General features: G+C 37.6%; 8 protein-coding genes across 13 annotated transcripts; 2 read left to right on the top strand and 6 right to left on the bottom strand.

Moving 5' to 3' along the window:
• Window positions 1–4,112: 4,112 nt before the first annotated feature.
• Window positions 4,113–6,422, bottom strand: LOC117633546 (ORC ubiquitin ligase 1-like). Its single transcript, XM_034367187.1, has one exon. It carries the CDS (start codon window positions 5,747–5,749, stop codon window positions 4,493–4,495), a length of 1,257 nt encoding a protein of 418 aa, XP_034223078.1. The 5' UTR covers window positions 5,750–6,422; the 3' UTR covers window positions 4,113–4,492.
• Window positions 6,423–12,511: 6,089 nt separating this feature from the next.
• Window positions 12,512–14,375, bottom strand: LOC117633545 (peroxidase A2-like). The gene is made up of 4 exons (XM_034367186.1): window positions 14,148–14,375; window positions 13,856–14,050; window positions 13,274–13,439; window positions 12,512–13,175 (listed from the first exon to the last, which is right to left on the bottom strand). The coding sequence occupies exons 1-4, from the start codon at window positions 14,367–14,369 to the stop codon at window positions 12,757–12,759; spliced, it is 1,002 nt and encodes a 333-aa protein (XP_034223077.1). The 5' UTR covers window positions 14,370–14,375; the 3' UTR covers window positions 12,512–12,756.
• Window positions 14,376–20,718: 6,343 nt separating this feature from the next.
• Window positions 20,719–23,360, top strand: LOC117633544. Its single transcript, XM_034367185.1, has 4 exons — window positions 20,719–21,355; window positions 21,598–21,671; window positions 22,215–22,285; window positions 22,393–23,360. Exons 1-4 carry the CDS (start codon window positions 21,023–21,025, stop codon window positions 23,139–23,141), a joined length of 1,227 nt encoding a protein of 408 aa, XP_034223076.1. The 5' UTR covers window positions 20,719–21,022; the 3' UTR covers window positions 23,142–23,360.
• A 10,307-nt stretch (window positions 23,361–33,667) lies between these two features.
• On the bottom strand, window positions 33,668–35,609 carry LOC117633542. Its single transcript, XM_034367183.1, has 2 exons — window positions 34,269–35,609; window positions 33,668–33,775 (listed from the first exon to the last, which is right to left on the bottom strand). Exons 1-2 carry the CDS (start codon window positions 35,529–35,531, stop codon window positions 33,692–33,694), a joined length of 1,347 nt encoding a protein of 448 aa, XP_034223074.1. The 5' UTR covers window positions 35,532–35,609; the 3' UTR covers window positions 33,668–33,691.
• Window positions 35,610–36,998: 1,389 nt separating this feature from the next.
• LOC117635351 lies at window positions 36,999–37,829 on the top strand. The gene has a single exon (XM_034369681.1). It carries the CDS (start codon window positions 36,999–37,001, stop codon window positions 37,827–37,829), a length of 831 nt encoding a protein of 276 aa, XP_034225572.1.
• Window positions 37,830–42,708: 4,879 nt separating this feature from the next.
• LOC117635350 (probable disease resistance protein At5g45440) lies at window positions 42,709–43,947 on the bottom strand. The gene has a single exon (XM_034369680.1). The coding sequence runs from the start codon at window positions 43,945–43,947 to the stop codon at window positions 42,709–42,711; it is 1,239 nt and encodes a 412-aa protein (XP_034225571.1).
• Window positions 43,948–49,741: 5,794 nt separating this feature from the next.
• On the bottom strand, window positions 49,742–53,467 carry LOC117634970 (disease resistance RPP13-like protein 4). 2 transcript variants are annotated; one of them, XM_034369271.1, is made up of 2 exons: window positions 52,851–53,467; window positions 49,742–52,185 (listed from the first exon to the last, which is right to left on the bottom strand). In XM_034369271.1, exon 2 carries the CDS (start codon window positions 52,182–52,184, stop codon window positions 50,040–50,042), a length of 2,145 nt encoding a protein of 714 aa, XP_034225162.1. In that variant the 5' UTR covers window position 52,185; window positions 52,851–53,467; the 3' UTR covers window positions 49,742–50,039. The 2 variants fall into 2 exon arrangements, with proteins under 2 accessions (XP_034225162.1, XP_034225163.1); XM_034369272.1 differs by lacking the exon at window positions 52,851–53,467 and adding an exon at window positions 52,735–52,818.
• Window positions 53,468–53,605: 138 nt separating this feature from the next.
• LOC117634780 (probable disease resistance protein At5g45490) lies at window positions 53,606–55,801 on the bottom strand. 5 transcript variants are annotated; one of them, XM_034368998.1, is made up of 3 exons: window positions 55,450–55,591; window positions 55,221–55,371; window positions 53,606–55,155 (listed from the first exon to the last, which is right to left on the bottom strand). In XM_034368998.1, exons 2-3 carry the CDS (start codon window positions 55,252–55,254, stop codon window positions 54,131–54,133), a joined length of 1,059 nt encoding a protein of 352 aa, XP_034224889.1. In that variant the 5' UTR covers window positions 55,255–55,371; window positions 55,450–55,591; the 3' UTR covers window positions 53,606–54,130. The 5 variants fall into 5 exon arrangements, with proteins under 5 accessions (XP_034224889.1, XP_034224890.1, XP_034224888.1 ...); XM_034368999.1 differs by having other exon boundaries at window positions 53,607–55,099; XM_034368996.1 differs by adding an exon at window positions 55,781–55,801 and having other exon boundaries at window positions 53,650–55,371; window positions 55,450–55,579.
• Window positions 55,802–56,712: the final 911 nt, after the last annotated feature.

Here is a 56,712-nt window from a genome sequence, read left to right as displayed (position 1 = left end):
TAAAATTGGGTGATGTTAAATTGGTCATTTATAAAGAGAATTCTCAATCCCACTTAAATAAGGAATTGTGCAAGCCTATTAAAACCCAATTAAATAAAGAGAACTCCCAATCCTATTTAAATAAGGAATTATGAAGGCACTATTAGAAGTCCACAAAATGGCAGCAGGTTTCCTTTTGTTTTCTTTGTTTGTTTGTTTGTTTGTTTTTTTTTTTTAAATAATAAAGCCTGGTCCAAAACGACGTTGTTTTGGCCAGGATTTAAAAAAAGAAAAAGAAAAGGCAGCGTGTGTTTTAAAAGCCTAGTCCAAAACTGCGTTGTTTTGGACACGATATTTTTTAAAAAAATAAAAAAGAAGGAAGCGTGCTATGCGCATCGCAGCACATCGCGTAGAAACACAAAGTTCTCTTAGGCATTTCACTGAACACCTACACTGCAACCTCAAGGCTGAGCAAATGTGCAATATGCAACACCTCTTATGGATTTTCTGGTAGGGTGAGGTGCAGCTACACCTCCTTGCACTTTAATAGGTCGGCCAATGCCCTCACCCACAACCCCCTCATTATAGCATTTCTGATGACATGTTTACTAACTTGAAATTAGATCACCATTCATGAGAGCTACTTTTTATTTATTTATTTTTATTTTTATACAAACTATATTGGAGGAGGGGAAGATTCAAATATATGACTCGGGTGTATAGGTAAATGCTTTTAACCACTTGAGTTACAAATTCTTTGCTTCATGAGAGCTAGGGACGGACCTATGCTATGTACAACCTGGGCTATAGCCCAGGTTAGGTTTTTTCTTTTCTTATAGTTAGTGTTAATGTTTAAGCATATATGATGAAAAGTTGTTGGCATTGCTAGGGTAAAATAGGCCTTTTAAACAAATAAAATAAAATGATATGTTCTCAAATTAAATTTAAATATCTCTATGATTAATTCCATAAGCCTCCCTCAAGAGTTTAGTCAAGCCTAAAATTTAACAGTCTAGTAAGGTAAATCTAGCCTACCCCATTTTGAAATGCTGGGTCCATCCCTGATGAGAGCTACTTTAAAAACAAAGGAATGATTGGTAGCTATAATTAAAAATCAATTCATAAGTAAGAGGAGCTCATGTAAGTTGTGAGCAAGTCCTAAATGTGAATTCATGTGAGTCTCACAATGAAGTTCACATGCATCTACAGTTAAGAATTGATCACGATGCCCAGGTTTTACTTACCTTATCAAAATGCAATCCTTGACATTATATTATTCTACTTAAAGGTTATGATGCAAACAAATTAAAATTTCTAAGGGCTTTGGTTTAGGTTTCTCTAATTGTAGGTCCGTTAGTTTATCGCATTTACCATATTTTGACTCCTAACACGTGTTGTATTTCCATACTTGCCCTTTAGTTTCTAGTTTTCTTTATACTTCCATTTGGGCTCCTTAGTTCTATTAACTTTCGATTTTAGGTGAACTAACTTTCAAATTTGAAGCTCCTTTTTGTCTAAACTTGTGAGTAACAATGGTAATACGGAACTTGGGATTGTAGATCGCGAATATTTATTTTTTGTGGTGTTGAGAGTTATTTTAGAGTGAGATCTATGGTAAGTTTTCTTCCAAATTAATGATGTTTGCTTCCAATTAAGTGAGATTCCAAGTTATGTTCGATGAGGTTTGTTTTGAGTTTGAGTTGTATTTATGATATGTGGGAATATGGATGTATTTATGGTATGTTTACTTATTTTGAATGAGGGAAAATCATGAATCGAGAAAGTAAGGAATTGGGGAGAAAATGCACGAGTATGAGATCAACTACGAACTTATGATCAATCTAATTCTTGGTTTGTCAAGTATTAGATTACAAACTTTTATGTAGAACCCATATAATTTTTTATTCATTTTTTGTTAATAAACACACTTGAATTTCGAGAATTAGAATAAGGATTGGAGAATTTGATTTCAGTAGTCGATGATATTTAACATACAAGTTCTAGCGCAATTGGAACAGTCTTTGACTTGTGTCGTTTTTTGTCAATTTTAGGAAGCTGTTTTTTTTGGGTGATGATGGTGATTTGGGATGATGTGTGAAAGTTTTATATATTTCTTTTTGGGTGAAATTAGAATATAGGATTTTTTAAATAAAATTTTTGGTTGATTTTATAATTGTTATGAGATATTTTGTTTTGTTTTTGGGCATGGGCTTTTGGACTCGCTTTCGGTTTGGATTTGTGCTTCTTTGGGTCTGGGTCTGGGCTTGTTTGTTCCAAAGGCATGTCTTGTAATTTTGGGGTGTGTTTATTTAGCGTCGGGAGGGTATCCTCTCTCCAAGTCCAAGGACAGCATGTATGAGATTTTTCTGATGAAGTCTGTCAATATTCCAAACAGTAAGTCGAGACCCTAGAGAAGATCAATTAATCAGAATGACAATGATAAAGTATTTACAGGCCATGTTACTTTAAATTAAAAAAAAAACAATGTGGATGGAGATAAGTGCAGAAACTAGGATCATAATGAAACTTGCACATAGTTTTGGCACTCAGTTCTTACTAATTCAGGGTTATCTTGGACACAGATTCTCAAGACATTGACAATGTGCTTTGCATCCATTCAAAATTGGCTCATCTGGTGTCTCAACTTTTGGTGGAAGACACCCTGGTTTATAATGAACCCCTTCAGCTCTGACAGCAATGAAAATGGTAAGAAAAACCTTTACCCCACAATTTACTAATGATTTACTGCTTTACCGTACAATACACCTGCATACATTGCTCCGCAAAAAAACCACTTGAATGTAAATTCAAGTGGTTTGGCGGGTGCAGTTAAAAGTAAAATTCACTTGAATGTTGATTTATGATACAAAAAGTATGCAGAGTTGATCCTCTCTCCCATTCTTTCCTCTGCTTTTACAAACTATAGCCCTCATTAAAAGATGATAGGGATGATTATTTTGAAAGAGAATTAGATGGCACAAATTGTCTTGCCTTTCACCATCTTCGAGCAAAAGCCTCAAGAACAAGGTAACTCTCCATTTTCATGTGAACCCTTTACTGATGATAAGATTGTTTTTAAAATCAGTTTTTGGGTTCCAAAGAAAGATCCTTTCTCTTTGTGTCCTTCCATCAACAGGGTGATCACCGAAGAATGGAAAGTTTTTTTTTTTTTTTCCTTCTGGACTCTTTTGCTCAGACTGGAATCACATGAAAATTATGTTTCGAGGAATAATGATCATGCCATCATATCATATCATCGTCTACTGAGAATTTGAAGGGCTAGAATTTCAGAAATAGGAGAGGGAAAAAAGTTGTTAAACAAGGAATGTGAAGATCCAAATCCAAAATGCTTAGAAACAATCGTCTATCAACGTTGGGAACCTCAAAGATATGGGAGAAAATTAAATTTAGGAAGGAGAACAGATAAAACTAGAATTAAAATGTAGATTGTTTGTAGGGTTTAGTTTACAAATAAATTCTACTAATCCAGTTCACTCTAAGGATTCAGATCCTTTCTACTTTGTGCAATGAAACGGTTCGGACGATAGATTTATATCTTTGTCCATTCATGTCACGGTTTGTTGGTGATGGTTGCAACATGAAAACAAGAGCAAAAAACCATAGAATATGACATTCCTATATTTCAACATATAAAAAAAAGACATGACTATTTTATGCTTGAATTCAATACCGCCGGTCATAGATTTCCCATGATTTTACCAGTGGTTTCCTGAATTATCAGAGCTGGCGATGCTCACAGAGAAACCAGGATCAATCACATAACTGACAGAATCAAACAAGATACCGAGAATGGAATGAGAACACCGGGTACAGACGCAAATACATTAGAATTTTTTTTTTTTGAATAGAAAAAAAATTGAGTTAATGACTTCAGGTCATTTCAATGTTGAGGGATTTGTTCGACAAGTTTATGCATATTCAACATATTAAAAGCTTAACCAGTTCTTCAAGTTACACACGATCATAGGTACAAAAGTTATGTACCATCTTATGAGCAACTACAGAACAAGTTTTCCACCACTGAATCAACTTGATGGGCATATAGCAAGCAAGGAGGTTTTATATGATGCCTTGATATCCAATAGAACAAAAGGATTAACAGAAAAAAAAGATTTTAAATATTCTAGAGAATTACAGCAAATGAACGCTGGCATAAGAAGTTCATGAGTTTATTTACAGTGAGAACTATGAAACCAGTCTACTAGTAGTACAACTCTGATTTGCCATGCAAATTGGAAGCCTAAGATCCTTTATAGGTTAAGGGAGGATCATTATATTGAAAATTAAAACCAAATAATTCATGCAGATAGATAAGGAAGTTCCATAATCACCTCATCAAAATGAAACGACAAAGGTTGTGGCAAAAGGTGAATACTTCCTAGAGAGTAAACTGGGAAGAAGTAATACAAAGGCACTTAGGAGGGGAAGGGGTAATAAAATAAAAGTCAAAGAGCACATATAAGATACTGTTGGTGAAGTGAAGAAGATGCTTTCAGTTCAATCTTCTCCTTCGGGGGGCACGAGAATCTCCACTGTCCATGTCTGAAACCCTTGACGCATCATTTCTTCTTCTCGAAGATGAAGTTGAGAGGGAAACCATGGAATCAATTTCCACAGCTGTGTCCAGTTGACTCTCTGAATTTATAACAGCTGCAATACTTGAGAAAGAATCTCTATCATCAACTGGTGCAGGCTGCTGCTGCTGCTGCTCTTGATTTCTACCTGTCGATGTTGGATGGCTGCGGAAATATGCCTCAACTAACCTTTCAGCAGAACTCAATGCAGACGAGAAAGAAGAAAATGCTGCTCTATGAGATTGTGATCTTCGAAGTTGCAATAACTGAAGCCGGCGGTTTTCTCCTGTTTCAAGGCCAGTCATGCTGCCTTGTGTTAAATCCACAACATCATCTGCAAGTGCCACTGGATTTTGTTCTCTGCGCAGTCCTCGAGATGTCAGAATCCTATTTAACAAAGTACTAGTTCTTTCTGCTGTTTCCCGGGCATTCTCAGGCTCCAGTGGCTGAACAATATCCCGAGTCAAATCAAATCTATTTCCTAGACGGCGAATCATCTCCTCAACTGGAAAATTAAGTGCACTCCTCTGAATGGTTTGTCTCAGACTTTCAACCCGCCGCGCTTGAGGCCTAAGAGGGATCTTTGAGTCGTCATCTGGCTCACGCATAGTGTTCCCATGACCATAAATTGGGGTCACATTCTTGATAGTTACCTCTCCCTTACAAACTGGACACTCCTTTGCATCTGAATGCACATGTAACCATCGGTAAAGGCATGGCCAACAAAACAAATGACCACAACAAGTTACAACAGGGTCCCTAGCCAAGTCCAAACAAATATTACAATCGAAAAAACTCCCATCATTGCCGCTACCCTTTTCAACATCATCCTTATTGTCTGAAGTCTCATTTTCTGAAACCCCATTGTTATTTTCACACATTTTGGGCACGTCGCTTGTTCTTTCTTCTGCGGTAACACTACCCTCACCTGCTTGTAATGTACTTGAATTACCAGAGTTGACCATCAATTGATTCAACTCCATGGAAATGTTTTGCCCTTCAGGGTGCGCCCATCTCCAATGTCGGGCCCTAATACCCACAGGTTCCGCAATTCTGTGGATAGGTGCTTCAATCCAAGCATCCAAATTTACAGGCTCATTCGACGCGGATGCTGGCTCGGGACCAGGACCCAGATTCAGGTCAAGGTTCATTGCGTCAGATGTCTCCTCGCCCATCACAAATTGACCCAAGACGCTTATTACTTTATCACAAATCTAACAAACCCAGATAAAAAACCCTAGCTTCATCACAAAATTGAAGAAACCCACATCACAGAACCATAAAAAATACCAAAATTGAACAACAAATCCTCATTTGGTGCAAAGTCCAAAACCCCAAATCAAAAACCCTATTCTTGATTACAAATATGAACGAACTCCCATAAAAAACCCATAAACAGCCACAAAATTGAAGAAACCAATATGGGAAAAAAAACCCTAATTGGAGTAAACCCAAATCGGAAACTTCATCCAAAACACAGAAATCAGCAAGTCAAAGCTGAGTTTAGGTCATCAAGATGGTGACTTGGAGGCAATGGTTCCATGATATCAGTTTCTAGATTGTAATTAGGGTTTCAGAAGCCGATAAATGGAAAAAGAAAAACGAAAATTGAACACCTGGGTCGTGATGAAACGCCGTTGATGGTCAGTTAAAGCTGAAGCAGGAGTGAGCTGAGTCTGGCCCGAGTCGACTCGCCATGGATAACCCTCTCTTCTCTGATTAGCGATCTAGTCCACCCAAGAGGAAGAGGGAGAATGGGTAGAGATAGATTGATGAGTGTGTGCAATGAATTTAGGACAGGGTAGGAGAGAGAGAAAGACAGAGAGATGATCCTTTGCGTTGGCGTTTAGGAGGTAAGGCCTTGTTTGGAGGATGATGATTGTGATCAACGGCAGTGATGAAGTCTGTGGACCAGCTTTTACCACACATCTAGTGGCTCAGAGTGAGTTTTCACCAGGCAGGTGGTTTCTTGTTTGCAGAACTGGAAAGTGACGTGTAATTGAACTTTCAACTGGCTTTGGAACATCTTAGATACATGGGATCATGTCTCATCACCTCATGCCATGTAAACTAGTTTTTGGGTCCTACGGATATGAGTGTGGGATGACTGAGAGTGGGACGACTGAGATTTTAAGCTCTTGGGTCATGTTGGATGATGGAAGTGGGACATATATTCTTATGGAAGTTCATTGTGTGGTTGTAATATGTAATTTTGGAATGGAGGGTATTAGAATGGACTTACCTAAACTAAAGTTGGGACATACTTTGTTTCCATTTCTACAAGCTGAATTAAAAAATGCGATATTCACCACAATAGTGGCGGAACTATAAATTTTTCTTAATGGAAGTTGATCGAGATGAAAATGCTTTTATATGATAATAAAATATACTTTCATCCATGAAAGACAACATTGTACATAGCCGCCTTATATGTATAATAGCATCAATACAACTAACTATATCCACTTTTATGTATTCAATCGAATTGTTCAAACGACATCATTTAGTTAGTGTTGTTGGCGTGAGCCATAATTCAGGGATCCCGTGATCCCTAATTTCTTGGTGTAATTCACGTTACCTAATTAGACTCATTACCTAGTTAGGATTCCTTGTAGGGAAAGTCAACTTGTACTTGTATATATATCCTCATCTTGGAGAAATATAATATTCTGTCCTTAGTTTGAGTTAGTATCAGAGCCGGTTAACCCCGGTCTCACAAACAAAAAATACAAACCTTATTCATCGGCATCCTCTAGCGCTAAATAGAAAAAAGAAAAAAAAAGAAAAAAAAAGACCTAGCTACCGTAAAACAGCGGCTAAGCCCTTGTCATCACAAACCTAGTGCGGCAAAAGACTCCTACAACACCAACCCATCCAAACTTGTTCTCTCTCCTCCATGGCTTTCGAAGATACCCCAGACAACTCCACCATAGTAGCAAAATCCAGTGCTTCAGAAACCTGCAAAAATCTTGACATTGCACAACCAATTGTTACACTTCGCAATGATACTTCCGCTTCCCCATTCACCATACTGTTGAATGGAAAGAACTATAACACTTTGTTGAAGATGATGTTGCTTCATGTGTTAGGACATGGAAAAATAGTTATTTGACAAGGAAGGTGGCTCAAGTGGAGGCCGACTTTGATTCGTGATGTATTGAGGAAGTCATTGTTAAAGGATGGTTGATAAAAATCATGGAACCTGATTTCGTAGAATTGTTCTTAGATCTACCAACATTTAAAGATGTTTGGGAGAGTACAACCTAGATTTATTATCACACGTCTGATGAGTAGCAGATTTTATGAATTACGGTGTAAAGCAACCCGTATTATTCAAAGAGGTCGTGATATTGCATCATACTTTGCTAAGCTCAAGAGTGTTTGGTTGGAACTAGACCGTCGTCATCCAATCAACATGAAGTGCCCCGATGATGTGAAGATTCGACAGGTTGAGATACAGAAAGACCGTATTTATGATTTTCTTGCAGGTTTAGATGATGAGTTTGATAAAATTAGAGGATATTGATGAGGTTGAGTCTATTGCCAAAATTAGAGGAGTCGTTTGCTTTTGTTCTTAAAAAGGCCCAACGCCGGGAGATGATGCTCAAGAAGGATGGAAAGACTGAATCCTCTGCTCTCATGGTTTCGAAAGCCCCTATTGCTAGCTTTTCTTTTCCCCGTCCAACCCCTGAGGAAAAAGAAAACATGCATTGCACTTACTGTAATGGGAACCGTCATACAAAGGCCACGTGTTTCATAAGAATGGGTTTTCGGAGTGGTTCCTTGAACGCCAAAAGCAATGAAAGGCAGCTCATGTGAAGGAAAAAAAAATGGCGGGAGCGATGTAGCTGTTGTCGCTGCAACTGGCCAGTCTTCCGTTTGCCCGGTCTCTAGTGCTACCTCGGGTGTCTCACCCTCGCCCACGACAGCTCCTTTAGTTGATGATTCTCTTACTGTTCTCTCTTAGTTATCCATTTAGTTGACTGCGAACGTAACTAGGGAAAAACTTTGGTGCTTTTCGACTAATGAGATACATGTTGGATTATCTATTCAGGTGCTTCTGATTATATGACCTATGATAAATCCTTTTTTAATTCTATGACTGCTCCTACCAAAACAAGTGTGGTTATTGCCAACGGCGAATCTAACTCAGTTACTGGGGCTGGTTCCATCACACTTACTCCTGCCCTCTCTTTTATAAAACTTTGTTTGTTCCTACTTTGTCCCATTATTTATTATATGTTGGGAAAGTTACCGGACAGTTAGATTGCTGCGTGCTCATGTTCTTATCTTTTTGTTTGCTTTAGGATGTTCAGACCAGGGAGATCATTGGGCATGGTACTAAGAGAGGAGGGGCTTTACTATGTGAATAACATTGCATCGGATTGTGTTTATCAGGTTCGGGCGTTGTCAGTGAGAAGCAGATTTTCTTATGGCTTCCGTGGTTGGGTCATGTTTCCTTTGGTTATTTGCAGTCTTTGACTCCATCTCTATTTAGTGGAGTAAAAATTTCTGATTTTCAGTGTGAGACTTGTATTCTTGCAAAAAGTCACCGAACTTTTTATCCACCTAGTTTGAATAAAAGCATATCTCCTTTTGATTTAATCCATTCAGATGTTTGGGATCTATCTCCGATTACTACTGTCTTTGGTGTTCGATGGATTATGATCTTCATTGATGATTGTACTCGGTTAACTTGGCTTTATGTTATGAAACATAAAAGTGAAGTTGGTTCTTTATTCAATATTTTTTACGAGATGATTCAAACATAATATTCTTGTTCGATTAAAGTGGTTCGTTTAGATAATGGAGCGGAATTTGTTAACCACACGCTCGCAGACTTTTTCAATGAAAAATGTATTCTCCATGAAACTACGTGTCTGCAGACCCCATAACAGAATGGTGTGGCTGAATGCAAAAATCGCCATATTCTTGAGACTGCCCGAGTTCTCCTTATTGTGGGGCGTGTTCCCCAAACCATTTGGACCATAGCTATTCAGTATGCTATCTACCTTCTTAATCGTCAGCCTTTTCATGTTTTCTTTTTTAAAACACCACTTCAGACATTGGCTGCTCATGTTCCTATTTGTTCTCATCTTAATCTCACTCCGCGCCTTTTTGGTCGTGTGGCGTATGTCCATCTCAATAAATCTCACCAAACCAAGTTGGATCCGTGTGCCTTCCGCTCTGTCTTTGTGGGTTTTGCACCTCAACAAAAAAGTTATCGGTATTACCATCCCTTTAATCCCAGCTTTTATGTTACTATGGATGTTACGTTTATGGAGAACAATGTGTTTTTTCTGTCAGACATGCCCAATCATGTCCTTCAGGGGGTGAATCCAGTAAAAGAAGCACATAATTGGTTTGAGATAGAAATACGATGGAAAGAAGCACAAAATAGTGCATTGGAATTCAAGCCGCTCAGCTTAGCCGAGTTGAGCCAAGTGGCTGTTGGAAGCAGGCTACCGATTGGTCGAGCCGAGCCGAATAGTCTAGTTGAACTGGACATCAGCAATCCCGAATTGGAAAGCAGCGACCCTCTCTCTTGTCCATACCTGTTCATGCTCTACTAAACTTCCTTCCTTCAGATCCTAGTACTTCTAAAAATATTTTTGAAATTGTGAAAAAATTATCCGCACTAGCAAACAGGGGAATACCACAAGACAGATTCTCACCAGAAGGCAAGGTGAAATTTGTCATTGATGGTTATGTCTCCACACACATATTGTCTCCTCAAGCTAAAGCATTTGTCAGTCAGATGGAAGGAATTAAAATTTCTAATAGATTGGAAGAAGCTTTGCAAGACCCAAAATGGGTGGAAGCTATGAATGTGGATATGGAGGCCTTACAGAAGAATGGAACATGAGAGGTAGTTCCGCAAATTGAAGGAAAGAAACCTGTTGGATCGATGGGTGTACGCAGTTAAGCGCAAAGTTGATGACACAATAAACAAATATAAAGCAAGACTTGTGGCCAAATGGTATACGCAGACGTATGAAGTTGATTATCAGGATACGTTTGCACCGGTGGCAAACATGAATACGATGTGAGTTATTGTCCTTAACAGCTAATTTAGATTGGCCTCTCAAGCAATTCAATGTGAAGAATGCCTTTCTGCATGGAGAGTTAGAAGAAGAAGTGTACATGGACATACCACATGGTTATGGGTTGTCTTATAACAATGGGAAGTTGTGTAGGTTTCGAAAGCCCCTTTATGGATTGAAGTAGTCTCCGCGAGCATGGTTTAGGTGATTCACTGAAACAATGGAGAAGTATGGATATCATCAAGGTAACTTGGATCATATCCTATTTATCAAACGTAAGAATGGTAAGATTACTTTGCTGATAATTTATGTCGATGATATGGTAGTTATTGGTCATGGTGTTGTTGAAATGGGTAAATTACAAAAGTACTTAGCATCAAAGTTTGAGATGAAGGAAGGGGCTTTGAAGTATTTTCTGGGAATCGAAGTTCTACATTAGGTTACCTCACTTTCATTAGGGGTAATTTGGTTACATGGTGAAGTAAGAAGCAGAATGTAGTGGCTTGATCTTGAGCCGAGGCAGAATACAGGGGCATATCATATGAAGTTTGTGAGCTTATTTGGCTAAGGATACTCCTGTCCGAAATTGATTTTTCACCAAAGAAAGTCATGGAACTTTATTGTGACAACCAAGCTGTGAGAGAGATAGCAAATAATCCAGTTCAACATGATAGAACTAAGCATGTTGAAGTGGATATGCATTACATCAAGGAGAAGTTGGTGGATAAGCTAATCGATATACCATTTGAAGAGTCAGAAGAACAGCTGTCAGATATCTTAACGCATGCAGTATCTGCAAAGGTTTTTCATGACTCACTTGACAAATTAGACATAGAAGATATCTATTCTCCAACTTGAGGGGGACTGTTGGCATGAGGGATCCTGTGATCCGTGATTTCCTGGTGTAATTCACGTTACCTAATTAGAATCATTACCTAGTTAGGGTTCCTTATAATTAGCTAATTACTTTTCTTTGTAGGAAAAGTCAACTTGTACTTGTATATATATATCCTCATTTTGGAGAAATATAATATGGGTTATTTGTTTTATTAGTCTCTGAACTTAGACCTGATTTTTATTTGAGTCCCTCAATTTAATCATTCCCGTGGTCTTTTAACTTTAGTTTCGTTAGGACAAATGGTCATTCCGTCAATTTTGTTAACTTTTTTTCTGTTAAATGCAGGGATAAAATGGTATTTTTGTATTATTTTTAATTTTTAATTTCTGAATATTCCTTTCACCCAAAAAATAAAATTTAAAATTTAAAACTAAAAATTTAAAAATCTTATTCATATCCTGAGTCAAACTAAAAATTAAAAATTAGTTCTTATTCCTAAAAACTTGAATTTTTTTTTCTTTTTAATTAATTTTAAATTAAAAAAATTAAAAAAATAATTTTAGCCCTGCATTTAATAGAAAAGTTAATAAAATTGACGACAAGACCATTTGTCCTAACAAAACTAAAGTTGAAGGACCACAGGAACAATTTTGAAAATTGAGGGACTCAAATGCAAATCGAGTCTAAATTCAGGGACTAATAAAATGAATAACCCAATATAATATCAATCACAATTATTCAATCATGTTTTTAGTTTGAATACTGTCATATTAAAATAAACAAATAAATACATCGAAGACCTACTATAACTAGGGGTGAAAACTTGTAATTTGATGTATTATCTCACACATTGTTTTATGGTTTGAGTTTTCCATTACTTAATTCGAATTCATATTTAACACGATCCACTTAGACAAAATAAATATGTTGAGTTAGTATTAAAAACGAATAACTAGATTAATTTTGATCAACCAAGCTTGAGACTTCTTCTAATATAAAGAAGAGTTTATTTTTATTTCAAAAGTTTAATAAAGTCATCCTGATTGAAACCATCGTCAACATAATATGTTAAATATATAACACAAATGAGAAATGTATACATTTTCCTGCATCCCTCCTTCACTTCTTTGATGTCTAGTCTCTGTCACCCTCTGTCCTCTCTCTTTAACTAAAAACCAAAAGCAAAAAAAGCGAATATTACCAAATAAACTAAAGATCTTTCTAGTTGTTGACATAAAAAACGTTGATCAAAGATGACTGAAGTATTGGACCCAGCTGTGTTCCACTCATGTTCATCACTTTAACCTCCATTGACCTTCTTACAATCCAACCTAATCTCCCCATTACTTCCCAACAATGGACTAATATTTCCCATGTTGATCATTGACTGAGCAAAGCTCTGAAAGAAGGCACTCTGGTTGCTGCTAAAGCTATTAACAATAGAAACTGTTGCAGCCCCGGTCGTCGAAAACAACTCCTGATCTGATTGCAGAAGACCTTGATTGTTCTGCAAGTTGCTGAAGTAGTTATTGTCAAAGGTATCCGGAGTTGTGGGGTCTAAGTTGGCCAAAGCTGTTCCACTCCCATTCTGTGGACATGTTTGCTGGAGAGTGGTCAAGTAGGAAGAGTTCAAAGTTGGGTCAGGATTGCCAGTGCCATTGAAATTGTACAATCGGTTGCTAAATCTTTGACATTGAGCTCGCCCAAATGTATGTGCACCTGCAACATTGGATAATAACATGATTGATTTATAAAAGGGTTGAATTAAAATATAAATTAGAATATAAAATAATAATATAATTAAGCTGCATAGTTACCAGATAATGCAACAAGATCGTTGGTGTTTAGGCCAAGAGCAGAAAACTTGGAGGTAATGTTGGCTAAGCCTTCAAAAGGAGAGGGAATAGAGGTGTTGGCTCCAGCTTGGTTTGCAGTTAGACTGTCTCTTCTCCCCAGTAATACATTCCATGAAATACCTCCTGACTGCCAATTTAGGTCAATTAAAGTCTATGCCATGAGCCCTTTATAAGATTCCACTATATATCAAATCCGAGCCTTTTTGGATTGGCTCGAAGGGCTTTGGTTGTGAAATCAAAGCCCATTTGGTTTAGCCCAAAGGGCTTCAGTTTGGACTTCATTCTTTGATTTCGTAATCGAAACTCTTTCTAGTTAACTGGAAGGACTTAGATTTCACAGCCAAAACCCTTTCAATCTATATTGAAGCGGTTTTAATTCGATTTCCTTGATTTCAAAATCGAAACACCCTTTGAGTCAACTGAATGAGCTTCGATTTCACCGGGAATTCAAAAATTTGAAATATTTGTGGACATATGCTTAAGAGTTATACACAAACACATGATTGGTAACTAAAAATTGGATACCATGCCTTGTTGACTCACCAAAGAAACAGAAGCTTCAGCAGCAAGGGCCAGAATGTCAGCACAAGATACTACAGCAGGGCAAGAATTTTCCACAGCAGTCTTGATGTTGTCAACAACATCAAAGCCTCGAGTGGAGTTGGTGTTTGGGGCTGCATCTTTCTCACTCAGCTGTATGCTCCCACCCTTGTCTAGCAAGATTGAAGCATCACATCCCTGAAATACCACTGAAAACTTGAGTTCTAGCTACATCAAAAAACTGATAATAATTAAGACAAGTGTGAGAAAAAAAAATCAAGCTAATTGTTTTTACATTGACAAAGCAATCGTGGAAATGAAGACGAATAAGGCTAGCTCCAATCCTGGAATCAGATTGCAAAGCTTGTTGAACCACACTGCGGACAATAGTGGTTACATTTGGGCATGTGGAAGAGTAAAATGTAGTGTTCAATTGAGCATTGGATACATATAGCATTAAGAGTACAAATGTGGTTGCCAATGGCAAGGAATAAGTTGTTGAAGAAGAAGAAGACATTGATTTGTATGCTAATCAGTGAAATGAGTTGTAATTAGTTAGGGGCTAATCATGGAACCAATTTATAGAAGCATGTCACATCTCATTCAGCTTTAATAATAGACATAAAAGTCAAAAGGTGGGTGATTATTATGAGGCTCAACGTAGCAAGTAAGAAAAGCTAATTTAACATTATAAGATTCTTGCAATATTTTTTTTTTTTGTAGGAGTTAGGCTGTACGAAGTTTCCAAAATAAAAAACTATACTATTGCGTTGACACGTTATTTCCGTTTGCTATATATACGTTAAAGGGTTATAGAATCATACACTAGTAGCCTAGTATGTATGTTAATAAAAGAGTGGTGAGTTTATGCCATATATGTTCTCCTAAGCTTGGGATTCTTTTGTGTTTCTATTGTTCCGATATCATAGAAGTATTGTTAAAGCGTCAAATCACTTCTAATATAACTAAAACTTACAACCGTTGATAGCGTTGTTAGTTACAATTTTTCTCGTCCATGTGAATGACTAAAGACTGTTGATTAATGTATTTCCGCACCGTAAAACTCATAAAATTGAGAATCGAGAATTTGTATGAGCGAATGTTCTGGCATTTTCCTATCTACTAGTACTGATTACAATTGACTTGTATGCCGACACTTTGATTTGAAGCCTACAGAATTTTATGCATAGTTTGTGAAACATATTTGATGCGATTTTTGAGAAAGAAAGCTAAACTAATAAAAGACCTTCTCCCTTAGTGTACTGTCAATTGATGTATATGTTTGCCAACTGAGGGTGGAGCCACTTCACTGCCGAATGACCCAAGTAATTCTGCGCAATTTGGGGAAGGTCTGTCTGGTGAGTTAATTCTTACCAAATTCCCCAGAATTTTGATACTTTTACTTTTGCACCCAAAGTAATAAATAATCTCAGAATTTGTTTCTGTGAGAAGCGACGCAGGCTAGAGCATTGCCACCATTTTTCTTGTTTTAAAACAAGCAGCAAGAAAGAGGGAAAATAAATTTGATGGGTTTGAATGATTCTTCAGTTTAACCAAGCCCTACTGGTTTCTTTTGGCAGTATATATATACACGTGGGTTGGTGAGAGTTGTTGGCATTTTACAACCAATAATATATTCGATGAGATTACTTCATCATATAATTTCCCAATCAAAGGATTTTAGTGTATATATATATATATATATATTTGCATGTCAATGTCTACAAAAGAACTTTGAATTTCATGAAATTTCTTCGGAACACAGCTTCAAATTTGAATTTGGTTAACACAAAATTTAACCAAAACAAGTAATATAGTCAATAAATTTGAATTGATTGCTGGTCTGCCTCTGGCGCATTAGTAGACTTACACCGACATTCCATGACAAAGATGTACAAATGAACTGTGCGCATTTGATAAAGTTTCCACCCTATTATTAATTCATGTTCATCTTTTATCTTTCCTCATCTACAATATGCTTTGGTCCTGGCCACAGCTTTCCGATGATTGTGATAAACGGGAAAAATAACAGGTGCTGTTATATTTGTTTACAACAAAGAATTTATAGTTTACGTAGTTGAGAAGAGTTAGACTTCGTTGGCCGCATATGATTACATTACACGGAAAAAATATGATATTAGCACAACAAAAATGACCTTATGGCATTATGCGTCGTAAGTTGTCTAGTCATTTGCCAAGTCCAGCCAAAAATGATTGTTTATAAATTTAACCAATTATTAGCTGAATGGGCTGGACATTGTGTTGGTGCAACCTTGAATCTAACATGGACACCGTTTGGGTATGTATGTCTCTTGGCTTGGTGTTCAAGAATTAAACAGGGGATTTTGAAAGAAGGCGCCGCACCCGGATAAACCACGAAGACATGAAAAGTTTGACAGAACCACAAAAGCTTGGTGTTCAAGAATTAAACAGGGGATTTTGAAGGAAGGCGCCGCACCCGGATAATCGCAGTTGCTGTTATGCCTAAAGTGAAAAAAAGAGAGGCTTATTTGGTATATCTCTCTCACAGATAAATTAATAAAACGTATGCATTGTTTTTTAGAAAGTTTCGGATTGTATTAATAAATCAACAAATATTTATTAGTCATAAATAGCCAATAGAAGCTAATTACAAAGAATCATTACAATTACGAAAAAATCTAATATTAAGACAATCTGGTACGCCTAATAGCGGCTTTGGGGTGTGCAAGGTGAGCCCTTGCACAGGGTTCTGATTTTTTCTTTTCTTGTTTCACCATATATATTATCTTATTATTATGTGCCATATATTTGTTCTAACTTAATATATGATATATCCACCTCCAAAAAGAAATTACGTCCAACGGCTATAGGTTTATTTTATTTTACTTGGTTAACCATGAGTTTTTGATTTTATGTTCCTTGTTGAATTATTTGTTGAGTTTTTCTATTTAAACCTCACACTTTTCTTTGTTCACCCCAATACTTAAATCATTAAGCTCTTAAGTTTTATTATTGTGTAAAAAGACAAAAAAGGTCATTCAACTTAATACTTAACCCTAGTACATTTATATACACAGCCACCACCTCTTGATATTAAGTTTTAGAAAAACACAAACTTCTCTACACCTTATTGCCAGATTACTCTTCACTTTTAACCTAAGAAACCTACTACACTCTCATTTTCTCTTCACAAACCCCAAATACAGTATGCAAATAGTGGCTTGTGGGTCGTCAATTGAGGTATGTAATGTGAGATTATTTATTGGTTTGGGACTCCTCCCAAAATTAGTGAGGATGCTATGATCAAAGGCTTGTTGTAATTTTTTGTTTGTTATCAATACATCGTTTATCTTATAAATAAAAAAAAACTGAAGAACATTGCATACACATCATTGACTAATATTATATTGCTTGATCATAAGTAATGTGATGTTGAGGTGAATATAGAGTGGTGAGGGGCAAGATAACGGGCTGTGAGGTTGATGATTTATTATTATTATTTTTTATGATGGGTGTATTTAGGGGTAATTTGGGAAGATAGAGGGGGGTTTTAGTAGAAATTGTGAAAATTTGAATTAGAAGTTGGGGTGAACTTAGAATATGGGGTGGACAAAGAGAAGTGCGGGATTTAAATAAAAAAAACTCTTATTTGTTTGATAATCTTGTATCTATATATATAAAGCAAAAGACAGAGAATGGTGAAACATTCAAAATACCAGAAAATGCCCTTAGTTAATGCAAACATTACAAATTGAAATTATTAATTAAATGAGGATAATATGGTAAATTCAAAATTTTTCGTATTAAAAAATTAAAAATAAAAGAAAATTCAGATAATGGATCCTATTTTTATGGAACACAACTATCCATTATCTTTTTTAATTCTAAAATAAATTTAAATTTTTTTTTAAAAGCCTCTTGCAGGCGCGGAAGCGCGTGCAGAGAGGCTAGTAATATTTAAAAAATAGATATTGATGAGTAATTTTAAATTTACTATGAATATATATGGTCTAATTATATATATATTTGTTCAAGGCCTTGTTTTAGGAGGTCTTATTATTAATTTTGTGGCCCCTAAAATCTCAGAGTCGCCCCTGGGTGCGCCTCAATTAACCATCATCTTGGATCGAATAAATTTGCTGAAATAGGTATTCCAACTAAGATTGTAACGCTGGACCAATTAAAACGTATACTATGCATCTATGGTGTAAATAAATACACTATTCAAGGCTATGTATAAGTGGTATGATATACGTCATTGAACAAAACGTAAAGTAGAAGTTAAATTGAGTTCGAGAGAGAGGCTCTTCCCTCTCTCTAGAACTTTTCTCCTCCCCCATCACCTTCTCTTATGAGCATCATCTGGTGGTTTTCTTGCCGCCCTTTGGGCCGGCTCTTCAGCCACCTCTGGTGTGGCTTTTCCTTTTCCTTTTTGTTTGTTTTACTTTGTCCTTTCTCCTTGCTTTTCCATATTTTGGCCCATATGTCCTTCCTAATTCCATCTCCATCTCCTCTCCATTTTCACTTCAGCCATCACCCCTCTCTCACCTCCTCCTCCTCTCCTCCCCTCACCCACATTTTAGTTCCTTCCTCTCCCCCTTCCATCATATCTGAAACCCTTAAATTCTCTTCTCTACCTATGATTTTCTTTGTTGTTTACTGGATTATTGCAACTACTTCTCCCCTACAACCCATCCTCAAGTTTGAGCTTTTGCCATGGAGGTGTGGGCTCTGTAGATTAATGGTCAATTTTGACCCATACTTGGATCGATTGAGTATGATAAATATTGGTGGCATGCTCCCCCAAGTTCATGCTCTACAGATCCCTCTTGTTGGTTCCTTTGGACCTTCTTCTTCTGATGGCGGCGCCAACAAATTCGGTGACGGCAGTGGCAACTTGTTGTTTATAGGGTCAGATTTTAGGGCTTTTGTATTTTTTGGGTTGTTTGTTGGTTTGGGCCTAGATTTTGTACTTGGAATTGGGCTTTTATTTTCTTTTTTGGTTGAGCCCTTGTTTTTCTTCTTGACTTTGTATTGGGCTTTTTGCAATATATATTTGGTACTGACATGTTCATTCCTTTGAACAAAAACAAAATGCAAAACGGAAGGTATTGTGGAAAATTGGAGAGCGAGCAAACTAATAATCCATCAAAAGAAGAGAAACATGAATCATGATTAATGATTATAGCAGGAACACGAGGAGTATTAAGGTATATAAACTTCAAATTGATAGAGTAATTAGCATCTATACAATTAAAAGGTAATGACAGAGTAATTAACACCTATATATATTATTTGAAATTTAAGAAACGTATATAATAATAATAAAAATTGCTCACAGAAGGGGAAATTGATTTATTTTGTTACAAAGGGAGCCAAAGGCCCAAGCAAAGTGACAAACAGAAAAGACTATCAGCCCATAAGACTCACTGGCCTATATTATTCATCATCAAATACAACATTTCGCAAAATCACTTAGCAAGAGCATATGTCTATATGTCACCATATTCTTTACACGATAGGTGTGTAAGGGAAACTTTATGAGACAATGCATTTAATGGTGGATTTGACGCAAATGTTTAATGCAGTGAATCAAGCCTTTCAATGCATTTGTTCTCAATAATTTTTTTTATTTAAACAAAGCGATAGTCTAAACTACAATGAGAAAGAAAATTTCTCACACAAATACTATCAAGGTATTATGAAGGTTTGAACTTAAGACTAATAATTTACAAATTAAGATTATTTTCAACTGAATTACACCCATTATCTAATAACTCTCTTGTTTGATGAGCACTTCAATAAATAATAGATTAAAAAAAGTCATTCCCCAACTTTGGGTTTTTTCTTTTTATTTCAATGCAAAATGTTTAACACCCCAACTTTTATCTCAACTTTTTTTTCCCTAATCTATATAACACTCGATATCCACGGTATTTCATTGAATTGAAACAATAACCATATTATAGATCTAATATGATAGTGCCTGCCAAATTGGTTGGGATAAAAAGTTAGAAAGTATAACATTACTCCACACTAACGTTATTTTCAACTCTCTTACGTAATATGAAACTCATAAAATTATGAAACTATATAGGGCCTATTTGATATCGGAGAACTGAAATAATAGATGGGCATTACTCATTAACAAAATGGGTAGCTCAAAACCCATTTATTATTTCCGCCTAAATGTGATTAAGGTTTGAGGTTGGGGCTCAAATCCCAAGACTGATCTTGGAAGTAGGAGTGGGTTGCTATCCTCCTAGAACAAATACCAGTAGTATATACCACAAATATGCAAGTATGTGGCTCAAAAAAGGAGCAAAAGTTTGCATTATAATGAGCAAAAGAGCTTGTGGATCCGTTGTTCTTTAGCCTTGGAAAAACTCAACACCCAAAACGTCGTTTTAAAATTTAGAAAATCGCCATCTTCCTCTGGTCTATTGTAACACTCCACTCTGACAAATTGCACCCAATAAGATTGCATAGTTGATAGTGGTGGGGATAGTTAGCAAAAAGAGTAAAAAAGAAAATTTAAAAAAAAAAAAGAAAAGAAAAGAAAAACAAAGAAAGGCATCTGAGTCTCAAGCGTGAGTGGGACCCACCATGCGGTCTTAAAAGTATAAACGATAAAACTACCCACTCCCATCATTTTGTATTCTCTCTTCTTCCTCTTCCACCCTGGCAATTATCGTCCGTACCCTGTCCCCACCCTCTCCTGCTTCTCCGATTCTCTTCCCTTTGCTCCTTTCACCGGCTACCCATCCAGCTGGTTCCCACACGTGTGCCACCACCTCTCATTTGACCATCCGCACGTGCCACCCCCCTATTACACTATTCCCCTTCTCTTCTTTGGTGCAACAAATAAAAGTTTGAGAGAGAAAATATTAAAGCCAACAACAAATTTTAATTTCTTGGTCTTCTTCTTCTCTCTCTCTTGGGTTGTAGTTTTTTCTTCATATGGGTTTTGGGTTTGCTTTGCACCCTCCTCTCTTTCTCTCTGTCTCTCTAGCTATGCATATGTGTTTGTTTTTGTGATTAAAATCGTCAAAATCTGACCTGAAACTGAGAGATCATCCACTTCTTGGGTCTCTCAGTGTGTGTGAGAGAGATTGGATTGGTCTATTCTTTTCTTTTCTCTTGCTTTGTTTGTTTGAGGTACCCAAATAATATCTTATCTAAAAACCGATGAGGATCCGGAAAAGACAGGTGCCCTTCCCTCTCTCATCTCTCTCTCCGGTGCCTTTATCAGATCCCCTCCTCCACAACCTCAACTACTTACCACCATCACCACCACCCATGGTGCAACTCCACACCCACCATGATCCTGCCCCCACCCAACCAAAACCCTCCAACCCAGTTGAGAAAACTGCCCGGGTGGGCCATCCCCATCCTCAGCCGTCTGATCATCATCTCAATCAAGGTCTCTTGCCGATCGGACGGGCAGGGAAAGGCTGGGGTTTTTCTGATGCTGCTGGTGGGGATAAACACAAGGAGCACAACAAGCAAGATTGTGGTTTGGTTAGTTGAATTTAATGCTCACATCACAACCCTTTTTCTTTTTTTGTCATTTTTAGTTTTGTTTTTGGGTGCACCTTTGTTCTATGTAACCCAAAGAGGAAGTGTGTGTGTGTGTGTGTTGTTTAATTTTCATTTGGTTCTTGCTTCTTCTTCATTTGCACCCATCATGGGGGTCTCAACACAAGGCCAGGCATAGCATGTGAGAGTGGATCATGTATATATTTGGTGTCTGATTTTTGCAGGAGCTCTTGATATTGAAAGGGGAAGAAGAAGAAGATGAGAGAGGATCAAGAGATGTAGAGAATAATGATATCAGGTAAGAGAGAGAGAGATGGAGAAAAATAAAAAGAAATAAATAATAAATAAAAAGTTAATTCACTTCATTTTCTCTCTTCTCATCTTTCATGAAATCTCTTGTAGTAAAAAGGGTCAAAAGAGAAGGGAGACCCCTCCCTAACTTGAGTTATTTACTTTCCCAGCTCACCAAAAAGAAAAATGCAAAGAAAGAAAAATAAGATATATATATATATATATAATTATATACTGAAAGTGGAAATACTGTTTTTATGTGTTTTTATATCAGCTTTGGCTAGCCACCATACCTTCCCATCTAATCTAATCCTCTAGCTGCTCCTTTTTCTTTTCTTTTCTTTTTTTCTTCTCTCTATATTGGGTAACAAATGTACCCATGCGGTGCACCGTGCACGTTAGCATGGGATAATCTGGTCCCCAATGTACTTATAAATTTAACTGTTGCACTTTATTTTCTGGGTTACTTTTATTTCATCTGGGCTGTAAATTCTGAGGTGCATGTATATGTGGTTGTCGATCGATGGGTGTGGTGTGGTTGGTTTTTTAGGAAGGAAAGCATATTGGGTGCAGAAACGTTGATGGGTTTTGCTTCAGGATCATCAAGTTTTTCTCACCGAGGTGATTATTAATACAATTATTCATGAAATATAATCTCTACCATTTCTGGCTTGCATTGAATTATTGGTTTTCATGTTGCCGCTGTTGTTGGGTTGCGTTTCAAACAGCCGTTGGGAGATGGTGTGAAGGAGAGAAAGCGTTCCCGTTGAAGAAGCGAAGAGGGAGCTTCGGAAGAGGAGCGAATATGGAGGAGAAAGACAGGAAATCAATGAAGACCAAGATGAACAAAAAATGTGCAACTCAACAGCAAAACGATGATGATCAGAAGCAAGAGGATGAAGAGGCCAAACAAGGCCTTGATCATGCCAATATTATTGTTCGTAGTAATTCGAGTGCAACAAAGAAGAGGGCAAGAGGCAGCGGTGCACTCATGGAGGGGTCGCGGTGCAGTCGAGTTAATGGAAGAGGATGGAGGTGTTGCCAGCAAACTCTTGTTGGCTACTCTCTTTGCGAGCATCACTTGGGCAAGGGAAGGTTGAGGAGCATGACCAGCGTCAGAAGCCGGTCTATGGCAACGACGACGACAAGTACTACTACTACTTCTACTACTACTACTACAAGTACTGCGTCCATTGAGAAGGAGATCAAGCGGTTATCAGCATCTAGATCTTCTGAGGAGTCGCCATGGAAAGAAGACACCAAAGCTGCTGTGCTTCTAGATGAACATGGTATTGATGAAGCTAAAGGTGATCGTGATGAAAATGGAGTTGAAGAGGAAGGGAAGCCATTGGTGGTTAAAAGGAAGAGGATGAAGCTTGGGATTGTTAAAGCGCGATCCATGAGCAGCTTGCTTGGCCAAACCAACAGTGCAATTGCAGCTGTGGCTGATGAGGATGAAGATAATAATAACAAGTAAGTAGGTTGAAGTATGTGAGAAAATGGGGGATTATTCCGTGTAGTTGGGACTTCAGAGAGAGAGAGAGAGAGAGAGAGGAAAATGTCTTGAAGGTGTGAACTTGGTGCAACTTTGCTTCAACTTGCAATATGTGTGGGATTATTCTTATATATATGGTATATGAGATATGATGATATAAATAGATGCTTGGTAAAGTGTTGGATTTATCATTGTCTTGCTCATCTTTTTTAATCTTTTTGTTTAGTGCTTTCGTTTCGTGAGTGATGGGTTTATTTATTTATTTATTATATTAAACAAATAGATGAGATCGGGTCTATTTATTTAGTGTTTAATATTGGCAAAAATTTTACTTTAATTACTAATTTATATATATTGAATGCGGGGGGAACTTCCCCAGGAGACCCTAGTTCAGTTGTTACTGTATATCTTTTGACCACAAGCTTAACTATTTGTTTTATACCATGTCTCTATCTCAATTGAAAAATATGGTTTTATCAGTTGGGGCGATGGGATATAATTCGGTTGGTGTTTAATACATCAAATTTTAAAAGGAGATATTGAAAACAAATAACTAATTCTAAAAATTATGTACAAAAACTAATTTTTACCATTTAAATAAAGTCGAACTAATAAGTATAGTTTATTATGAGATAAACATTGTACACACTTGTTCTATCCTTTACATGCAAATTCATATTCAATGAGTAAAGTCCTTGTCAAGCCTTGCCTGGTACAAATATATATGTATTCTACGAAGTTATGCAATTTAGTTTAATTTTGGAAGGGATTAAATTTGGTGTTTAATAGTCGAGCTAGCTGCACATTTCTGTATGTCATTTGCTTGAGAGAGAAAAAGCACAATGGCAAAAATTCCCGTAGGAGCGGGTCTCGAACTCTAACGGGGGAAGATTTCAGGACTAAATAGGTATCGGGTACGGGGATTCCCGAACTTAAAAAATCCCTGACGGGTATGGAGAGGGGATGGTATTGGCGTCCCCATCCCCAAACCCAACTCAAAAATATATATGTTTATATTTAAATAAATAAATAAATAAATATAATATTTATGTTTAACCCTAAGTTAACTTTCCTCTCCTAATTCTTCCTAATTTTCTATGGAATTTCATATTGATATGATTGTGAATAGTTGAGTTGAACTTTATAGTTAATTTGGATGTGTTGATTGATAATTTAATATGAAACTTAATGTTAAAATGTATGATAAATATTTTTTTATGCAAAAAAATCGGATATTCGGGGCGGATATGGGGGATAGTCCTCCGATGGGGACGGGGACGGGGATTCCTCGAAACCTAATAAACGGGGATGGGTTCGGGGACGGGGATGGGGATGGAGAGCGGAGATGGAGATGGTATTGTCATACCCAGCTCCTACCCGACCTGTTGCCATCCCAAAGCACAAGTAAAAGAGCAAATTTCGAGACCATAATGTTTAAGCACGTTTTAAAATTGGGTTTTTGATTGCCAACTTATTGTTTAAAGTAGTCTTCCACTTGTTTCCTGGCTAGACGCAAATGTTGAAGAGGTTGCTTCTGACATTAATCATCCTTAAGATTCATGTTGACTAATATAATCATAATTTAGTCTTATAAACTTAAGTTAACATTAACACAAAGATTTGCGTCCTACGACATTCATCCTACGCACAAGTTGAGCAAAGTTACGAAATAATGCATATTTATTAGTTTCAACCACAATATTCTTATAGATGCCAGCTGATGCCATGATGGTTACATATATCTTATATGTGGGTTGGAGACAATTTAATTCAAGTTATCTGACGTACTCGGAATACTTGTAATCACTTGTAAACCATACGTATCAGATAAATTTCGATATATTCACAACTATTGTAGATATTCAAAGCTATTACTGTTGAGTTTATAGCTCACCACTTCGGGTTTGAGATGGTCTTTAAATTCCTCGCTTAAGTCTTGGCATTGTTAAATTGAAGTAGAAATAATCAAAATGAATTTATCACCAATATTGGAAAGAGCTAGGTAACATCACAATATAATAAGTCAACATCAACAGCGCAAGAGGTCCCAGTGTTGCACAAAAGTTTGGTAGCACAAATGTAAGATTGAAATGAAAGGCCTTGCTGGCTTCAAACTAGTTTTATTATAGGACATGTATGAAGACAATGAGAGGTACAAGTTATCCCACTTTTTGTCCAGAGAAGGACTATGTGACTTTGATTACGTACTTAATATTCGAAAAGATTAAAAAAAAAAAAAAGTGAAAAGAATGACAAGTACTAGACAGAATTCTTTGTGCGTTTTTTTGGAAGTGGAAATTAGTGTATAAAATAATGTTCTTGTTAATACAAAAATATACTCGTAAAAATTATATACAAACAATGCTTTGTTCTTTTAATTTTCTCGCACTCTACTAGTCTTCTTATACTAATTATGTTTTTGTCTTGTATTTGGGTGGACCGTGGACTAGGCCCAACCTGCTTATACTATTTAAATTTAAAAAACACACAAATTCAATATGTAAATATAATGCTAAATTGTCTCATAACAATCTATTTTTCACGTGAATATAATCCTAATTTGCTAATCCAACGAATTCAACATTTGTTTAAGAATGTGACATGCCAACGAGGTATATATATAGTCCAGTAAATAATTTTAGATTCAAACTTTTATCTCTATAACATCTCGGTAATGTATGCTTGTATTAAAAAAAAATAGAATGCGACATGCATGAGTCTAATAATGGAGGAGCAAAGCAGCAATATTCCCCATCAATTAGGAGGATGCCCCGTCATTAGGTAAGTTTTTTTTTTTTTTTTTTCTTTGTGAAATTGAAAAGTCTCATGGTCTTCCATTATTGGTCCATGGTATGGTAAATGAGTACCTCATGCCCCCCATTCAAAAGTTCAAATGTAGTACGGACCAACAGGGGCCCACCCAAGAAGAGAAGTGTTTGTTTTTACCAAGTATAAGTTCATGTTCATCCTGGTTCTTATCCCCTTCGTATATTTTCCAACCTTGGATTAATTATATATGAACTTTTAAAAGAAAGTTCTGATTGGAACAATGGTTATGTTTGACTAGACTAAACAGATTTCTTTCCCAAATCTTATTCAATACAATGGACGTCCCTGCATGCATCCTATATGATTCCATATACTTTCATTTCATATATTGTAAATGATGTGAGAGAGTAGAAAATAGTTGGGGTTTCCAATTTGACAAAAACATAATAACAAGATCAGAACAATGCTCAATTATATTAATACTTATAATCTGACCCAATAACATCATAATACGCAGATGTGGATTAGATCAGTTGACCAAGATAATGTGCTCGTCTTTTCATCAGAATTCAATCTCCATCCCCATACATTAGAATGGTTTAGCATATTGCATTGTTAAAAGAAAAAAAAGAAAAAAAAACATAACACATGTGCAATTTATTTTGACCAAATTTATTCACTTAGTGATAGTCTTCTAAAATTGGACGATAAACCAAACATTATTCAGGAGTATTTATTATTTTGGTTTAGAGACTTTCTTAGGGTTCTGAAACTGCAACCAATTTGCGTCTGGACCATTAGAGATGTGTGGCAAAAGAGATTCTTGGGACAATGATGGAGACCCCTATAGCCAAATCCTTTTCAACAGAGCCAAAGAAGACTCAATTATCTCTCTAACCTGGTTTTGACATCTCAGTCAAGCAATTTAACCTAAAAGTTACAGACAAGAAAACAAGATAAAATACCAAAATTTCAAATTAGTGAGTTCCGGTTTACAACATTTAGCTTAGCAGTAATTTTCTTCACAGCCCGAGTCACCAACACGCTGTGTTGTACCAGAATAAGAAATAAGTGGTCCTATATTTTATTTTTATGTAGGCCTAACGTATTAGCTAGTTATTAAAAGAATGCTCACAGAATGATGTGACAATATTTATTCACTCAATTTTTTGACAAAAAAATTGGATTTTCATTAGATAATGAAATTATCTGTAGGATGATTAAAAATGCCTAGAGGGAGTGAATATGCCAATTTAAGATTATAATCAAATAAATAAAAATAAATTTCGGTAGCAGGATTGATATGGCTTATCAATCCTGAAACGTGGTAAAACCCCACTTCTGGGGAAAATCCACGAGACTCCTCAGTACTCACACACTTATCCTAGACACATTCTAGATAATGTTTACTGACTTCTTCGTAACTCAACTTTTATCATGGGATGATCTTCGACACTCCTTATGTTGAATGCAATACTGGTTACGATTGCTTCAAGCTTGCCAGAGGAAAACGGCTACCATGGTCTTGATGCCCTCAACCGTATGAGTCACCGAACAATGCAAATGAATGCAATATGAATGATTAAAGTGTTTGATAAATCACAAAACAAACATGAAACACTTGATGATTTATCGCAAATATATACACAACAGCTTTTCTTAGAATTCTATATGCTCAAAAAACAAATATGTCAAAAGCCATAGATATGAAAATAAAGGCATCCTTCTTTTATGCAAAAACGTGTTCTCTCTAATAAGAGAGAAGCACAAGAGTCCACCAATCCTATTCACTCATCACAATCAAATTTGATCCAATATGGACTCTAACTAACAGACGTAAAAACATGACCACATATCCTATTGAATTATGCCTATCAAATGTAAGTCAATATAAGGACGTCAAAATCGGAGACCACTAATACTTTTCAATAATGAATATCAATTTTGATTCAACATGGACTCTGAGTGATGATGCCAAACAACCACTCTTTTACGGAGAAACAATATCTCCTAAAATAAGTTAATTAAATCAAAATAGAGTCCAACTAGGAAAGTAAACTCAAGGGACTAATCCTATTAAAAATAGGGCTAACATAAAAGTGCTTAAGTGAAAATAACTCCAACTATGAATCTATAAGGAATGCATGATTATGTCATGATTTACCTGAAATCAAGTTCCTCATATCGATCAAGGCATGCTTCGGAAAACTGGAATTGAATGTTTTGCGTCAAAACTTATAGTAAAACATATTCACATACTAATTCCCAACCTATGCTAGAGTCTAGGAAATGACAATACAACTTTCATACTAACAGATAATCATAGTATTACATGGAGAAGAGCATGTAAGGAGTGGCTTCGTTAAAACCTCTATTAAGCTTAAAGTGACTAGGAGGAGGAGGTTGCCATCGTTTATAGGGAAAGAGCAAAGAAGACTGCCTATGATGGATTAATAAAATTTCCTGATACTCAGCATCATGGTTCTTTGCACTAAAGACTATTTGTTTAAGGGACAAAATAGGAGAACCAAACAGTGCCGCATTACGAGCATTCCATAAGGACTAGAGAATAATAGTAAACAAAGAATGCTGGGAGCTAGGAAGGATATCCCATACTGCTAACAGCCAATTGGCGGAATCATAGCTAGGTAGAGCAACGAAAAGCAGAGTCCAACCCAATATGCTCAAAACTATGGAGCTTATCGTACAATCGTGAAAGGCATGCTAAGCAGTTTCAACCTGGCACATGAAATGAAAAAAAAAAGATTTTCTTAGGAAATTTTCCGCCTATAGAGCACTTCACGAGTAGGAATATAGCATTGTGGCCCAGACGCCATAAAAAGTGTTGCATTTTGGGTGAAAGTTTAAGCTTCCACAAATGTTTCCATAGCTTTTGAGATGAAGAAGAGGAAGACAAAGAGGCCGTCTGAGATTGAAGTTCCAAAGCTGCCCAATATCCACTGTTAACCATATATACTCACCATTACGAGTAAAGTACCAAATACGGCGGTCCCCAGTATCACAACTCAGAGAAATAGACATAATAAGCTCAACTTCAGGGAACGTAAATAAAAGGTAGACCTCAACAACATTCCAATGACCTGTAGCAGTAATAAGGGCACTAACTTTGGAGTACGTAGGGAGACAGGGAAGGGAATGAACAATAAAAGTGAGGTAATGAGGGTCCCACGGGTGGCCGTAGATTTTGACTAGCCGATCATTTCTAATTCGCCACCGAAGATTGCTAGATAGACGCTGAGCACAGAGAGCAAGATTAGCCATAGGAGATTCCCTACATTGCCACCCCTCTTGAATTATTTTTTCATAATCTTCATCAGCTGTGCATTGTTCCTCGAACTGAAAACGACGCGGACTCCGATGACGCCAAACTTCATCTCTAGGCCGTGCATCAGGAATGATGAAGATTGGTTGATAATCAGAAGTGTAGGTCGAGAGATGATATATGGTATAATTACCCCACTATTGAAGCAAGGCTATATTACAGAAACCCCTGTCTAAGCGCACTTGAACATTTGCGTCATCTCTGCGATTATTCGTCCAGGTAAAGGGGTGACCCATAAAATCAAATGGTAACAGATTACAGTCATCAACCACCTATTGAAATTGTTCAAGTTGACTGATTGATCGAATGTGAGGACCCTTTTTTTCATCCACAACTAGAATCTCATTGAAGTCGCCACAACACAACCATGGACCAAAACCCACCTGACTAAATCAGCGGAGAAGCTCCCAAGAATGAATCCGCTGGCTAGGGTCAGGATGACCATAGAATCTAGTTATTCGAGTAACAAAGGAATTGGGGAAAGTAACACTAACGTCAATATGTCCTGGAGAGGAAGAGAGCAACACAACCTGCAAACCAACCTTCCAGAGAATACGGAGACCCCTAGATAACCCTTCACGAGGAACACACAGGACGCCTCCCACACCAAGCCTTCGGAGTAAACCACCCATTTGGACAGCAGTCTAAGAGTCTCAGTAAGGCAAACAATGTCTGGTTTCTTGTCCTGGTGAAGGTTTTTGAGGTCACAGAACGTACGGCTGTTGCCAAGCCCCCGCACGTTCCAGCTTAACATAGACATAGAAAGAACTAAAAGATGGATCCACTATAACCATTGATCTAAGCAGGAGAGAGGATGCCGCACCACTAGAGCAAGAAAACCATAACAACATAACAAATCAATCATAGAAACATTACGGCGCTGAGTCGCCTAGGAGACTACAAAAAGAAATCCAGAATCGAAACAAATAGCAACAAAGCAGGCGATGTGAGGAGGGCAAGAGGGCAAAGAGCCCTAAACACAGCCTTGTGAGCGAGCGGGAATAGACCAAACTCGAGTCGAGACCCAATTGACCATGATGATGGCTTGAGGCGACTAATCCGCAGGAAAAAAAAGGGGCGAGCAGCGGGGATGAAGCCAAGTTATTGGGGTTAGTAGCCGGATGACAAGAGAAGACGATGACGATGACAACCCAGGCGCAGAGAGAATGACGGCAATGGAGCACGAGATGATGGCGGCGAAACGCAAAGGGAAACCTTAGATATGACGCAAGGCTCTCCTCGCGCAGCGAGAGAGCGACCCAACATTTATTTACTCAATTATGAACTCATTCTTCAAGCATGCGTTATGTGAGTTGGTTAGTGCCATATGTCCAACTGTTTCACTTGAATTCAATTTCCCCATCCCGTAGATTAAAGTACGCTATACCGTTACTTATGCGTGTTACAAACATAAATTATGAACTTGAACTTTTATTATTCCTAAGAAGTAAAACACTCAAACATTGTTTGAGGAATAAATATATTTTGAATGACTTATATCTAAATAACAAACTCTTTTTTATTTTATTTTATTTTTATTCTGACCTCGACGGTTTCATTAGATATTTTATTATTAGAAGCCCTCTTTTTTTCCATTCCAATTCTTTCACCACAGCGAACCCCAGTTAGATTAAACATGATACACTTTTTAGTTATAGGAAGAACCCAATCACTCTATTTCGGATCCAAAAAACAGCTCTTAGAGATCTTTTCTTCCTTTTGGAAGACCAGCCACAAAGGATATCTTACTTCTTTTGGTTTGTTAAGGTTCTCACAAATCCATACTGTTAGTTTCTTTTTTCTGGTATATACTAGAATTATTAATCATTAAACAGAAAAAATGTGAGACATATTTTTAAAAGCTCTATGGGTTGCATTTCTTGAGCACATGTATAACCTTGGCTCTTCAATTGATTCGCAAGAGAAAGGTTTGCTCTGGCTGGCCAGGGCAGAGCAGAGGTCAGTGTATCATTGTCAAAACTCAAAATACATAATATACACATGTAGGACACACTGGAAGGCCCCAACACTTAGCCATTTGGGAGGCTGTTTACGCACTGAGATGATAAAATTCAATTCAATATATCACGGAGGGGCTTTGAGGGCCTGCCAATCAGCTATCAAACTCGTGTAAAATCATATATTAAAAGCCTGAGGCCAATAATATTATTGGGTTTCTTTTTTCTTTCTGGCTAACATTTATATATGCAACCTTCTCCTTAGCTAGAGTAGTATATAATCCAAGTATTTAATATTTCATATGGAGCTAAAGCTACCATCCGGCAGAAGGTACAAATATTATTAATTACAAATTGGGAGCTTCCAAAAGGTTGGCTTACAGCCAGGCTGTGGTGCACATCACAAACAGTAGCTGAGAGATTGATACCAAAACCTGTCAATGGTGAAACAATGATTCGAGACAAATTTCAGCTTTGGCTATAGATTATGGAGCCTATAAAAAAAAAAATAAAAAAAAATAAGCAATATTGGGAGAGAAGAAAGGGAAATCAAACATAGGACTTTGGATGTAGGGATAAAAACTCTTAACCACTTGAGCCCTTAAACTAAGAATAGATTGCTGCGTTGAAAGTGTTTGATTTTGATTTAGATTTCTGAGAAGCAAATATTGAATAATTTTTTGGAACAAGATGATGATGAGCATCATGATGAAGCATTTGATGAACAAACAAGATGATATTGACATGTACAATTTGTATGCATCTGATTGGAGATTGCGGCTTACAGTCCGACTTTCATGCTCATGCAAAGCAAGATAAAAGAATGAGGCAAAATGGGAATAAAGATAAAGTAGGCGGTGTATGTTAAATGCTTTAAATTAGTTGAGAGAGAGAAAGAGCCAAAGAGCTTCTATCTTCACTGGTTGAGTCATGAACCACCAGAGAAAAGTTAGAGCAGTGCCTGTCCAACAAATTTCTGAGTGTTTCTTTATAAGGCCATCTGGTTTAGTTAATGGTAGGATATAAAAACTGCTATATCAGCAAGAAAATGAAATCTGAACCAACTTTCATTGGGCAAAACTATATGTAGCTATCTACTGCTTTCAAGAAAATTGGGCCATTTCTACCATCCAATAAAATATTGTCAACTTGTTTGGATTTCTTGCATCTTTAATCCAATTGCAAAATGATCAAAACCCAATCCAAGAAGTATTTGCAATGCAAGTCCCATGTACTTTCTGCTAACCTGCATAAACCAGACGATGCTAAAGTCAAATGGTAATGCTAGTGCAGTATCATTATTTATTTATAATAGCTTTTGTTTGCAATGTTAATTTGGAATTTGTTTCATCCTAACAATATGAACATCCAAGATCCAACTAAGAGAAAATTTTATATAATATTATTCCCTGCCGTCCTATTTTGCCTTTGATTTAATTATGTGTTATCTTCTCATCCACATCAGCAGAAAGATATGGAATTGTACACATTGGATGGCAAAAAGTTCTTGTCTAATTTCTTGACTTTCACCGTTGAGTGGTCCTTAGTCTATACATACATACCAATTCTAAGATATAGTTTATTGACGGATCTTTCAAATAAGCTTATTTGAGGAAACACCCTTGTACGGCCCACTCCACATCATATTTCGCTAATCCAAATTGTCTATTTTGTAGATATTTATTCAAAGGTCATCTCTATAAAAATAACTTGAATCCGATATCATTTGACCACTCAATTGAATTATTGAAATTTTAGTACTTTCTTGAAGCATGTTCATTGATTTTGTAGGACACAATTGGATGTCAAACGGTTTTCAATTTGTCTGATTTTTTGCAAGGATTATCTATGAATGTAGACTTAAAAATAAGCTTATATAGTTATTCTTTCATCCAGATGTCCACACGTTATTATCGTGCATGCATTGTAAATAAGGAGAAAAGCAGGATGGGAAGTAGAAAGTACATGGCGTCCGCGCACGATAATTTCAAAATGAAAGCTGCTGGGAGGAGTATAATGGAGAAGAAGACATTAAGCATAATTAACTATTGTGAGGCTTAGCACTGTGGAAAGACAAGTTTGATGAAATTGTTTACAATGTTTGGGAAATAAAGTAGGACAAGAATTTGCTCAGAGTGGTAACTTATGATGTAAATAACAATATTGTTGACAGCTACAATCATTGTGTCCACATTTCCCTTTTTCTACTGGTTATTGGTGTCTGCATCATGAGTGCTATAAATATATATATATATATATATATATATATATATATATATATATATATGCTGCAACTGTAACCTTCAGGCCTCATTAGCGGACCAAAATTTTTCTACAAACTTGAGGATTTTCTCAATAGAATATATGCCACTTCTGTTACTCTTGTGAAATCTTGGCTTAAAAATAAATTACAAGAAGAAGAGACTTTTCAGGATCTGAAGTTTTCTTATGCTTCTGGCTTTCTAAAAACTTAAGTTGGTGCTTCTTTCATACACTGGATTGCAGCAACCAAAGAGACTCTGCCAACATGAAGGGCTAGAAATTTCCTGCAAATGGTGAACACAATATTAATGGTGGATGCTCTGTTACAAGCTTACAGCAAAATAATAACACAACTCTCTTCAAAAGACCTTATAGAATGAACTTGTTTGGTGTCACACAACTGTGCACTCTATTGATGAATATCCCAAACTTGTTTAGAACAAGGCGACAAGTTCCTATAACTAAACCAAATTTCTTGATGGACAAGGAACAACCAAATTAGTATTTTCCTGTTATTATCTGAAATAATCAAGAAATTAAATCATACTAAGAAGTTGAGACATTCTTAACCAGTAGTTAATCAAGTTATAAACTAAATTTTTTTTGAGTTCCTAAACAGGACACTAAATTTGGAGATTCGTACCCAATCTACAGCTGAAAAGTATGGCGGAGTGATAAACATATGATGAAAAATGAAAACATGAATGTATACAGAACTTGAAACAGACCAAAATAAACAAGGAGCAATTGATAGCATCAAATTTGGTATCAACTTACTGTCTCTGATTTAGCACTCTGATTTCCGACCGCCGATCTCACCATTGTTTCACCAGCTTTTCTCTTCTCCTTTGGGCCAAATTCCTTTCTTTTAAGAGTGTCACCTTCAATCAAGAATGCTTCATTCAGCCTACTTTCTGGTCCAATTTTATTGGAATAATTAGTACCAGGTCCACTAACAAAACTGGGTTGTTTTGCTGGTTTTGAATTGCTCGAAATCTTGTTCGGGACAGTAGTACTATCGCTGTAGCTAAATGTTCCTCGAACATCAGAAGTACCCTTTGGGCCTTGTTGATCACTTTCCTTCTTTGCTTGAATATTCTGACCATAAGATGAATAAGACTTAGCCAAATCTATTGAAAAACACGCTTCGCTGAATTGATAACTTGGAGTCAAAGTCATGTCTTCAGAAATAGGAGTTGCTGGATCTTTTGGATTCGAAGAAGTGATGGCCATGCCTGCATCTGTTTGATCTGGTCCACCATGTCCAAGTTTGCTAACTCTAACATTGAAATTTTCTTTGGGAGAATATAATCTCTCATCCCAGCCAATACTTTTAAAGTTGCCCCTAGAAACTTTCTGCCTTACCAACTGCAACAGTTCATTGCCTTCAATATTGTAATTTTCTGCAACACTGATCCCAAAAGAAGATGCTGAAGAATGCTTAGTCTGCCTTGAAAACGTGCTGGTGGACAGCAGTGGAGTTCCATTTTGGGGAGGTTGAAGACCTGTCTGGTTAGAAATGGCACAAGAAATATGAGTATCAAACTCACAAATGAGACATCTATACAGCCACCCATCAGAACCTGGCTCATTGCAGAGATCACAACATAAATCGAATGGGGGTGAAAATGACAATTTCAATGCATGAGGGTGGGATGGAATAGCAATGCAAATGGGCAGGCCTGAGCACAAGCCATGGAAGTAAAGGCCGCAATCGGCGCAATCATAGTAAAATCCGGTGACATGATTTCCGCAAGCCTGACAATTCAAGGGCCCTTTGGTGCTTGAAGGTGGAGAAGGATGGAGGTTCAGGTAGTGGCTTGGATGAGCCGGGTGACGCGTTTTTGGGGGCATGTTGTAGCACACTTGGTGCAGGAAAAATGAGCATGTTGGGCAGCTGTAGTAGTCCTTACCAGGCAGTATCATGAGATTGCAACCTGCACAAGTCTTGTTCTGTTTGGGAGGTGAATTGGTATGCTCCAACGGATGTTCATGGCTAAAGTGGTGAAACTTTAGCCCCTGGTTTTCCATTCTTTCCATTGTTAGTTTTGCTCCTTGAAGCTTGAAATTAAAATGTCCCTTTCTGTTTCTGGTATGAATTTAAGTTTTTGAGGCCTCAACAAGTTCTTGAAATATCCGCAATTGGACCTCCTGATCTTGAAGAACATTGGCATATTACATTTGCCTTGACAAGTGCCAAGGCTAAAGTTTAATATAGGAGCAGGATTCTTCTTCACCGATTGGACTGTTTAAGCAGTATTTGGCCGGCACATACAGTCCAATGCTTGTTTGCGTAGGCAGTAATTTGCTTCACTTTAATTCTAATTGGAGCACTTTATTTATTTATTTGTATGCTTCTGCATATTTGGTACATCAACACCACCATCCACATTGATAAAAACTATTTAATATAAAAAATTAAAATCCTTCTTCAGAAATTATTCATGTTCACTCACCTGTAAGATTTTTTTTCTCTAACTATTATTCAATTTATGGCATGATTTACCCTTTAAGATTTGTAAGTGAATCTAGAACATTTGCTTAATTGCTTAAGAACGGAAATTGATGAACTAAATGATCGGGTCAGCAAATTGACCATAAACCTTAAAATTCACATATAATTCGGAACTCGGAATTTTTGGAATCTTGAGATACATTCTAATTCCAATATAATTTCATTTGAAATTTTAGTATTTTAGAACTTTCGGATATCAGAATTGATTTAGACTTGTCAAAATTGGAAATTTTCAGATTGGAATCCGCAAAATCTTAGAAAGATTGGGAGGAATTCATTTATGAAATTTCCAATCCAACTTGCACCCCTACACTCAGCCTAATGGAAGATGGAAGGTTTCTTTACAGAATTCGTCGTATGAAATAAAAATAATTGTCTAATTACCGAGTTGAATACGTACACTGGGCTTTATTAAAAGGATCCTATTTGGTTATTATTGGGCTTGAACCAAGTTAATAATTCTATTCCCAGACTTTTTCAACGGGGGCACACATGGCGGGCTTCTCTTATATTTGGGCCAATGTTACAGTGTTTTCATCTTGGGTCATTTAAAGAAGCTGGTGTATATAAGGTAGGGAGCTTCTATAATGAGGGGCTATGTTGAGTGATTACAATAAGGGGTTTCAATCCAACAGTCCAATAATAACTTTACACTGGATCGAACAGCTATTAAGGACCCACTCATTATAACCCCTTACAAAAACCCCTCATTCTAGCCTGGCCTTATAAGGTATGTGTCGAACTAAAGATACAGCAAAGAATCCAAACAAGCTTGTGTATAAGGTATTGAAAAGAAATGGATCTTTTCCTTTCTTCGTTCACTAGACTATATATATATATATCTGTTAGCTAAAGATACAACAAATTCTATCTATTTATATGTGTGTGTGTATGTGTGTATCTCTATCTTTATCTTTTAGTATTACATTTCCATATTGTCATAAATTTATATTGATATTTCTGAGAGAGAGAGAGAGAGAGAGAGAGAAGAAATGGAAATTACACATATTCACGACCATCCATTGATGTTCAAGGAAGAAGTGGAGAAAAACATTTATGGTGCAAGTCTTTTCTGCAATGTATGCGACGAGGCAGTCGTCGGCCCTTACTACTCTTGCAACCAATGTCCCCGCAGCAGTAGCTTCATTGTTCATAAATCATGCACCGAGCTATCCGTTCAGATGCACCATCACCCCTTGCATGCAGAGCATCCACTCACTCTCATCAGAAATGCTCGAAATTATACTTGTAATGTCTGTAGGGAAAAGTTTTACGGCCCCACCTTGGCTACCTTCGCTTACTGTTGTTCCAAATCCGGATGTGACTTCATCCTCGACCTCAAGTGTGCCTCCACATGGCACAAAGTCACTGAAAATCATTTCGGTGATCATCCCCACCAATTCAGCCGCTATAAGAAACCAAAACTGAAATTCGAGTGTGAGGCATGTGGCGAGGAGGGACGTTACTCCGTCTATATCTGTAGTATCTGTAAGCTCTGGGTCCATAAGAACTGCACTTCATTACCAGGCCACCTCAAAACAGGAGCGCACCCACACCTTCTCATGCTTAAGTGGTCCCTTGAAGGCATTATTAAAATCCGCCAGGAAGTGTGTAACCTATGTTATGAGAACATGTATGGAAGCGGCTGTTTCTATTATTGTGAGCCTTGCCATTACATTGCCCACAATAGATGCGCAGTTATGGTGGGCATTGATGACCTTGATGATGACGAGATGATTGAGGAGGCCTCGAATGCTGATCATCCCATTAATCCTGATGTGCATCACAACAGATCACCAATAAAGATCTACATAAACAGATAAAGCACTTTAGTCATCAACATTTGTTAACCCTCATCAGCGGTCATCATGAGGTAATTAAATATGACGGTGATGATAACAGTACACTTAATTGTGATGGTTGCATTGGACCTATTCCCCCCACGGATGCCTTTTATAGCTGCATGCAACAACAAGAAGAAGAACAACGAAGCTGTCATTTCTTTCTTCATACAAACTGTTCTCGATTACCCACAAAGACGCGTCATCGATTTCACCCAGAACACCTAGTCACACTTCTCTCAAAAGCGCCTTCTATTGATGGTGTGTTTAGGTGTGACATATGCAACACTTTCAGCCAAGGTTTCGTCTACAATTGTGAACAATGTTCCTTCTACCTTGACCTTCAATGCAATTTTCTTCCGGACTCGCTTAAACATGAGGCCCACGACCATTGCCTCATCCTAAACAGAGGATCGATGCGTTGTGTTGGTTGTGGTTGTCGACCAGATTTCCGCTTCAGTTGCATGTATCTAGGATCATGTGTGTTCTCTGTTTATTGTATTAAATGTGTCAAACTACCTCTTATCACTAGGCATAAATATGACAACCATCCTCTCAAGCTTACAGATGCTAGTGTTACAGACGATGATGAATATTATTGTGAAATTTGCGAAGGAGAAGGAGATCCAGAATATTGGTTCTACAGCTGTGAAGACTGTGACTTCAATTTCCATCCTGACTGTGTTCTGGGGAGGTATCCTCAAATCAAGTTAGGAAGCACATACAAGCATGATGCTCACCCACACCCTGTCACCCTTGTTGATAAGATAAAGAGTGTCATTCCTAATGACAAGCGATACAAGGATATTAGTCCTTGCGTGAAGTGTCATGAACCTTGCGAAGGATTGGTGTATGAATGTTCAGAATGTAATATAAATATCCACCGAAACGGATGTTGCAACTTGCAAGAACAAGATTAGCGATGGACTGCGGCCGGCCAGCAAGACTTTAGATTTGTGTGAAAATAAAAAGTGGGTCTTTGTAACCATCTTTGTCTCAAATATGTATAAATATATTATATATGTGATTAAAAAAATGTTATTTATACTTGTATATACTTCATTATATCATATAACTTCCTGAACTTTCGAAGTAATTTCAAATTAGTATTTGAAAACTCATGATTTTAAAAAGAATCATAGTTTTTTATTTCATTTTTTTTGAGTTGACAAGTGCCAAGGCTATAAAGTTTAATAGGAGCAGGATTTTTCTTGATCGATTGGACTGTTTAAGCAGTATTTGGCCGGCACATACAGTCCAATGCTTGTTTTCATTGGCAGTAATTTGCTTCACGTTATTCTTGTTGAAACTAGTATGTTTATTTTAAAATAAAATTATTCAATAATTACATTGAATTATCTTTAATAGTGGAAGTTAAATTTCTTTAATACTGGCTGTTTTTTCTCAATGGCTTGTTTGCTGGTTTTAAAGTCTCCAACAGCTATTTTATTGAATACTATATATATTAGCTATAGCTTGCACAAGAACCAAAAAAAAAAAAAAAAAAAAACATCCTTCTTCCTCTTCCCTAGCAACATAGTCAGAAAGGTGTTTGTATTTGGGTCCTTACTCAGTGCAAGAAAGAACCTAGACAGAGGAGATTCTGGGAACGTATTGGCATTTTTTCAACTGCTTGCACAAATTAGATAGAGCTGTGTAATATTGTTATCCAGGTAATATTGTTCATAGCTACATATTGTATTGGATCTCAAGAATCGTTCATAGCTACATATTGTATTTTCTGTGTAATATTGTTATCTTAATTTAATTTCTGCACCAACAATTTTAAGACGTTCTATCTGCCATAGATGTTGGGAATCAATTTTAAAAGTAGATTTTGGATGCTGCTCAAATTATTTCTATAATCATTCATGTATTTCCGGCGGGTAACTAATTCCTGCATATTGAAGGACACCGAGGTAGCAGGACTAAATATTTATCTAATCTCGTTGGCTAATGGTTCGATTTTGGCAATTTTGGCTTTGACAATACCCATGGTTGGTATGAACATGAGATAAGTGATTTCTGCCTCGGTAACTCCTAATAAGCTTATTGGTTTATTATATTTGATTTACTACTTCTAGCTACTGGCTTTTCCTTTGAGCTTTTGGAATTGAATTTTATGACGATTACAAAACGGGAGTTTTCTTTTTATGTTGGCTGGAGAGTTATATTTATATTTGTATTGCAGACTATTAAAAGTCAATTTATGTCATATACGGTATGAGGTTGAGAGCTTTTTATGTTCAGACTCATTAAAAACTAAAGTTTGGCAGTGGACTTGCTTTGATAAAAAGGGACTTTGAGAGCAAGGCACTTGAGTTAGATGCCGTGGAGGGTATACAGAGAATACTCAAATAAAATGATCAATTATATCAGTGTTAGTGGTATTTAACTTTGAGTTTTGGTGTAAGGGTTTCGACCCTTACATCCTTTGAAGCATAATTAGCCTATCAGGTGAAATTTTCTTATATCATGCAACATTATTTTGAGACTAATTTGAGTTCCATCTTGATATGAAAGTGGGCGTGATTAATGACATTCTTTGTATTAAATTTTGGTGGAGACATTTTATTGTCTTAAAGAGTTTCTATTGAGAATTGAGAAGCTGCAGTGACAACTTGAATATATGCCATGTAGTCACTTGAAGTGCATAATAAAGAAAGCTTCAGCAGGTGGACCCAAAGAATTGATATATTTTAATGAGTACCAACATTTGAGAGGTATTTTTGATTATATGAATTGATATATAGTGAATTTATGTTATACTTTAATGTATAGTAATGCACATGTGATCTCTAATGATATTAAGATGAAATCTACTAATCATTCTTGATAGATATATAGGTTTACAAGTGGACCTACTCTGGAGCATTGGTATACTATTGGGGGTCATGTGGTACCTTAAAAGGACGATGAACCTTGGATTAAACTTTGAGAAGTTTCCCACGATCCTAGAAGGATATAGCGATGTTGATTGGAATACCATGTCAGATGATTCAAGGGTTGCTGAAAGTCTAAGAAATAGACTATTCTAGCTCAGTTATCAATGAAGTCAGAGATGATAGCTCTATCAATGGCTAGTGAAAGCAAGTTGGTTGAGAAACTTACTGTTAGATAGCTCCTTGTGGGAAAGATCAATACCAGCTGTTTTATCCACTGTAATAGTGGATTATGCATGGTTTGATGAGAATTTAGCTTATCCTTTGACGAAAGGACTAGTACGAGAAAAGGTTTCGAAAACCTCAAAAGGAATGGAACTAAAACCCCTGGAAAGTTGAGTCACTTGTGATGGTAACCCAATCTATAGAATGGAAATTCCAAGAAATAGGCTCAATAGGTAATAACAAGTCATGTAGTGATATGAGTGAAGTCTTGCTAGTATTGTTCCATGTCCAACCTTAGAAGCATGAAATCCTGAAGCGATATAAGGTTGAGTTATTTCAACACTTTTACCTTATGACCCCTTGGACCGAGAATCTTGGATCCGTCACTGCTCACGTGACCATTTTAACGGATATTTGGATGAAATTGACTAAAAACTAACAATGGGGGCTAAATTGGTGATAAAATTTAGTCATGCCCCGATCCGGAAATAAAGAATATTCCCAAATCAGGGCACTTGAATTGAACGGAATAAAATAAAAATATTGAAAAATTGGTTAAAATACATTTCCCTTATAAATAAAAAGTAATAATCTTACAAGTGTACAATATATAAATAAAAGTTTATCACTCTTAACTAATCCAACTTCTCCGATTTAGTCATTGTCTTGCCCACTAATTGATCTGAAAAACAAAATATGTGAGGGATGAGCAAAAACCACCGCTCAGTGAGTAAATTATGTAATATGCGAGTCAAGCAATGCCATTTTACACATTCTAGAACATATAATAAAAGATATACAATCCAAATTATATCAAATCATTACTTCATATCTTGGTTATCCTTCACAAATTGTGCCTAGGACGTGACCCCTATTTGCCTCACTACCCTATGTCCATCGTCTAGTATATTTATCCTGTGGATACCCCGTCACTGAAGTTCTCATATTCTATGAGTAGTACGTATTGCACAACAACTCCAAATAATATATATTATGTGAAATATTGCACAAATTAGACATGCTTGACTTGAAAATAGAGAGAGATTTGTAAATAGAACAAATCCATGATTTTCACATTTATATCACAAAATAAGAACTTTTAGAACACATTACATAACCCACTCACCATGATAATTATCAAATATTACAAGACAACCCACACGTTCTTCATCTTGTTTATGTTTCTTCCTTCTCTCTCTCTCTCTCTCTCTCTCAAACACTACTTCGTGGTAAAAATCTATTCTAAAGAATTGAAATGAATGATTGAAGCAAGAAATGAGGGTATTTATAGGAGGCTATGGAAGTAACAAGCATATTAGAATCTTAAGGGAATAAATAACTCATTCCTTTCCACCAATGATATCATAAGGAAATATGTGACTCATTCATTTCCACCAATAATATCTTAACACAACTTGTATGTCATAATGATTGATTAGCATCAATTTTAAGTTTATAGACGTGGAGGCTACAAGAATGGTGCCACCTCCAACTAAGGTAATAATTCCACCCAAGACCTAGATATAGATCTTCACAATAAATATTAAATAATAATTTCTTTAAATTAATAATATATATATATTTATAAATTTAAAAAAAAAAACAGGTCTTCACAAATTTACTTTAAGAGCTAAATTGACTGAAAAAATAATTCAGAGTGTTACAACAATCATATTGTATTTTGCCAACCAAATGGAGATAACCATAAAAACATCACCAAACTCAAGTAAGAAGACCAGTGCAATTAAAACAAACTAATGAAGATCAAATACAAATTCGGATAAATTAATCCGTCGGTCCGTCCGCATTGCCTGTCCCATCATTTTTGCTGCTAAGGGAAGGCCACCACATTTTAGTTTGATTTCCAACTTCAGATCATCCAAGTTTGAGGCATTCAATAGAGCCCGATCAACTTCAACCCGATCATCCTCATCCTCAACCCGACTATCCTCAACCGTGTCTTCGAAAATTGCCCAGCAGATGTCGGGGTCTGAAAGTGGCAAAAGGTGGTGTATATTTTTCTCCCCAACCATCATCTTTGCTACTTCTTCATTCCTGCTTGTAGCTATGACTCTTCCCCCATGGCCTTTTGGAAATCCAAATGCAAACCCATCATCCCATTTCTTATCACGGCTCAAACAAGAATCCAACTGCCCGTACCATGAATCGGTCTCCTTAGCATCATCAAGCACAATCAGATACCTCTTGCCCACCAGTTGCTGGTAGAGAGCACACAGCAGTCCTTCGAGGCCATGCTTCTCATCGAAAATGGACTTCACCGTCTCCTTTCCAACTCCAAGGTACACCAACATTCTTTTGACAATTGCTACTTTCAGATCTTCACCTTCGTGGCCATCCGGGTCTCTGGCCATGCACACCCAGATCCTTGGAAGGAAGTTGTTTTTCACCTCTGGTTTGTTGAATACCAATTGGCAAAGTGTTGTTTTTCCTATCCCTTCCCTACCAACAACGCCTATTGCCTTGAATCGATCTCGACTTTCTTGTTGGACAAGCAACTTTTCCATTGACAACACATCATCGTCAAATCCATACACCTTGGATGCATCCACTGAACGAGTTGGCCACCTGAAAGGCTCTATGTCCTTTGAGCTAATGGAATCAACATTACTTACAACTTGTTCATCAATGTTCCGATTCGATCCTCTATTACTGTTTCCTAGGATAGTCTTGAGTTCCTTTTTGATCTGTTTCAACTCCATTCTGATTCTGTTGATGGTGAGTAGCTCCTCAGGAGAGTAGAAACCGTGTTTCCTTGATAGAATCTGGCACTCAGTCAAAGCATTGTTGAGGTTGTATAGCTTGTCCCTGAGTGGTTGATCTACAAGCGAGGAGGATGACCTGAAAATTTCTTTAAGCACTGTTTTTATTGCTTGAAATTGGCTGTACCTGGGAATCTTGGAGATACTTTTGTCATTCCCATCAAGAACATTCTCGAATTGTTCCATTAGATAATGTTCAATTTCTTGAGCCATAGTACTCTCTCTGCAACTCTCCTTTATCTGCACATTCAAATTCTAAGGGTTGGTTAAAAAAAAAAAATCAGCTAGGCCCTTGGATTTCTCTTTAAAAGCACAAAATGTAGATAACAAGAAAGAGGAAAACCTGATGAATTGAAAAACCAAGCTGAAAAACAACGAGGATAGGCTCGTCACCACACCTAACAAGCAGAAGAGTTCGTTTTGTTGTTTCTAGACCATGGAATAGGGAAAGAATCAATTCTGAAAGAGCCAAACAATGTTCTTTTTAAAAGAGAATGTGTCATTGTCACACTAGTATATCATGCTCAAAGTGTAGTGAACAAAACAAGTCATCTCGTTTTTCTTTTTCTTTTTCTTTTTCTTTTAAGATGGTATCACTTTTGCTTGTAAATATTCATTACTTGTAAAATGTGTTGATCAGCTGAATAAATACATATTACCAATATATTGCCCCTTCGAACTTGCAATGTGTTTCCTGGAAGAAAGAATCGAATCACTTGGTTAGAGAGTGCAAGAGAAGGTACAACAGGGAAGAGGAGAGAAGGGCAGGAGGAAGGAGCCTGAGGGTGGGGTAGTACTAGTAGAGATGCCCTTGAAAAATGGTGCACATTAGGACATGGCATTACTTTGTAAGGAAAAAATAATGGGTTTCAACTTGCCCCATTTTTTCTTACTTCGTACGTAGTTGTTGGTCTACATCCGAACCGAACCGGCTAGGCTGTTTGAAAGATTGATTCTCAGATTTTCCAAAATGAGTAATTTCAGATGAATTGGATTTTTACATACATAAAGGAAGAACTGTACATTGAGAACTGTACGATGACTTCTTCAACAGATTGGGGTGTGTCAATAAAAGCTCCATTTTATTCACGTGTATAAAGTTTGCATACGAACAATGAAAGGGCTGAAAAAACCAAAATCACATTTTTTGTTAGTGAAATCCCAATCACCAGACTCGAACTGAGGCACCAATTTGATCAAACCATATTGTTGATTAAACCATATTGTCTACACATACGCGCTCGGGAAGACATGTATAATACAAGGTTACAAACCCTAGTAGGGTTATATTAGGAAATAAGACAAAACCTAATTACATAATATCTATACAAAAAGGAAATAAATAAAATCCTAATAGAATAAGAAAGAGATATCCTAATATGACTAGGATATCTCGCCAATACTCCCCCTCAAGTTGGAGTAAAGACGTCACGCATGCTCAACTTGTCAAGCGAGTTGTGGAAGATACTAGTAGAAACAACCTTCGTAAGGACATCTGCTAACTGATACTCAGAACGGATGAAAGGGAAGGAAACAATCTCCGCATCCAACTTTTCTTTAATGAAATTTCGATCAACCTCCACATGCTTTATACGATCATGTTGTACAGGGTTATGAGCAATTGCAATCGCAGCGTTATTATCGCAATATAAATCCATAGGCTTCTTAGGCCCAAAGCCAAGATCTCTCAATAATCTCCTCAACCACAGTAACTCACATACACCATGGGCCATTCCATGATACTCGGCCTCAGCACTAGATCGAGACACCACCTTTTGTTTTTTGCTTCTCTAAGTAACAAGATTACCACCAACAAATGTAAAATACCCAGAATTAGAACGCCTATCAGTAGCTGAACCTGCCCAATCAGCATCTGTGTATCCTTCCACATTTGTATGACCATACTTGGAAAACATTAACCCCTTGCCAGGAGTTACTTTGAGATATCTCAAAATACGCGTCACAGCTCCCATATGATCTTCACTAGGTGAGTGCATAAATTGACTCACTACACTTATTGCATATGCAATGTCAGGACGTGTATGAGCTAAATAAATTAGTTTCCTCACAAGTCGTTGATAGTGCTCCTTATCAGTAGGAACTTGATCAGGATATAACCCCAACTTGTGATTCTGTTCACTAGGAGTATCAATTGGTTTACAATCCAACATTCCAGTTTCTGCAAGTAAATCTAAAACATACTTCCTTTGAGACAAGAAAATATCATGCTTAGATCTGGCCACTTCAATCCCGATAAAGTACTTTAAGTCACCTAATGATTTCATCTCAAATTCGGACGCCAAATATTTCTGGAAATTCTGTATTTCTGCCTGATCATCTCCAGTTACAATCATATCATCAACATAAATTATTAAAGCTGTCAATTTACCTTTGCAACGCTTCAGAAATAAAGTATGATCCAAATTACTTTGTACATACCCAGACTTCCTCATAGATGCAGCAAACCTCCCAAACCAAGCTCTTGGAGACTGCTTTAATCCATATAAGGATTTCCGTAGTTTGCACACCATACCCTCCTTAGAGGTTACAGGGATACCTGGCGGAGGATCCATGTATATTTCTTCCTTGAGGTCACCATGGAGGAATGCATTTTTGACATCAAATTGTAATAGAGGCCAATCATGATTAGCAGCCAAGGACAAGAGTACGAGCACAGTATTGAGCTTTGCTACTGGAGCAAAAGTCTCCGTGTAATCCACTCTATAGGTCTGAGTATAACCTTTTGCTATCAATCTTGCCTTGTAACGATCAATGGAACCATCAGCCTTGTGCTTCAGAGTAAACACCCATCTGCACCCAACTGCCTTTTTTTCCTTTTGGTAAAAGGACTAGCTCCCAAGTGGCATTCTTGTTTAAGGCTTCCATCTCAACATGCATTACATCTACCCATTTAGGGTTTGATAGAGCATCCTGCAACTTAGTTGGCACACATACACTAGATAATTGACACAAATATGATGCATATGACTTAGACAGACAATGAGTTGACACATAATGGTTAATGGGGTATTTAGATTTGGCATGTATATGAGGGGAATATTGCACTTTAGGTTTACCACGAGTAGTGCGTGGGGGTAATAGATAAGTAAACACATCATTAGAAAGTACCTTATCATCATCACGAGTTGATTGGGACAGTGGCAGGGCAGAGGGGGGTCTTATATCGATCTCATCTTCACAGGAGTCACCGATATCACTGTTACATTCTACTGGCAAAGGGCAAATCTCATCAAGAAATTCAACTGGCGACCGGTCGGTTTTGCACAGATTGTTGTTTCGACGACACTTGGCGACCGGTCGTCACCTTCTTGGTGACCAGTCGGTTTTGCACAGATTGTCTTTTTCACGCAGTCATCAAGCATCGTACTAGGCGACCAGTCGTCACCTTCTGGACGATCGGTCGATTTGCACAGATTGCTTGTGAAGCCTCTGTACATTCAAGATTTTCCATTCCGAAATTCTTCAATTCACTCCCCCTCTCCCCCTGAATTGGAGAGGAGGAAGAGACATAATACGGTACTTCTTCATGAAAGGTGACATCCAAAGTAACATGTAACTTCTGTGAAGGAGTGTGGTAGCACTTGTAACTCTTCTGAATAGCCAATGAAGACACAGTGGAGAGCACATGGGTCAAGTTTACTCTGTTGATGGGAGTAGACATGAACATAAGCAACACACCCAAACACCTTCAGAGGTAGCTTAGAGACCGAAACCGGAGGAGTATGGGCACATAATACATCAAGCGGAGTCTTGAAATCCAGAACCCGACTAGGAGTACGATTAATCAAATAGGCAGCGGCCAAAACACCATGTCCCCAAAGATGGTGGGGAACATACATATCCAACAAAAAGGAGCGAGCAACTTTAAGTAACTGACGATTCTTACGTTCAGACACACCATTCTGTTGAGGAGTGAAAGGAGTGGTAGTTTGATGAATGATACCTTGATCACGGAAGAACTGGGTCAATGTATGATTCACATATTCACCTCCGTTATCAATTCGAAATACTTTAACACTGGCATGAAACTGAGTAGACACCATAGCACAGAAAACAGGAAGAATATAGGCAACATCATGTTTATGCTTCATCAGATATACCCATGTCAAGCGAGTGCAGTCATCAATGAACGTGACAAACCAACGGAAACCATGAGAAGTCACACGGGAAGGGCCCCATACATCAGAATGTACTAACTCAAAAGGCAATGCAGCTTTATTATTACTCAAGGGAAAAACAGTACGGTGACTCTTAGCCATTACACAAGTCTCACATTTGAAGCTAGACTCATCACATGAACTAAATAATGAAGGAAACAAATGCTTAAGATAACCAAATGACGGATGTCCTAAGCGACGATGCCACAGCCAAAGTTGTTGCTTGTCTTTGACACTACCACCATGGACTTTATTAGTGACACACCGACGAACTGCTGCAACCGGTAACTGTAAGTAATACAACTCCCCTATCTATTTACCATGCCCAATCTTCTCGTGAGTCTTAAGATCCTGGAAAAAACAATGGGTAGAATAGAAAGTAGCAGAAGCGTTAAGTGTATCAAGTAAATGCCCAACAGACAACAAATTGCAACAAATTTGGGGAACCAAAGGAGCATGGGACAGAGGTAAAGAATAAGTGAGGTGGATGATACCTTCACCAGTAACTGGGGAAGGTAAACCATTAGCACTAGTAATATAAGGGTCACGAGGGTTATGAGACAACTCATCAAACATATTATCATCATAAGCCATATGATCAGAAGCACCTGTGTCAATTATCCAAGTATTGAAGCCCATACCTAGCATGGTATCAGAAGCACACAGATTTGCAGATGGGGCCGGAGGACGGGTCGCATCTTGAGTCATAGTGCATGCGGCCTTGGGACCGTACATAAGAGCTTTGTAGTCAGCAAACCAATTGGGGTAACCATGCTCCTTAAAGCACTTCTCAGAATAGTGATTCCTATTACAATGACGGCATTTAGGAGGATCGTTAAGAGGGCTAGGGGTAGAGTAGTAGGACGCGACCCAACAGAAGGAGAAAATTTTCTGGATGAAGAGTGACCATTTGAGTCGTACTGGGCGACCGACCTTTGACGTGCGGGGTCTACTTTGAGGGCCATGGAACCTCATCCAAGCATAGCGGACTGACGGGTGTCTTCCTCCATGACTATGGCATAGGCCTCGAGAGGGGGATGGACATGACTAAGAGCAAGGATACAGCTACGGACACCATCATATGGTGGATCAAGTCCTCCAAGAAAATCATAAACTCGATCGACTTCAAGTTCTTTCAGACGACGAGCCCCATCATCTGCACAACTATATTCATGTGGACGCAGACAATCAATCTCTTGCCAGATAGCATGGAGTTTTTTTATAGAACACTTTGACAGATTCACCATTCTGACACGTAAGGATGGACTGTGGCTGAAGTTGAAACAGATGTGAACTATTATGAGTCACAGTATAGGTCTTCCGGGCGGCCTCCCAGATATCATAAGCAGTAGTACCATGTTCAAACAAGGCACGAACTGGCTTAGTCATGGAATTGAGAAGCCATGACTGCACCAGGAAATTATCTTCTTCCCATTCGGCATAGGCAGCAGAATTTGAAGATGGAGCAGACTTCTTCCCATTGATCCAACTTGCCAGACGATGACTAGTAATTGTAATACGCGCACCACAAGACCAAGAGGCATAATTGGAGCCATCCAATTTGTCAGAAGTAATCGGGGTAGAGTAATCACGCGAGGGACGTTCCTCTTTTGTTGCAGACGCACTAGCACTCACCACGATTTTGGAATCATCACCCATGATATCAGCCAAAAAAAAAACAACATGAAGTAGATACGACAAACACAGCACAGGCACGGACACAAGAATCCTAAAAGAAATTAGGGCACACAGTAGAACACGAGTGTGCACAACACACACAAGTCACCAGAAACTAGGCTCTGATGCCAAGTCAAACAATATGGGTAGAATATTTTCAGATATATTTCATTCTCTGAAAGGACGTATTTATAATACAAGGTTACAAACCCTAATAGGGTTATACTAGGAAATAAGACAAAACCCAATTACATAATATCTATACAAAAAGGAAATAAATAAAATCCTAATAGAATAAGAAAGAAATATCCTAATATGACTAGGATATCTTGCCAACAAAATTAGTGTATATTATTAGATAAACCTTGTTCAATATTGTGATCACTTGAGCTGAATGGTGTGAATGCATCATACCAAGATTTCCCGTAGCTTTGATTCCATTGTTCCATTTCAGGGCTTCAGCCATACTCCACTCTCATCGCATGGGAAGAAAGTGAGCCTAGGACATCTAAATTTCTCCAAGTAAATCAAGTCAGGAAATGAAATTGGGATTTCTTTCCAATCCATCTCTAGTTCACTCAAGAACTTCAATCGCAGTGTCTCAACTGCCCACTTGTCGTTCTCCTGAACTTCACCAAGATTTCGGAGTTGCCCACCTCTAATGTAGAGTTTCTTTAGGCTCTTAAGATATCCAGGTCTCAACCAACTGGGTGCTGTCTTCTGAGGGTAGCACTGCAGGTCCAGTTTCTCTAGATCGAATTCCTGATTCAAGGTAACAGTCGACCTAAGCGCCAAGGTAGCAGTCGACCTAAGCGCCCTTCTGAATGCTGGCAGTTTACTGAACAAATGATTTTTTGTGATAGTTGGTTGTGTTGCTGTCTGTGGTGCAGCATTGTGTTTAGTGCTTGTTGTCGTGGGTTGAGCAGCAACATTATCTGGCTGGCCTTTATCCTGAGTGGTGGCTGGGGGGTATAACCGTCCCCATTCTATCGTTAGCTTTCGAAGCCGTCCAAATTGTTGTAAAACAATGAGCTCATCTTCTAGGGGAAAATCCGCCCTACTTGTGTGGATTGACAATTTCCTCAACTTCTTCAGTGCTGACAAATCATGAAAAGTACATGAAGTAACATTCTTATCATGAACACCAACTACGAATCCTTTAAGAACTTGGAGTTCTGAAAGGAAGGCAATCCCCTTAGGCATGCGCTCCAGCAAGTAACACTCAGACATATCCAAGTGTGTGAGATTCTTAAGTGAGCCTATTGTCTCTGGAAGTAGCTCTAAATTCGGACATGCTCCAAGATCCAAGATCCTCAAACTAAGAAGCTTGCATACTGAATCAGGAAGTTTCATAATCATAGATATTCCTTGCAGACTTAAAATTCTCAAATGGATCAACTCTCTTAAGAATTCAATGTCTTCTACTTCAATGTGATGCTTAGCCCTACTGTGCCACCTTCCAAGATGAAGAACCTTCAGATTCCTCAACTTAGACCAGTCCACATTGGAAAAATCTGGATAAGACTCATTCACATTGAATACGGTCTGCAGCACATTGGAAAAATCTGGATAAGACTCATTCACATTGAATACGGTCTGCAGCATTTTTGAATCTAAATCATGTGGTCTATTTTCCATATTTTGATCTAAATCATGTGGTCTATTTGCCATATTTTGATCCAAATCATGTGGTTTATTTGCCATCTTCTCCATCAGATGACGAGAGCCCTTCACCCGATAAACCAAACAAGCCCGATAAGAATGCGATGAAAAATTGGCTGTGGGATTCCCTTTATCATCAAAATTAAAGAATCTCACCTCTTTGGCAATCACAATTACAGCAGAACGAATAAGATGGTGCATTTTAAAACTGTGCACAACCGATCTCCGTTTCTTATAAACAGGTTCAATGCAGCCCTTCTTGGTTAACTCTTGAGATATACCATCAGCAATTTCCTCCACTGTCTTTTCTCCATCAACAGGAGGGTTCACAAACCCTTCTCCAACCCACCAATGTACCAAAACCCTCTTCTTTATAGCCTCATTGGCAGGAATAGCAGCGAAACATAACAAACAGAGCTTTGTAATAACACTAAGACTATTATAAACAACCCGAAATTCTTTAAGAGCCGGGCTATCCTTAAACACCTTACTTAAATGTAAGTCAGGCAGGCTATCAGGCTCTTTGCCAATGTCGGCCAGAACCAAAGGGTTGTCCTTGTTCAACAGCAATTTGTGAGGAGACGGAATTAGGAGTTTTAGTTTCATGATTACCTTACTGTGCACCCGAAGCTTCTCCTCCAGAAATTTGGACTCATGGATGGGAGTCTGTGTTGGGGCATCGAGACTGTGTTGCGGTTTTAGGAGAATCTCGAAAAGATCACTAGCCCTTTCTTCAAAATTCTCGAGTCCGGTCAAAGCGTGCTTAATGTAAGTGAGGTCTTTGCATAGCATTTCGATTTGAGTAGCCATGTCCTTCTCATCGTCGGAGAGGGAGTCTCTGGCTTTGTTGAGGTGGTTAATCAGAGTGGGAATGATGTCTCCTCTGATGTTCCCAAAGCAGTTTTTGTTGGATTTGAGAGTAGACGCAGACATGCTTCAAGTAAACAAACGAAATCCAGAGTGAACATATGTCAAATGGAATTGAAATTTTGATTATTGTCAAATGGAATAATATAGAAAAATTTAGAATAATGGGGAATGAGCAAACCGGAATCCAAAGTATCATGAGATCAAAGTATGCTTTAGTATAAAATAATATAATAAACTAACCGACTATGTCCTATAAATAGGCTTTTGTACCTTGTCTCCTCCATTCAAATAAAATTACTCTGTCACTCTTTCAAAAGTTTTCTGTTCATAGTTAAGCTATTGTCCTATATACATTAAAACCGACCATTTCCTAAACATCGTCATCCATAAATTAACAATTATACTGTCAACATGGTAACGAGATATTTGCTTCTACAAACAGCAATAAATAATTCACTCATAGGGCATTTAGCACCAAAATTATCCACAAATAATAACAGAATGATGTATTTTCCGTACATTGCAAGAAATGGTAAGCAGTTAGCTTTAGCTGACACAGGAATTATATAATTGAAAATAATTTCAACAAAAGAAACAGAAGCAAACAACTTACTCTTGAGTTCAGGAGGCCTTGATGTTCTTCAAATTGTAACAGAATGTTTCAAATCCAATCACAGTGATTTAGAACCAACAAAATTAATAAATATATATAAAAAATTAACCCATTACCTTTAAAAGTACGAAAGCATCAATTCTTTGCTGAGAGAGTGAGTTTTACTCCCTCTTTGTTGAGGCTGCTTTTCATGTGGGGCTTAGGACTGGTGGGGGCCTTCACCAATGACTGGATGAATGGATACTTGGGGAGGAAGATGTACATCAACTTTAAAGGACAATCATGGAAATATCATACAGAAGATATGCATCACTTTGTGGAAGATCTTTAATTTCAAAACTCCTTCACCCATGTGTGAGTAGAGGAATGAACCAGAGAAGGCGTGTTACCTGTGAGATGAATATCGCATCAACGTATATGAGAAGAATCATAACTTGAGAATCTCGGTGAAAGGTGAACCTGGAAGCATCGGGCTTGCTTTCAAGAAAACCATAGGTGATGATGAAAGAGCTAAAGCGGTGAAACCATGCACATGGTGCTTGCTTTAAGCTGTAAATCTCTTTGTGGAGTTTACAAATATATGAGGATGTACGATTAGGGTCAACGGAACCTGGTGGTCGAGTCATATACACTTCTTCACGATTCACGTGAGTGATCCAGGGAGGAAGCCATTTTTGACCTCTAACTAATGAGAAGGCCAACCATATGAGACTGAAATGGGGAGAACCATGGGAATGGATTTTGTCTCATGTAATTGTTAGGCATTTTGTAAATGTTCTCGCCAAGCTGGAGGTGTTGACTGTAGAAAGTCCATGAAGATATGGTTGACAAAGATTGCAGTATATGATCATGAACCCATCCTACATTCCAAACCAACTCTACCAGTAGCATGGAAAAGAGAGTTAAACACTTAAACTTGTTCAAAGGAGTTGGCATGCGTAAGATACCTTCCCTTTCAAGCATTTCCCAAGATTCTCAATTTATTATTTGAGTTTTACCCTTTAATTCAATTTAGAATTTGTCTAATTTCAACATTAGAAGCAAAACAAAAAACCAAAAAAATAATACTAAATAAGAATCACAACCTACTGCTTTCAGTATGGAAGCAGAGCAATCAGTGTCAGGCAAATTAAGGTCTTTTTGGTGCTTTGTTTGAAGTCGCCAAAAGGGTTCAGCTTTTCAGTTTCCATATAAATCAGGTAAATTTTGCAAAGTGCATGCTTTTCAACATTGGATATAAGTTAACTATGAAAAATTACAAACTTATTTAACATGAGTGCAGGATCAAAGTTGATCTCTTAATTATGATGATATATTTCTAGATTAATAGATCAAAACCTGATAGATTTCGAAAGCAAAATACAATTGGGAAGCATTAGATTACTAATATTAATACCTATGGATTCCACTGCGTGGAATACTTCGGAACTTGTTCATGCATTGCCTGTCCCATCATTTTTGCTGCTAATGGAAGGCCCCCACATTTTTGATTGATTTCCAACTTCAGATCTTCCAAGTCTGAGGGATAGGATAGATTCGGATTCGGATCATCCTCAACTGCGTCTTCGAATATTTTCCAGCAGCTTTCAGGGTCTGAAAGCGGCAAAAGGCGATGTATATTTTCTTCTCCAACCATCATCTTTGCTAGTTCTTCATTCCTACTTGTGACTATGACTCTACCCCCATTCCCTTTTGGCAATCCGAATGCAAACCCATCGTCCCATTTCTTATCACTAGTCAGACAAGAATCCAACTTTCCGTACCATGTGTCAGTCTCCCTAGCATCATCAAGCACAATCAGATACCTCTTCCCCACCAATTGCAGGTGAAGAGCACATAGCAGTCCTTCGAGGCCACGCTTCTCATTAAAAATGAAACTGACCATTTTCTTTTCAACTCCAAGCTGCACCAACATTCTTTTCACAATTGCTAGTTTTGGATCCTCATCGTCATCCGGGTGTCTGGCCATGCACACCCAGATCCTTGGAAGGAAGTTGTTTTTCACCTCTGGTTTGTTGAATATCAATTGGCAAAGTGTTGTTTTGCCTATCCCTTCCCTACCAACAATGCCTACTGCCTTGAACCGATCATGACTTTCTTTTTCAAGAAGCAACTTTTCCATGGACACCACATTATCATCAAATCCATAAACCTTGGAATCATCTACTACATGAGTAGTCCACCTCGAAATCTCTGTGTCCCGTGAGCTTGTCTCCGTGTCCTGTGAGCTTGAAACACCATTGTTAGGTTGTAGTTTATCTTTCGTAGCCTTGAGTTCCCTCTTGATCTTATTTAACTCCCTCCTGATTCTGTTAATGGTGAGTAGCTCCTCAGGAGAATTGAAACCGTGTTTTCTTGTTAGCATCTGGCACTCAGTGACAACATTGTTGAGGTAGTAAAGCTTGTCCCTGATGGATGAATCTACAGGGGAGAATGAGCTGAAAATGTCTACAAGCAAAGACTTTATTTCTTGAAATTGGTTGTACCTGGGAATTTTGGAGATACTTTTGTCTTTCCCATCAAGAACTTTCTTGAATTGTTCCATTAGATAATGTTCAATTTCTTGAGCCATAGTACTCTCTCTCTCTCTGCAACTCTCTGTTGTTTATTCGAACTTGTAACAGCAACTGCAGCTCTCTGCTGCACAAAACCCAGAGGTGAGGGTGTAATAAGTACACAATTCTGAAGGATAAAGAAGAAAGACAGAGGAAAAACCTGATGGCTTCGGTGGACTGGAAACTGAAGAACCAAGCTGTGCAAAGGACTAGCGAGAGTCCGCTTTCCTGTTGATTGAGTTCATCTGGAACGACCACTTCTCAGCCATTCTAGGAGTCAACTGTGAAGTCTATGTAAAATATCCCATAAATGAAATAAACTTTCTGAGGAAATATAATTGCGGCAGTGTTGTAAAATATCTTATAAATGAAATTGATTTTATTGTCATAAGTAAAAAATAAAAAAATATTCAAAGATCGTTATGATTATTAAATTTTTTTATTTAGAAAGCTATTAAATTTAATATTTGAGAAAAGAATGAAACACACACTTGGGTTCACCTGCTAAACCGGTAACTGGTTCTCGTTCTTGTTGCTATAGCATCATCAGCCACTTCTACATTATCTCTCTCTCTCTCTCTCTCTCTCTCTCTCTCATCTTTTACTTTGAGTTCTGCAGTCTGCAGCCATGGCGCCAAGTACTTAACATCTATTGCTGATCCGTTTTTTCTGGTATGAAAACTCTACTCTGTTCTGTATATATTTTATTTGCCTTGTTTTGTCTCTCTAAGGTATAGATGAAGACTTTGGAAAATTAAATGAAATTACTTAATTTAACTAAAAAAGTCTGTCCTGTTTAATTATACAATATAACTTGTTGTTTGTTTGTTTGTTGCACCCATTGATGGAAAAAAGACAGAAAAATGGAAATTGAACATTTGATCAGTCACAAGCATCCACTGATGTTCAAGGAAGAGCAGAAAGAAAAACATGGTGGGCTGGCTTTTTGCTCAGGGTGTGCAGAGAACCTGTGATTGGCCCTAGCTACTGCTGCACCAAATACCCGGAATGCGACTTCCTTGTCCATAAATCTGTTGGAATTAATGCACTTCCTTCATTTTCTAGAATATCTCTATTTATTGCAGCAGTTGTAGCTATCTTTAATTAATTTGGTGGAGTTTCTATGCAATGTCTTTTAGGTTCTCTAGGAAGTATTCTCTAGAATATTCCTTCTCTTTTTAAAAAGCCTTTGAGCTTATCATTGTAAATAGAAGCTAAGTGAATCAGAATACAAAGAGCTCTGCTGAAGCAACTCATATTTCCAGCACCTCATATTCGTTCGATCATATCTGGGCGTTGAAATCAATTCTAGAAGATGTCATCAGGAGCCAAAGAAGGTCCATCACTTTCCTACTCTATTCTCCCAATCTTTGGAGGTGGAAATTATGATTTCTGGAAGGTGAAGATGAGACTGTTGTCACAA

Source organism: Prunus dulcis, chromosome 7, assembly GCF_902201215.1.
Source record: "Prunus dulcis chromosome 7, ALMONDv2, whole genome shotgun sequence".
Taxonomy (NCBI): Eukaryota; Viridiplantae; Streptophyta; class Magnoliopsida; order Rosales; family Rosaceae; genus Prunus; species Prunus dulcis.
Note: the sequence above shows the minus strand (reverse complement) of the source record. Positions and strands in the feature narration are given on the sequence as shown.

Bases quoted from the DNA above. Each gene is read 5' to 3' on its own strand.
- LOC117633544 (XM_034367185.1), top strand. From the start codon at position 21,023: ATGAGGATCCGGAAAAGACAGGTGCCCTTCCCTCTCTCATCTCTCTCT. The intron at 21,356-21,597 runs GTTAGTTGAATT...TGATTTTTGCAG, and splicing joins ACAAGCAAGATTGTGGTTTG to GAGCTCTTGATATTGAAAGG. The intron at 21,672-22,214 runs GTAAGAGAGAGA...TTGGTTTTTTAG, and splicing joins GTAGAGAATAATGATATCAG to GAAGGAAAGCATATTGGGTG.
- LOC117634780 (XM_034368996.1), bottom strand. From the start codon at position 55,306: ATGGCTCAAGAAATTGAACATTATCTAATGGAACAATTCAAGAAAGTT.
- LOC117635351 (XM_034369681.1), top strand. From the start codon at position 36,999: ATGGAAATTACACATATTCACGACCATCCATTGATGTTCAAGGAAGAA.
- LOC117633545 (XM_034367186.1), bottom strand. From the start codon at position 14,369: ATGTCTTCTTCTTCTTCAACAACTTATTCCTTGCCATTGGCAACCACA. The intron at 13,440-13,855 runs GTGAGTCAACAA...CTAAATTGGCAG, and splicing joins CTGAAGCTTCTGTTTCTTTG to TCAGGAGGTATTTCATGGAA. The intron at 13,176-13,273 runs GTAACTATGCAG...CCAATGTTGCAG, and splicing joins CGATCTTGTTGCATTATCTG to GTGCACATACATTTGGGCGA.
- LOC117633542 (XM_034367183.1), bottom strand. From the start codon at position 35,531: ATGGAAAGAATGGAAAACCAGGGGCTAAAGTTTCACCACTTTAGCCAT. The intron at 33,776-34,268 runs GTAAGTTGATAC...CACCATTTGCAG, and splicing joins AGAGTGCTAAATCAGAGACA to GAAATTTCTAGCCCTTCATG.
- LOC117635350 (XM_034369680.1), bottom strand. From the start codon at position 43,947: ATGGCTCAAGAAATTGAACATTATCTAATGGAACAATTCGAGAATGTT.
- LOC117633546 (XM_034367187.1), bottom strand. From the start codon at position 5,749: ATGGGCGAGGAGACATCTGACGCAATGAACCTTGACCTGAATCTGGGT.
- LOC117634970 (XM_034369271.1), bottom strand. From the start codon at position 52,184: ATGTCTGCGTCTACTCTCAAATCCAACAAAAACTGCTTTGGGAACATC.